General features: G+C 40.5%; 1 protein-coding gene across 1 annotated transcript; it reads right to left on the bottom strand.

The window, feature by feature from the left end:
- Positions 1–41439: 41439 nt before the first annotated feature.
- LOC145687434 (uncharacterized) lies at positions 41440–42951 on the bottom strand. The gene has a single exon (XM_081760885.1). It carries the CDS (start codon positions 42949–42951, stop codon positions 41440–41442), a length of 1512 nt encoding a protein of 503 aa, XP_081617011.1.
- Positions 42952–72089: the final 29138 nt, after the last annotated feature.

Raw genomic sequence — 72089 nt, 5'->3', positions numbered from 1 at the left:
ATGGACGGTACCTTCAAGCTCGGATTCAGTAGTAGGTGGTGCTAAAGGAGCAAGAGCGACATCTATATCAGACCGATATTGATCCCAGTTCGTTTTGTCGTACAGCTTGATAGTTCTTGAAACTGGTTCAGATTGTTGTCTTTTATGGTTAACAATCACTTTTATTGGAAGGTGGTCGCTGCCAATACAATCCAGAATTTGTATGATGCATTTATCGACAATTGAAACAGTACTAATAACATCAGGTGTCGTCTGACTGCTTGGTCGCGTATGTTTACGTAGTTGATAAACATGTCCATGCAAATTAAGTGATATATGATCGTGAAACTGTTCTTGACCTTGTGCAGAGCGACTATGAATATTGATGTCTGCTTATATTATGAGATGTTGAAATTGATTAAAATTGGTAACTGATAATGCAGTGTAATAGAGTGGTTTCTATGAGTGATTTTATTACGTATGCCGATTGCAGCGCCGCCTTGAGATCTTGCATTGTGATCTGGGTAATCACACCAAAGAAAGTTATACCGAGGAAAACGAATATATGTAGTTGGTTTGAGCGTGGTTTCATTCAGAAGAAAGATGTCTATATTCTCCTCAAGTAGTAATTGCTCAAGCAGTATGCGATGTGACGGTAGGGAGCGAATGTTCATGAAAAGAATTGCAAGAGCCATAATCACATAAAACATTATGAATTTAGACTGCGGTGTCTCTAGATACAATGTAGAAATGAACATAGGGCCTAGAATATGTAGCATACAGATTAACTTGAAAGATAGCTAAGGTTGCTGCGATAACGTGATCCAGAATAAGTTGGCGTTGGAAAGGAAATATATTTTGAAGGATAAGCGTAATGTAACGGAGAAAGTTCTCAACAATTAATGGAGTTGTAATAGATTGTGACACTGATACTTTTGAGTCTGTAGTCTGTAGTCCGTAGTGGGACAGTCATCTCAGGATGTTCTGGGTTTGCTGCTGGTTTAGATTTACATTTATAGCTATAGGTCGGATGAGTTTCACTGGTACAAGTAGAACAGTGCGGAGCCTTTCCCGTATTTGGACAATTTTTAGTTTCGTGAGTGCCAGTACAATACCCGCATTTCGCAACATTTGGACATTTTAAAGTTACATGTTGATTATAAACTTGGCACCGCTCACACCGAATTGGCAGAGGGTGATTGGTACGAGATGGTTCTACCGTGTGACGCTTTTTGTATATAAATGCGCCTTCTTGCAACAGAATATCAATGGCTGATTGAGAAGTGGTCAAAACTCGCACCATATATGTTGCGCCGTTATTATTTTTAATTCGGATACATTTTGAAACGTCAATTCCCTCAGCTTTTAATTCTTCAAGCATTTCCTCATCAGTTATTTCCGGTAAGACACCTCGAATAACTACTGACATCATAGGAGTTCTAGGAGGTGGAGGATTTTGTTTGACTCTATCCGGCAGTTCAGATAATTGAGCAGCTTTACAAAAAATTTCATAACTCGCTTTATTGCGAAGAGTTGTATCGAAATTTTCATCTTCAGACTTGATAATAACACCACCCCTGGTGAAAACAATCTGGTGAATACTGGCTCGTGGTAGGTATTTAATGATTTGGTTAAATATATGACGATTATTACTGTATTTAGGATCGAAATTGGTTAGAAGAAATGAGTAAAGTTTCGGTCGAGCAAGTGTGGCTGCATATGACTTTTGCATAGCAACAGTGGACGTAGTAGGATTGGATGCGGTAGTTTGCATCGGTTCTGGATCTTTTGGACGTTTGATAAAGGTAGGAGAACGAGAGCGGGATCTCTTCTCAACAGACTCTAAACTACCCTCTGACAGATGTCGGCTACGCCGATTACTTCAGGGATCTCGTTTGGCATCCGCCACTGGTTTAGGTGTAGGTCCTCGAACTAATCCCGGTAGCTTATGCATGGTGCGATAAAGAATATGCACCGCATAAGGTAGGGTTTATACGGGTAACGAGCAGCAAGTTCGGATGAGTGATACAATCCACGGAGAGCAACAAAAGAGTTGGTCAGGATATGAATACCAAAATGACCTTCAAAAATATAAATATAACCCTCCAGAAGATGAGAATCTTCTGTCAGACTCCTAAGTAGAGCATCTGTATTGACCTCCCAAGTACGTCTGCTATACTTGATCACTGCTTAGTACAGTAACTAACTACAAGAAGAGTTAGGTTCGAAGTATGATAGTGCACTTTTTTTGCTAGCCGACTACGACTAGCACCCGTCCAAAGAGTACCGTCCTTTATATCGGGAAGTGGGTTACAGGGAATAGCTAGGAGTGGATAACGATGGATGGGTTTCTAGAGTTTTATTCAACTTTATTAAACCTTATATTTTACATAGCAAATTATAACTTGGTAGCAGTTATTTATTCATTCATAATAGGAGTGGGGAAATAATTACATTGTGGAGGGTTGTGGACATTATGGTCATTAACCATAATCATTATTGCGGTGGGATGATAGGGGTGATGGTGAGGTGCACTAGACATCACAGCATCGGGTTGTGTAAGTAAAACATATGCAGGTTATCTTCTGATTCGGGGGCAGCTCCGAATCTGATGAAGACAGTTGAAAGCCCTGGTAGAACAGTAGGACTACTGTGCAAATGATGGAATGATGCATGGTGGGACTGTATCGGTGATGAAATCATTGACGAGAATGAGATCAGGGCTATCGGGGGGAGAGAGCAGCGGTAGAGTGTAAAAAGTAGTGAGAGGTGAGAGTGTCGGTGGGGGGGTTTGGGGTCTGATAAGAGCGCACTGATGCATTGTATCGAAAAACAGAGGGTGGTGAGGGTGATATCGTTGTGAGATGTAGCGAAGACGTAATGTTTCTAAGTGGTAAAGGATGTGCGGAAAAGGTGTTTGTAAAGATCTCTGGTGGGACTGGGAAGGCGAATGAAAAAGCAAGACGAAGAGCATGTCTTTCCAAGATTTGCAATCGAGCATAGAATGATGGTGCGGCCGATATCCAGACAACAAAGCCATATGTGAGGACGGGGCGTAAGAACATTTTATATGTAGTAAGACGTGTATGGGCAGTGAGTCCCTAGGTGGTACCGGTTAGGCGGCGCAGGAGGTTAATTCGATTATAGGCTTTCTCACAGATGGTCTTCAGATGAGGCGACCATTTGAGATGCCGGTCGAAGGTGATGCCAAGATAGGTAACTGTATTCTGTGGTTGCAAGGGAAGATGATCGACAGAAACGTGAAAATTAGCTGGATTGCGGAACACTTTAGTTCGTTTGCCAAGCGGGAGGAAAATTTTGGTTTGTGTTTTATCGGCATTGAGTTTGAGGCGCCAGTAGCTGCACCAAAAAAGAAAAGTATCGATAGCTGTTTGCAACGTACGGTTAATCTGATGAATGGTTGGGGCAACAGCAAGAAACGCCATATCGTCAGCATATTGATAGAGATTGATGTTGGGAGGAAGATTGGGGAAATCAGTCACATAGAGCAGATAGAGGAGGGGAGAGAGCGATGAACCTTGAGGAACTCCGGAGTGAAGAAAAATGGGATGCGATAAGTGGTTGTTGATGGAAACATAGCTGAGACGACAAATGAGAAAATTAAAAATAAAACGGATATAGCAGAGAAGAAGATCAAAGGAAAACAGTTTATAGAGAAGACCATGATGCCAAACTTTGTCAAAGGCTTTTTCTAAATCAAATAGAACTAAGCAGGACGGATGATTGGAGTTAAACTGATTTGTAATGTGAGTGGTTAGGCGAAGGAGTTGGTCATAAATAATGAATTGGGTCGGAGGCCTGCTTGGTGAAGTGGGATAAGATTACGTACGGAAAGATGGAGGTGAAGACGGGAGACGAGGATACGTTCAAGTAGTTTAATGAAAACGAGTGTAAGCTGTATTGGACGATAGGAAGAGACGGCATGAGGTGGTTTGTTAGGTTGCAAGAACATTAACGTGGTAGAAGTTTTCTAGTGGGTCGGTAGGAATCCAGTACGCAGTATAAACGTGTAGATGGTAGCCAGAAGGTAAAAGAGGACATAAGGTGCTTGTTTAATATGGCGGTAGGAGATGCGGTCGGAACCGGGTGCAGAGTTTTGTTTGCCAAGGAGACTATGGTGAATATCTTCAACGGTAATAGGTGATGTAAGGGCAGAATCTGGAGGGAGAGAGTGAGTGGAATGGGGTTGGAGTGCAGGAGAAGAAAGCTGTAACGTGTCTGTAGGGTGACGACGCAAGATAGGATCAGGAGGGAGAGGAGTAAAGATGTCTTGGAGGTAAGACGCAAAAGCGTTAGCTGTGCTATGAACATCTTGGAGTGGCTGATCGTGATCAAGAAGGGGATAGGAAGTACAAGAGCTTTTGCCTGTTACTCGGTGAAATCTCTTCCAGAATTTGGAAGGATGAGATGTGGTACTAAGTTGGTTGCAGGATTTAATCCACTGACGCCGTTTAAAGGCGACAAGGTAGTAATGCACTATCCGTTGATATTGGCGATGGAGGCGGAGTGCTTCGAGGTTACCAGTACGAGTGAAATCTCGAAAATGTTGGCGAGAGCGATGAATGAGATGGAGATACTGTGCGGGAAGAGGTGGACGAAAGGAATGAAGAGTGCTCTGAGGAATATACTGTGCAGAAGCAGTATGAATGGCGCCAATTATAGAATCAAGAGATTGATACATTTAGTCTTCTGTTGTAGGAGGGACGATACAATCTAACTGTGTTTGTAGAGAAGTGCGGTAGGCAGACCAGTTTGCTTTGTCAAAGCTAGGTACACTGGGTACTAATGGTGCTGGGGTAGGAGTGTGTTGCGTAGTAGGTCTCAGAGTGAGAAGAATAGGGACGTGGTCACTGCCTAGGGGATCTAACACTGTAAGAGTATGGCGGGTGAGTAGATTGGAGGACGTTATGACGATATCGGGTGTTGTGCCACTTTCAGGGCGTGTCGGTTGTGGTAGATCGTGAAACAAACCGGTAGTATGGGTAGTCAGGTAAGTTCGAAAATGTTCTCGTTGACGGGCAGTACGACTGTGAAAATTAATATCAGCTAAAATGACGTAAGTATGAAAATGATCAGAGATATATTAAACGAAAATATATGGTATGGGGTGACCAGGTCGAACATAAATTGTAGAGACGGTGATGTTAAGAGTGTTGAAATACAACGTAGTGATGAGATGTTCGGGAAGAGGAGCCAGATAAGTAGAATGCTGACGATATGGAATTGATGGTGAAAAGCCGATGGCAACACCTCCGCATGCTCGACGAGCGAGTGCCGTATTATCATGGCGAAGAAGAGTGTAACGTGAGATGTGCGGGTGTAAGCCAGGCGTAAGATGGGTTTCATTTAGCAAAAAACAATGAAAATTTTCCTCTATCAGAGGTTGTTGGAATAAGATTTTATGTTGCATGAGTGATCGAATATTGAGAAACAGGAAATGAAGTGCCATGACGAGGGGAGAGAAAAGGAAGACAGAGAAAGTTAGACTTCCGTCTGGAGTTTGTCCGAGTGAAAGTAAACTGTTTGTCCTGAATATGTGGCGTTGAAATTAATGTGCAGAATATCCTTAGCAGCCTGTTGAACTTGGTGCAAAATATGATGGCGGAGTGGAGGGATGCAAAATATGAAGTGGATGGATGTTCTGCAAAGTAACAGTGATAGAGGACAAGAACTGCGTAATAGTGATAGGCTGACCAGCGTCGGTAGGTGGTGGGAGAGTTTGAGTAGCGTGTGGTCTTAATGGAACAGTTAATTCAGGTTTGAACGGATCGGCAGTTGGTCTTGCCTTGCATTTATAACTGTAAGTAGGATGATCTGTCGCATTACAAGTAGATCAATGAGGAGGTCCTTGATGGTTAGTGCATTGACGGGTGTTATGAGGCCCTGAACAGAATCTGCATTTTAACTGATTTGGATAAGAACTAGTCGCATGCGCGTTGTAGGCTTGACATTTTTCTCAGCGCATGGGTAGCGGTGAAGGCGACTTAGGTGGTTCAACGCGGTGTTTCTTGCGGTAGATGAATGCTCCATTGGAAAGCAAGGAGTCAATGGTTTCTTTGGATTGGGTTAAGACCTGAACCATGTAGGTGTTTCCGGAAGCATTCTTAATGCGGGTGCATTTGAGGATGGAAAGGCCGTCAAGGCGAAGTTCTTCGGTGATTTCGTCATCTGAGTAAGACGGATCGACACCTCGTATTACGACAGAATGTGCAGGCTGTCGGCGTGGTGGAGGCGATTCTTTGCATAGACGAGGTGCCTGATTGATAATCTTTGCTTGTTTGCCGAAGGTTTCAAATGAATAGGTATTAAGGAGATGTTTGGCGAAATCTGAATCTGTTGTCTTGATTATGATGCCTTTCTGAGTGGTGATGAGTTGTGTGATTTTAGTGCGTGGTACATACTTGACGAGGCGAAGATACAGAATTTCCAGATCTTGATATTTGGGATCATAGTTAGTGAGAAGGGAAGAATGAATTTGAGGCTTCGTGGTGCGTTCCAGAGAGTTATCGTCCATATGAGAACCTGATGATGAGTGTGAAGATACACTGAGGGTATGACGACGTTTGGCCTTTGGTGCATGAGATAGATGATCATGTTGATCGAAGTGAATGGGTGGTCCAGTATCATCATCACCATCATAGGTATTCTGCCTTTATTGGCAGGTCACTTGCCGCAGCTGAGAAGCTTCCATGCTCCACGGTTCTCCGCTAACTTCTTCGTCTTCGCGTATGATCTTTCTGTTTTTATATCATCTATTAATTGTAGTCACTTTCGCCCCCTCCCTCTCTTTCCCGACAACATACCCTCTAGGACGTCCCTCATGATACAATCTCTTCTTAGGCAATGTCCCAACCAGTTTCTCTTCCTCTTCCTAATAATATCTAAAAATGTTCTTTTCTCACCCACCATTTCTAACACTCTCTCATTCGTTTTGCGCTCGAACCAACTAATTCTTTCCATTATTCTCCACACCCACATTTCGAAGGCTTCCAGTCGATTTTCATTGGAGCGTTTTGAGCGGTCCTTCCGCGTAGCTGACGAAGCAGCCTAAATGGAAGTGTCCGCAGGAATAGGTGGTAAGCCAGAAGAAGCTGAGGCCATGATGTTACAAACAGAGACAACACAAAGTGCTTACAAAAGGTAGGCGTGTAGGTAAAGACCACCCATTCGGATAGTGGCCAGGTGGAGAGAAGCCCCAGGGTAAAATCTACAGCAGCAGTTGCACTTCACGAGATTAGTCTTACAACTGTTGGCTGATATTTGCTTTGAGCAACTCTCAGGATCGGGGAAGGATAACAAAAAGCAGCCGTTTTGACGTTTGGTACGTCACAGCTGGTGAGGCCAATAACAATCGACCTGAAAATGGAAGTACACGTTTTTTTAATGCTAGCCCGCAGGCTAGCTACCCTGTAGAGGGCTACACCCCCTTTAAGGCAAGGGTTGCATAGGAATTATATGGATGTGGAATGGCAGGCGTTGGGCTATGAGACTTTCTTTATTTAACAATTACTACAGATGTCAGGTCATTATGGTCTTTGCGATCATAATCATCAGTCAGGCTAAGGGTACACAAGACATAGGAAAATACATACCCTAAATACATTATAGATTACAAAACAAGTTGATTAAAATTATTTTATTTGCAGAGATGATCATGAGGGATGGAATGAGTGCAGATTACGCCACAACCCGTAGGGAATGTTAGCAGAAAAATGCGGGTTATCTTCTGCCTAGGGGCGACGCTACGCCAATGAAGACGAGGTAAGCCCTGTTAGATACAGAGGGTAATGACTGTGCTTGATGCGAGGGAAAAATATGAGGAAGATGGACATGCAATCGATGATCCTGCAATAGTTCTAGGTCGGGATGGTTTTGCGGCAAGGTATAACAGTATAATGTAAACAGCAAATTTAGAGGGAGATGGTAATATCGAGGGCGAGCAGATGAATTGGCAAGGTAGTGCATAGTGGCGAGTAGAAGTGGTTACTGCTGCATATATCGGACAGTGGTGAACTTGAGGCGAAGAGATTCAAGGTGGTAAAGTAATGTAGGGAAAGTAATGAGTGAATATAAGTATCTAATCGGACTGGGAAGAGAAATGCGGTAGGCAATGCGGAAGGCATGACGTTCAAATGTTGCAAGTTTGTAGTAGTACGAGGTAGTAGCTGATAGCCAAGTGTTGAAACTGTATCTAAGTACAGGGAGGAGAAATGCTTTATATGTGTTGAGAACCATGGTTAAGGTGGGGCCCCAGGTAGTGCCAGTGAGACGTTTAAGGAGATTCAGACGATTATATACTTTGGTTTTCATGTAATTAAGATGAGGAAGCCAGGTGAGATGGTGGTTAAATCAATACCAAGGTAAGTAACAGTTTTTGATGGACCGATCGCTTTATCTTGAATTTTTAGAGAAAGAAGTGATGGATTTCTGTGGGTCTTGGAGCGTTTGCGTTGCGGCAGAAATACTATTGCCTGTGTTTTCGAAGCATTTATGGTGAGGGGCCATTTATGACACCAATGCGAAAAACGATTCATAGATTCTTGTAAGATGAGGTTGATATGGTTGATGGTGCGACCAAGGGCAAGGAAGGCTGTATCATCTGCATACTGGAAAGTATACACGTCGTCTGGAAGAGAAGGATAATCGGAAACAAACAGTAAATACAGCAAAGGGGACAGACCTGAGCCTTGTGGGACAGCAGAATTTAGGAAGATAGGATGTGATAGATGGCTGTTGATATTAACATATGTGTTACGGCATGCCAAGAGGTGAAAAATGAATCGGATGTAAGACATGGGTAATTTAAGCTTGATGAGTTTGAAAATAAGTGCAAGGTGCCAGACTTTATCGAATGCTTTTTCTAGGTCGAACAGAAGAAGGCAGGATGGACGAACGGAATTATAGTGATTTGTAATGAGAGTGGTTAGACGTTGAAGCTGATCGTTAATGGAATAAGACGGGCGGAATCCGGCTTGAAAAGAAGGAATGAGATGACGTGCGTGGAGGTATGGATGAAGTCTGTTGACAAGGATGCGCTCAAGAATTTTGCTGAAAGTGGATGTAAGTTGTATAGGTCGGTAGGAAGAGACTGCGCTAGGAGGTTTGTTTGGTTTCGGAAACATAAGGGTTTTGGACATCTTCTATTCAGCGGGGAAAAAGGCAGTTCTGAGAATAAAAGTGTAAATAGAGGCTAGTAGAAGAAATAGAGAAATAGGACTTTCTTTGATATGACGATATGTGATGGAATGGAAACCAGGAGAAGGGTTTCGTTTATGCTGCACGATTGTTGTGATGTCGGTAACAGTGATTGGAGCTGTGAGTTCATGGTGCGGCAAAATATGATTGAGATTTGGTTGAAGGATAGGATGTGCGGTGTTGACATGATCGACTGGATGAGCAAAAATGTGGTCATGACGGGATGGTGTGAAGATGTCTTGTAGACAGCAAAGGCGTTTGCTTTAGTTTGATCAGATGGTGCGTGACTGTTGTCAATGATGAGAGGGTATGGGGTTTTGTTGTACGTGCTACAGAGTGCGTTGAGATATTTCCAATAACGGAAAGGGTGTGCATTGTCATTAAGGTTATTACATGCTTGGATCCATTGACGGCGTTTGTATGCTTGAATGTAGTTTTTGACTGAACATTGCAGTTGATGGTGAAGTTGAAGAGCTTCGAGGGTTTTGTGTTCTTATGTATTCTCGATAAGCTTGCCGGGAACGTTTGATGTGAGTGAGGTAATGCGGAGATAATTTAGGCTGATAAGGGGTGGAGCTGGTGGCGGGAATAAACAGTATACACGAATGCAGGGTGATTTCTGAAGTGATCGTTTCAATATGTGTGCAAAGCTCATCTGATGAAGTGGGAGGGTGCAAATGAGCTACGGCAGTGGTAAGATAGTTGTGGTAATGATCCCAATCAGCTTTGTCGAAACGTGGAGTTCGAATTGGCGGAGGTGCATCGTGAGGTCGAGCATTACCCCTATGATATGAGAGCTTAATCGGAGCATGATCACTACCGAGTAGGTCCAGAACTGTAAGGGTGATCTTAGCAGCAAGTGTATTTGAAGTGATAGCAATGTCAGGTGTGGTATTTGATACAGGTCTACTGGATTCAGAGGAATGTGTAGAATGCCAGTGGTGTGAGTGGTTATATGATCTGAGAATTGTATGCGTTCAACAGGAGTGCGACTATTATAGTTGATGTCAGCGAGGATGATATAATGTTTATTGGTGTGAGACATGTGACTAAAAAATGCAAGTGGAATAGGATGACCTGGGCGAACGTAAATAGTAGCGAAGGTGATCATGATAGACTTGAAATATAAGGTAGTGATTATATGCTTTGGAGGTGAGGAATGGAACAAATGTGAATGGAACAGTAGTGAGCAATGAATCTATGGTATTTTGTGAGGCAGTGAGTACACGTACCATATATGTGGGACCAGCACTGTTACGTATACGCATGACTTTATGGATAGTGTGACCTGCGAGTTGGAGTTCTTCTTGTATCTCATTGTCAGAATAGGGTGTCCTCATTGTCAGAAAGGCATGTCTTTCAAAAATGGCTAGTTTTTCATAATACGAGGATGAAGCGGAAATCAAGGCCGGAAAACCATATCTAAGAACTGGCCTGAGGAAGATTTTGTATGTCTTTAATACAACGTTGGCTTTAAGACCCCAGGTAGTACCGGTTAAGCGTTTGAGCAAGTTCAACTGTTGTAGGCTTTAGTTTTGACACTTTGAAAGTGTGGTTTCCAGGTGAGATGTTGATCGAAGATAATGCCTAAGTATGTGACAGTGCGTGTTGGAGTGATGGGTGTATCATGAACAGTGAGCGATAGGAGGGATGGAGTACGATGAACTTTGGTACGTTTCCGAGGTGGAACAAAAGCAATTGCTTGAGTTTTAGAGGCATTTATTTCCAGTTTCCATGTAGAACACCAGTGGGTGAAACTATTTATAGCTGCTTGTAATGAAGTGTTTATGGCTTGGATGGTTTTGTCTAGAGCAAGGAAAGCAGTGTCATCAGCATACTGGAAGAGGTGAACGTTGGGAGGCAGGTGCGGAAGATCTGCAACAAACAGGATGTATAAGAGAGGTGAAAGAGCAGAACCTTGAGGTACCCCACACATTAGAAAAATAGGATGTGAAAGCTGCTCATTAATGGCAAGGTATGAAATGCGACTTGCGAGGAAGTGATAAATAATGCGAACATAGGTTATCGGAAACTTAAATTTGATGAGCTTGTATATGAGTGCTAGATGCCAAACCTTGTCAAATGCTTTTTCAAGATCAAAGAGGAGAAGAGCGGAAGGTTGAATGGAGTTGTAATGATTGGCGATGAGAGTTGTGAGGCGGAGTAATTGATCGTTGATAGAAAATGATGGTCGAGAACCGGCTTGGTGTGTTGGGAGTAGTTGGCGGTCGAGTAAATAAGGATGGAGGCGTTTCACAAGTATTCGTTCGAATATTTTGCTGAATGTAGACGTTAACAGTATGGGGCGATAGGACGAGACATTCGATGGAGGCTTATTAGGTTTGGGGAACATGAGTGTTTTAGACACTTTCCAGTCGGTAGGAAAGTATCCCGTTCGGAGGATAAACTTATAAATAAAGGCTAAAAGTGTAAGTAGTGCTTTAGGACTTTCGTTAATGTGTCTGTAAGTCATAGAATCGAAGCCAGGGGCAGTGTTTCTTTTTCCCTGGATGACAGATGAGATTTCGGAAACTGTGATAGGACTAGTGAGAAAATGGTCGGGAAGGACATGGGTGGTGTTCGGTTTTAAAGATCTAGAGTTCAGATTCACTTGATCGGCTGGATGAGGTATGCCTGTGTTGTCCGACTCGCATGGGGTGAATATTCCCTGCAGATAGTCAGCAAAGGCGTTTGCTTTATCTGTGTCTGAACGAAGTGGGACATCATGTAGTAGGAGAGGGTATGGAGTCCTGGTGTGTTTACCACAGGGTGCATTGAAGCGCTTCCAGTATAGGGTAGGACGAGCTGTGTCGGAAAGATGATTGCAGGTTTTCACCCACTGGCGTTATTTATAAGCCGAAATGTAGTTTTGAACTGTTCTTTGGAGTTGACGATGAAGGCGGAGTGCTTCAGGATTCCGGGTGCGCAGGAATTCCCGATATGACTGGCGTGAGCGACGGACAAGAGCTAGATATTGTGGTGGGAGTTTCGGGCGGTACAAGATGGATTCAGACTGTGGAATATATAGAGAAGAAGCCTGTTGAATTGTAGTGGTGATAGTATCGACCTGGTGCGTTAGTTCGTCTTGTGTAGTTGGGATACGTAATCTGCCAGTGCGTTGGATATATAGGCGCGATAAGATGGCCAATCAGCTTTATCATAACGTGGTGATAGGCGTGGTGAAAGTAATGATGCATGAGAAGTATGACCGAAGTGGTAAATGAGCTTGATAGGCGCATTGTCGCTCCCCATTAAGTCAAGAACAGTTACTGTACAACGGCTGATGATAGTATAGGAAACCAATTCTATATCGGGTGAAGTATTACTGATGGGACGAGTTGGGGACGGTAGTTCAAGCAGAGTACCGCTGATATGGACCGTAATGAAGTCCGTAAAGTCATCTCGCCCTGCTTGAGAACGACTATGAAGGTTCATGTCGGCGAGTATAATGAAGTGTTTATATGATTGAGAGATGTGTGAAAAAAGTCGTGAGGAATGGGAAGGCCGGGGCGGATGTAGATTGTTGCGAGGGTAAGAGCGATATTTTTGAAATATAAGGTAGTGATGACGTGTTCTGGGATAGGTAATAGAGGACACTGGTGTGAGCGAAATGGAATTGAATGACGAAAACCTATCGCAGCACCTCCATTGGCTCTGAGTGCCGGGATGCTACAATCATAACGTAATAAGGTGTATCGAGGGATAGTGCAGGAATTAGTGGGCTTGAGCAAGGTTTCGTTTAACAGAAATGCTGTAACACTTTCTTCCAGCAAGAGAGTCTCAAATACTGTTTTGTTTTTAAGAAGAGAACGAATATTGAGAAATAAGAAAATGATATCCACAGTTGATAGAAATTTTACTGCTGTTTGAAGTCTGGTGGTGTGGAAGTGGACATAGTTGTTGGAGTATGTAGCGTATAATGACACATGAAAAGTAGATTTGGCGGAAACAATGATATGATGAAGAACATGTTGACGTTTGAAAGGATGTATATTTTGCAATGTCAGAGCTATGAATTCAAGTCGTTTGTTAACGGTGGCAAGATCGTCAACGGTGCGATTGGTAGAAGCTGTCTGTTCTGCAGCCCGTAAAGGTACAACAAGCTCTGGATGAGATTCTTGAGTCTTAGGTTTGTTTTTACATTTATAACTATATGCGGGGTGCTGATCATTGCATGTGGGGCATTTCGGAATTTGTGTCATGTTTGGGCAGATGCGAGTTTGATGGAGCCCAGAACAGTAACCGCAGACAGTAGAGTTTGTACACTGAGAAGTGTGATGAGAATTGTATATCTGGCATTTCTCACACCTGAGAGGTAATGGTGGAGAAGAACGCGAAGGTTCGACGCCATGTTTTCGTTTATTGATAAGTGCCCCTGCCGTGAGGAGGTTATCGATGGTGTCTTGAGGTGAGGACACGTACCATGTAAGTAGGACCAGCATTGTTTCGAATACGTATGACTTTGCTGATGGTGTGTCCTTCATATTGAAGTTCCTCATGAATCTCCTCATCACTGTAAGTCGGGTCGACTCCTCGAATCACTACTGAAAGTAGTGGAGGTCGTTTTGGTGGGAGTGCTTGTTTGCGTCGAGTAGAGCTGAGTGATGTCATGGTAACCTGTTTGCCGAAGATTTCGAATGAAGCTTTGTTCCGGACTGTAATGGCGAATTGTGGGTCTGGCGATTGAAAATGTATCCGTTTCTGGTTTTAACGACTTCTGTTACAGGTATGCTAGGTAAGTATTTCCGAAGTTGAATAGTTATGAACTTTTCGTTGCTGAACTTGGTATCGTATTGTTGAAGGAGAAATGAGTGAAGAGAGGGTTTATCCGCAATATGATTGTCCATGAGAGATGATTGATTATGATTGGCGGCGTTATCAGCGTGGCCATCGGCTGCATTCATATCCGAAGAGTCTGACGGTCTATCTCGATGCTGCTTTTTCGCCTGATGGCGAGGCTGCGTTACAGTATCAGAATATAACTGTTTGCTTCGTGGTGATCTGGACCGAGTGGAAACGTTTGATGCAGTAGAAGCAGTTGAACTGCCTGACTGGGTCCGTTGTCTATTACCCGTATTCTTCCGCTTGACCACCTTCGTGGCCGAAGCGGAGGGAGGAAGGAAAACAGGTGGTAAATTACCATGTCGGCCATCCACTATGGGTCCACCAGAAGCATTGGGGTCCGCCATCTTGCAGACCGGGAGAATAATAAGCCGTCACTCTGGTTTATGAGATTCTGATCAAAGATGGATGAGATGATGAAGGTAGGACAACCCGTTTGGATAGATGTCCAGGTGGAGCAACCCCCCTGACTCGATCCGTAGATCCGACCATTCTTGACTAGATAAGTCTGACGAGAGGATTTCAAGAAAGAGACAGACAAGAAGCCCAGCATGTGGAACAGGAAGGATATATCAAAACTCGTTATCATGCACTCGATAACGCTTCAGAGCAATCTCTGGAAAGTATGGTAGTACGCGTTTTTTTCCTGCTAGCCAGAAGGCCAGCCACCTTTAAGACGGTTATGCTCTCTGTTAGGAATGAGGTGCAGTGAAGTGATAGGTTACTGTTGTTGGGCTAAGTGTTTCATTAAATATTTATTAACTTCAAATTGTCAAAATGATTGTAACATGGTGAAATAAGGAACTTTGATCCTTAACATTTGGTGAGGTGAAAAAAATAAACACAGAGTTAATACAAAAAAAAAGAAAACAATGATTAGAAATACGTGGAAACGTGCATTGAAAAATGTGCGTGAAATATAAGAATAGAAATAATAATACAAAACATTTCAAAATATGTCTTTAAGCATGAAAGATGAGGCGAAGTGCAATACACAATACAACACTTTAGGTGATGTTATGGGGCGTTTACACTTGGTCGATTTAGTCGCACGACTAAATCGACTCGTTGCATTTGCGACTAAATCGAAGCAACTAGACCGAATCAGATCGATGGCTGTGTTCAATTGTTTCAACCGAAATTGAATGCTGCTTATCGACTCGCTCTCTTCTGGACGATTCGAAATCGACTGGCAATTTTAAAGATGTCCAAGCAAGCAGTAATTGGTACAATTTGCGGTGTTATAGCAGAAGAAAATAGAACGTCTTTCAATTCAGTTGCCAGTCGATTAGTCGCCTTCGATCAACAAGCGATTAAATTGAAGTCCCGTTTACACGGTCGATTAAGTTGAAAGTGACGTCAGTTCAACTGAATCGAACGCAAATCGACTAACTGTAAACGCCCCATTAGTGAGACAGATGAGCTTATTCTTCAGCCTAGGGGCTGCTCTAGGCACTGATGAGAACATGGGGAGCGCAAGTTAATAAACAAAGGTAATTACTGTGCGGGAAATGATAGATGGATGACAGGAAGATGATCGTGAACTACATATTCTGATATGAATCGCAAAGTCGGGTCTGGTGGTTGAAGCGTATAGTGATATAATGTAAACAGTAGAGAGAGTGATGGATAATAGTAGGTGTAAGGTGTGGGATGAACTGCTAGATAACGCATTGTATCTTGAAGTAATGGGTGGCGAGTTTGAAAGCGTTTAGAGATGTATGTTAGCCGCAGTTTTTCGAGGTGAAATTTCAAAATTGGAAAAGTAATATGGCGGTAAATTTCCTGCGTAGGGCTAGGGAGCTTAATGCGATAAGCTGTACGGAAAGCGTGGCGTTCTAAGATGAAAAGTTTATGATAATATTGAGGTCGGGCGGCTATCCAGGCAGTGAAACCATATGTCGGAGGAAAACTTTGTAGGTGTTGAGGATTGTGTGTGGTTTCAGACCCCAGGTAGTACCAGTAAGACGTTTTAAAAGATTGATGCGATTATAGTCTTTAGTAGTGACGATCATGTAAGGTGGCGATCAAAGGTAATTCTCAGATATGTTACTGTATTTTTGACCTGAAGAGGCACTTGATCAACATGGAGAGATAAGCGACGTGGGTTTCTGCGAACTCTGGAAGAGCGTCGTGGAGGTAAGAAGACCATGGCCCGTGTTTTTGTTGCGTTAATAGTAAGTCTCCAGTGATTACACCAGTTACTGAAACGATCGATAGCAAGCTGGAGAACGGTATTAATCTGTTGGATAGAGTTTCCGAGTCCAAGGAAAGCCGTGTCATCGGCATATTGAAAAAGATGAACGTTGTCAGGCAGTCTGGGCATGTTAGCGACGTACAAGAGGTAAAGGAGATAATGCAGACCCTTGTGGCACTCCAGTAAGTAGAAAGATCGGATGCGATAAACAGTCATGAATGGATATGTAGGCGAGACGGTTGGTAATGAAATTGTATATTAGGCGGATGTAGCGCATTGGAAGTCGAAACTGAAGAAGTTTGTATATGAGCCCGTGGTGCCAGACTTTATCAAACGCCTTCTCTAAGTCAAATAGGACTAGACAGGATGGTTTTGCAGAATTGTAATGTTGAGTAATAAGTGATGTGAGTCTTAACGAGATGATCTACCTCTTCTCGGCACAAAAATTTTTATATTGGACCTTATGCGGAGAACATGGCTACCGAATTTCCTCAGTTTCTAAGGAACTAGGTATCTCTAATGGGAAAGAAAAATTTTGCAGCATTCTACAGAAGTTTATTAACGGGTTGAAATACTTAAATTGTATATTTGTCTGCTAGTTTAGCAGAAATAAATTATTAAAAAATAAATAAATTAGTTTCTTTTTATACAAATTATAATATGTCTAACTTTGGAACCAATTATGGTAGAAAGACCAACTTTTTTTTGTTTTATTCCTTGAGAAGAAACGACTCTAATAGTTTTAATCACAACCATATCTGATACGCCAATTAAAAAATAGTATTTTAATATAAGTATTAAAGTCCACCTGTCAAGAAGTTTGACGAGGGTAAGGCATCCGCGCCTACCCTTTTCTTTTGTTTTCGTCCCGAGAGATATGAAGGGACCGTTTCACAGCAGGTGTCAATGCGAATGTAAACATCCTGTCCTCACGTTCAATAGCCCAAGTTCGGCCACTTTCTCTCTCTTTTTTTTCTCTCTCTCTCTCTTTCGAGGAGGTGTTTCTACCCTGTAAGAAAATTATAGATATGTAGAGAAAATGGCGATCAATTATTTCTGATAGCCAGATGATAGACAAGCATTCTAAAATGCCTTCGAATTCCAAAAATGTATCAACCATAACTTTACCATCTGTTTATTTTCAGGAGGCAAAAGTTATATTATTATTATTATTATTATTATTATTATTATTATTATTATTATTATTATTATTATTATTATTATTATTATCTCAAGAACAGCAACAGGATAATATTCCAAAAAGATGTCTCAAAAGTATCAAAGTTCTGAACAATTTTTACAGCTGTAGTGGAGGAATCAAGTTATTTAGGACATTTATTATTTTGTTTATTTCTAACGACAACTAAAAAGTTTATGTACATTGTGCAAAATTATTTTAACTTGCAAAAGAATCTTTTGTAATGAAATTTAACGGGTTAGTTCTTGTGTGATCTGATGAGACTTCAATTGAGACTCCCCCCACCTCGCTCCCCTATATCACTTCGTTTGACATTTCAAAGAAAATATTTTTCATTACTGTTTGTTTTTGTCATCTGAGGAAATATTTCTAGCTCTGCCTCAGAAAATATGTTGTATGTAAAGAAAGGATGAATATTTTCGAGAGTACATTAGTAAATCAAAGAGTTAAAAAAAAAAACTTTTGGCACAGGGCAACAAGAGACAGCTTTTCTTGAAAAATTGAAACGGCTGTCGTTTGTACTTTTTTCTGGATCATGCTGGCGTTCACATTGAAGTAAGGCAATTTTGAACCAAATTTGGTTTCATTTCTGACTTTCGTGTGTGTGTGTGTGTGTGTATGTGTCATACGTACATATTGGGACAGTTTTGAATGAAGAGTGCGGGACACATTTTAAGCAAGGTTTAAATTGGTTAAATCGGTGTCTATAAGATGAACTGAATCAAAATTAGCGAACGGAATGCTATTTGGTCTATTTATTGAGATTTGAGGGTCCTTCAGACCGAGTCCAGAACATTAACTTCAGGCAGTTTCCGGGCAAACCAAACTAAAAATCGAATTCTAATAATTCAGACGTGATAGCATATTGTTTTCAACCACATTGAGTGATATATATTAGCAATTAGTTCTCTACCGTAAAAAGTAGCCCTCTGAAGCGGGCCACCATAATTATCCTTTGGCTCATATTATTGTTTGTTCAAACCTTCCCTACCCTTGTTTAAATCTACCTCCCAAGGGAGTATATTTGAACGATATCCCTTACGGGCTTACGTCTCATCGAAAATTTGAAAAAGTTCTCCATTCTCTGGTCACATTGGTATATCATATTCAGCACATTGATGCACTTGTATAAGAAAATTTACTGAGTGTGAAGGAGAAAATAAGAATTTCGGGAAATTTATTGTTCAAATGCCCTCCGCCCTCTACTCTAAATGTATTACTTATGGTATGTGGCCATAGGGTAGCTAGAAGTTATGTCATTCAACTTACATAAGGACCACTATAGTTGCATGCCTCCCAGGCTTGATAAACTAAAATAAACATTGATTATGGACTAACACTCTTTTAGCATGAAACGATTCAGTTGTAGAAATTAAGAATTTTTGAGAGGTTCAAACGGCGTCTTTTCAAATTTTCAATTTGGTCATTCAGGTTAACGAACTCATCCAAGATCATTGTACAAATCAGTTTGTGTACCAAGTTGTTTTTTTTTTCCATTGGAATCAAGGCTGTTAGCTCGTTCACAAGAAAAAATCACATTTGATATATGGGGGCGTGAGTGCACAAGGAATTCAAATCCCACATTTTTATTTTTTTGATACAAGTGTCATGAAAAAGCATTGAAATATGTCCCTTTTTAATACGAAGATGCCAAACTCTCTGCCGGTGGTTAACCCAGCCGGTGATATAGGGGAAAAGCGGCCGCCTGCTACGCCGCACTGAGTAGGTTGAGTGTGGGTTCAAATCCCGCTTATGCCGATCATCCTGGCTGAGGTTTTCCTCAATTTCACCAGGCGAATGCCGGGGTCATACCTTCTCTAAAACGGTCAGGACCACGACCACTTTCTTTTCAAATCTAGCTTTCCCTAAAGGGCCGATGTGACCTCGACATTGGAGGCCCGACCCCTTCCTAGTGTCCTTCTCGTTCACAAATAAATAAGAAGTAAATAAATTGAATCCCTTGTACACTGAATACCCCATGTTAACATTTATCAAACATCTGATTTTCAACTCTTTAGGATAAATCGAGACTAACTGACAGTGCGTAGTCTTAGCGGGGTAAGCGCGGAAAACGAAAAAGTCAAAGAAAACAGGGCTTTGCTCCCTTGTCCCCATACAACAATGCACAGTATGGACACCGTTCCAAATGGGTCTTACAGGAGTTATCATGGCAACATTTTTGTATAAGACAATTGGTGTGTGTCGTCTGCATGGTTGTCTGGGGACAAAAAAGGGCAAACACGTTTTTCAATAAATAAATAAATAAATAAATAAATAAATAAATAAATAAAAGAAAACGTGCATTTTTTTCAATTCCCATATCCTCGTCCTAAGAAGGCGCGTAGCGTAACGAGCCTAAACTTTAAATGCTTTGAAAGTTTGTTCTTTTTTGCGTATCCTGCTTCTTGTTTCAACTCCTTACGACAGTGATGATTTCAGGGGTGATTCTGGGGGGGGGAATTCTCCCAAGAGCTACGAAATTCATCCTCGGGTGCTTTAGATCTTCGCAGAAATTTCTGTGGAGCACGCAATTTTTAGTCGCTTTTTCCCTGTGCGTGGTGCCTCCGGAGGAAATGATCTGAAATTAACACTGCTATAGGATAATTGGAGATTGGCTTACAGTGCCTAGTCTTAGCGAAGTAAGCACGAGAAACCAGAAATATCACAAAAAACAGGGCTTTTGCTCCGCTGTTCCCCCGTGAAAATGCACGGTTTACACACAATACAGGTTGGATCTAACAGGGCTATTTAGAGAACGTCTTATAGAGCATTTGGTGTGCAGTGTTGTCTGCGGACAAGGAGGCAAAACCGTGTTTTTCATTAAAAAATGGAGTATTTTAAATTTCCCTCGCCCCCTCAGGAGACGCTTCTTCAATGAGACCTCCTGCCTCTTTCTCCCATTCTCTAGGCTCTAGGCCAATTAGGACTGACAGGCATTTGATTAAGTCCATTACTTGGTTGCCTAGTAATTAGCCATCATATTGGATTTAGACAATGTTCTCTCATGTTACCATGTAAAATATGTCTTGTCGTGATGAAAGCTACCAGAAAAAGTAGGTTTCGTTTAGTCCTAAGGAAGTACGCTACATCCTAGAGTAATGCGTGCATATACGCATTTGTAAGTTTGTACAGTTAATCGTTAGACAACAGTGTTGCCAGGTTGTAAGGTTTCTAAGTGGCTATAAACAATGCCATATTTAAATTCATCAGCCTCAGAAACCTATAGTTTGACACCTAAATTATCTTTCTAAGTGCCTTGGTTCACGATCTCTCTCTTTATATATATATATATATATATATATATATATATATATATATATATATATATATATATATATATATATATATAGAGAGAGAGAGAGAGAGAGAGAGAGAGAGAGAGAGAGATAGAGAGATTTACGTAGGGCGGCGGCCATATTGGAAAATGACGGCTACCAGGAAAACACCTCAAATTTGAAATATATTCCCAATACATTATTTTTAAAAGAACTTAGGGGACATTTTTTTACGGACACCTATATATGGGGGCAAGGACTTTACATTGTCGGAATCTTGTGGGGGCACCCCTCTGCCCCCCTTCCCTTCGCCACTACTGTATGCTATAATATTTGTCCGGAAGGGAAAAAAATTACCAAAATAACAGCGTTTTCTGATATATACTGTTCTTCCCGCACACTCTAGAATGCATCTTGATGAACTTCCAGAGGTAACGGAAAAAAAAGGATACTTCACACCACATCGTCCAGTCTCTTAGTATGGAACCATTGAGGGAGACAAACTATATAAAGCTAACAGTATTTGGCAGCTGACAGGTAATCTCAGAAACTGGTCGAGAAACTGTTTCATTCAGACATCCATCCCTTCCCCCTCCATTTCACAAACCCCCGTCCTTTCTGCGGCCAAGCTTAGAGTGGGGCGTGACTTACCCTCGTCAAACTTTGACAGGTGGAATTTAATACTTATATTAAAATACTATTTTTTAATTGGCGTATCAGATATGGTTGTGATTAAAACTATTAGAGTCGTTTCTTCTCAAGGAATAAAACAAAAAAAAAAAGTTGATCTTTCTACCATAATTGGTTCCAAAGTTAGACATATTATAATGTGTGTAAAAAGAAACTAATTTATTTATTTTTTAATAATTTATTTCTGCTAAACTAGCAGACAAATATACAATTTAAGTATTTCAACCCGTTAATAAACTTCTGTAGAATGCTGCAAAATTTTTCTTTCCCATTAGAGATACCTAGTTCCTTAGAAACTGAGGAAATTCGGTAGCCATGTTCTCCCCATAAGGTCCAATATAAAAATTTTTGTGCCGAGAAAAGGTAGATCATCCCGTTAAAAGCTGATCGTTAATTGAAAAAGAGGGTCTGAAGCCGACTTGTGTGATAGGAATTAAGCTGCGATCGTTTAGGTAGATATGTAGGCGCTTGACCAGGATGCGTTCCAGGATCTTACTGAAAGTCGAAGTTAGCTGAATAGGACGATATGTTGAAACGTTCTGAGGTGGTTTATTTGGTTTTAGAAACATGAGTGTCTTAGAGATTGTCCATGTTAAGGGAAAGAAGCCTGTGCGCAAGATAAAGGTATAAATATTAACGAGGAACAGTAATAACAAAGCGGGACACTTTTTATATGGCGGTATGTTATATTATCGAGACCAGGTGCAGTACCTCGTTTATTGTGGAGAACCTGAGAGATCTCGTGAACGCTAATAGGATTAGAAATGGCTGTGTCTGGCGGTAAGAGATGGGCGGCGTTTGGTTGAAGATGCGGTGTGGACGTGTTAAGCCTATCTGCAGCGACTGGAGTATTGCCCGATGATGGCGTGAAAATCTCTTGCAAGTGATCTGCGAAAGCGTTTGCCTTATCACTATTGGTGGAAACAGGTGTGTCGCCTCGGAGAATCGGATAGGGCGTGCTAGTAAAATTGCCACATAATGCATTGAAACGGTTCCAAAATTTGGTGGGATGAGAAGTCTCGGATAGATTATTGCATGTTCGTTGAGTAAGAACACTGTGACATGTTCCTCAAGAAGGAGCTGTTCAAATAAGAGTTTATTTTTGGGTAAAGATCGGATATTTAGAAACAGAAAAGTGACAGCCATTTTATAAAGTAAACTAGTTGAGAGTAGTTTTTTGTGATTTATGAAAATGAACAGTGTTTCCTGAGTAAGTGGCTGTGAAATTTACATGGAAAGTGGTTTTTGCCGCAAGAATGATTTGCTGGAGTACGTGAGGTCTGATGAAAGGATGAATATTCTGTAGAGCTAAAGTCAGGAAGGTCAGGAGTTGATCTAACGAAACAGGTGCGTCAATCGGATGTGGAGTGGCATGGGCTTGTGCTGGTGGTCGTAGTGGAACTACGAGCTCTGTGTGATCTTGTATAGGTTCCGGTTTTGCTTTACACTTGTAGCTATATGCCGGATGCTGATCGTTACAACTAGCACATTTAGGTGGTAACTGTAGGTTGCTGCAAGTTCGGGTGGTATGCGGGCCTGCACAATATCCGCATTTACTTGAGCTTTTGCAATCAGATGTAAGATGAGCATTATATACTTGACAACGTTCACACCTAACTGACATAAGAAAAGGTGTCCTCGATGGTTCAACACGGTGTCTATGATTGTAAATGTAAGCACCTGCTGCTAATAACTCATCTATAGTGTCTTAATGCGTGGTTAGGACACGAACCATGTATGTAGGTCCTTGGTCATTTCGAATTCGCAAGTCTTTAGTGATGGTATGACCCTCCAGCTTGAGCTCGTCTTGTATTTCCTCATCTGTATAAGATGGGTCAACCCCACGAATGACTACAGATAATAATGGTGAGCGTTTCGGAGGTGGAGGCTGCTTGATAGTAGATGATGACAGTGCTTGAATCTTTGTGTCCCGACCAAAGGTATCAATAGGCACCTTGTTTTTAATGTTAGTAAGGCGAGCTGGGTCGGATGTTTTTAGAATGATGCCATTTCTAGTATGTAGGATTTGTGTAATCGCAGCTCTAGGAAGATGTTTACGTAATTGAATTGCGACGAACTTCGCGTTTTTGAACTTTGTATCGAAATTGGTGAGTAGCATGGAATAATTAGAAGATAAAGAAGGTGCGTTGTTATCGCTTGTAGATGCAGCTGTGTCCATTGGAATCTGATCTAGATCAGATGTAGATGCAACGTGTTGTTTCTTTGATGGTGGAGATTGCTGAAGGCATTCCGAATAGCTATTGTTCAGAGCTGGGGGTGATCTGCTACGGACGGAATCAGACGATACAATGGAAGAAGCAGAGGCAATAGAAGCTTGGGAACCTCGGCGTTGCTGTCATTTACTGGATGAAAGGCATTGCCTGGGATCCTTCCGAAGCTGAGTCTTCCTAGGACTCTCGGATGGTCCAACAAGAACTTGAGGTAATCCCTGATTTTTGCCTTTTGTCGATTTTCCTTTGCCTACTCGTGAGTCCGCCATAGAAATATCCGTCCTTGGGCTACTGCCCGAATGAAAAGATGTGTTGCGCCTACAGGTGAGTAATGATGATGACGATAAGGAAAGGTTTCACCCACCAGCACTGAAAAGCGCTGTCAATCCCAGTGAGAGCGTATGCGTGCTGGTTTCGATTGTGCGTATGCAACACAACGTCCTCGAAGGCACGTTAACACTTCCCAGCCAGGCTAGGTTCAAAAGACAGCTTGTGACGTATGGTACGTCAAGCTGATGATCCTGGTACACGTTTTTTTTGTCGTCTACCCGGTTAAAGGGTTGCGCCCTTTCTTCGGGGAAGTGTTGTATTAGGAATGTTGAGGCTACATAAATTGTGGTTGGTCTAAGGGGTTTTCCTTTATTCACTCATTATTTTAAGTAATTAACATATATACAATAGAGATAAGTTGAAACAGGTAACACAAAATCCTAATAATAATAACAACATAAAGATAATATGTGCATGGAGGCTATTAGAAATATGCAACAAGAAAATAACAAACTGTCAGTGCATGAAGGCTAAGTGCGTGAATATAATAACAAATAAGAAAAACAGTAACAGAAATTACAATTCAAAGAAATAATATTTAGAAATGATGATGAAAATGAGGATGAATAGTACTGGACGCCACAACACTAGGTTCTGTTAGTGAACGGAGACTGTTATCATCTGTTCCTGGGGCTATTAAGGAACTGATGTAGACAGAGGAGGCCCATGTTAGTTGGTTATTACTGTGCATATGATGGATAGATGGAAGATGACAGATGGCGTGGATGATATATATAGCAAATCCTTCTGGGTCTCGCTTGGCAGGATACATTTGCAAGTGATAAAGTGTAAGATAGTGTTGGAGGGGAGTGTCGACATATCGTGGTGGTGCATCATTGTCTCGGTCATACCATAGTATATCCTGAAGCATCGGGTATCGTAAAACGAACCGTTTCGTGATGTAACGAATGCGAAGCTGTTCTAGATGGGTGAGCAGTGGTGGAAAGTCTATGAGATCGTAGAAAAGTCTGGTTGGGCTTGGTAAGTGAATTCGATAGGCCAATCTAAAAGCATGCCGCTCCATTATAGACAATTGTTTATAAAATTTGTCGGGAGCTGTATGGCAATAGGTTAAAGTAGTCCTCATAAAAGCTTTTGTAACTGTGGAGGAGAGTAGGTGGTCGTAAACCCTAGCTGGTGCCAACTAAACGTTTAAGTAGATTTAATCTGTTCTTAGCTTGAGTAACAATTTTCTTAAGATGCGGAGTCCATGTAAACTTTGAGTCAAATATCACCCCAAGGTAAGTAAGAGATGATGTGAAAGGAACTGGCGTGTTGTTCACGTAAATATTTAATAAATTCGGATTGCGAAACACTCTGGATCGTCTACGTGGTAGTATAAAGACTACAGATTGTGTTTTCGCTGAGTTAATACTGAGTCTCCAGACCTGACACCAACGGACAAATGTGTCGATAGCTGGCTGCATGAGTCTATTAATTCGCTGGATAGTGCGAGCTGTTGTGAGAAATGCTGTGTCATCGGCGAATTGGTAGACTTGGACGTGAGGAGTCAGACTGAGATCAGCAACGTACAGTAGATATAACAAAGGAGACAGAAAAGAACCTTGAGGTACGGCAGAAAGTAAGAATATGGGATGTGATAAAGCGTTGTTAATTGAAATATAAGCTAGACGTCCTGTTAAGAAAGTATTGATTAGTCGTATGTAAGATATGGGCAGCATATAGTTGTGTAATTTGTATATCAAGCCAGGATCCCAGACCTTATCAAATGCCTTTTCCAAATCAAACGTAACTAAACAAGAAGGAAATCCCTTTTTGTATTGGTTATAAATAGCAGTAGCGAGTCTTAAGAGCTGATCGAGTGCACTGAAGCGAGGTCGGAACCCAGCTTGATGGATCGGCAGAAGATTGTGCATGAGGAGGTGGTCGTGGAGCCGACGAACGAGTATACGTTCTGATAATTTGCAGAGAAAACTTGTTAAATGGATCGGGTGATACGACTGTACTTCGGATGGTGGTTTCTTAGGCTTAGGAAATAAAAGAACTTTAGAATACTTCCAATCGAACGGAAAGAAGCCAGTGCGCAGGATAAAAGTATAAATATGGCTTTGAATCAGAATGAAAGAAGGAGGTGCTTGTTTGATGAGAGCATATGTGATGGAGTCGAATCCAGGTGCCGTACTGCATTTGGTTGCCAAAAAAGCCCTGATGTCATCTGGGTCTATAGCCTGAGTAAGTGGATTATTAGGTTCCAGAGTATGGTGTCACAAGGCTGTAGATGAGGAGCGGTCAGTTCGGCGTGACGGTTGATCGAAGTTTGATGGCGGTACGGTATGTGCCCTCCAGGAAGAGGAGTGAAGACTTCTTGGAAACAACGTAGCAAAAATATTAGCCTTGTCGATGTCATTATTAAGAGCTTGATGGTTGTGAATAAGAGGATAGGGTGTACGAGACGTTTTGCCAGTAAGTTGGTTGAATTTACGCCAATATTTGCTGGGATGACTTTCTGCAGTAAGAGTGTTACACGTTAAAATCCACTGTCTTTTCTTGTATGCTACAATGTGGTTGTGTGTTATTCGGAGATTTTGGCGGTGTAAGCGCAGTGCCTCCGAGTTGCCGCTGGTTCTCTATTCACAATAAGCTCGACGTGAAGCAGAAATTAGTGCAAGATATCTTGGTGGTAAAATAGGTTTATGCGGTTGTACATGAGTAGACAGAATGGAATGTTCCGCTGCTCCTTGAATTGGTCAGTGATGACGTGATCAAGACTATGCTGCGAGGTAGGTATAGTGAGTGTGCTAATGGCGTCGTCTATTGTGGATCGGGATTGATTCCAATTAGCCTTACGATATAGATATTTTTTTTTCTAGCTGGTAAGTGATTTGACGACTTCACTGTACATTGCAGTTCTAGTTTAACATGAACATGATCGCTGCCGATGGAATCTAGTAAAGTAATGTTAATAAGAGGAGAAAGAGAAGACGAGGTTATTACTACGTCAGGCGTTGTGTTGCTAGCCGGCCTCGTAGGTTGTGGCAAGATGTGAAATTCTCATGTAGTGAAAGTTTGTATAAAATCAAGAAATTGCTGTTTGCCGCGCTGTGTTCTACTATGGAAATTTAAGTCTGCCATGAATAATGCCGGGATTGTGTATCAAATGAAACGAAAGAAGTCATAGTTGAGAATCTTTCCTGGCCGAACATTGATTGTGGCAAATGTGACTGTGCGACCCCGAAGGTAGAGAGTAGTTACATTGTATTCAGGCAGATTGAAAGTTTGAGGCATGGTAACAGTGCGGTATGGTAGACGAGTGCTAATGCCGATAGCTGTACCGCCGTATAGACGTGGTCCGGATGGAGCATCATGACGTAGTAAGTTATATTGTGGTATGTAACACTGCAGATAAGGAGCCAGATAAATTTCGTTGAGTGCAAAGGCTGAGATGTGTTATTCCTGCAATAACTGCGTGAATAGTACTTGATGTGTCAATAGTGAGCGTATGTTCATAAATAAGAAGCTATAAGCCATTACGAAAATACAAAAAATATTGCAAATGGAAGCTGCCATATTAAACGTAAACTTCGACAGCTTGGATTTGAAAATGAACTGTTGGTCCAGAATAGGTTGCATGGAGCTGAAGATTAAACAGAATTTTATCTGCATGGATGATTTGGTTGAGAATGTGAGTGCGAAGAAATGGATGAATGTTCTGTAGACTAATCGTGAGGAATCGGAGCAGATCTTCAACAGTAACAGGGTGAAGTAAAGAGTTTGCAGGTGGAGTGGGACGGTCAGCAGACCTTATGGGTGCAACAAGTTCTGGTTTTGAAGGTTCCGGTTGTGGCTTAGCTTTACATCTGTAACTATATGTTGGATGCATTTCAGGACACGCACTACACTGTGGTGGCGCCTTTTGATTGAGGCAATCCTTCGTAGCATGTTGTAATGAGCAATAGCCACACTTAATATCATTAGTACACTCGGATGTGGGATGTGCATTATACAGATGACATCGCTCGCATCTTAACGGAAGAGGAGGAGGTGTGCGAGAAGGTTCTACTTTGTAACGTCATCGATAAATGTAAGCTTCAGTGGACTAAAGCTGGTCTATCAACTGTGGCTGATCGGTGAGAACCCGTACAAGATATGTTACACCATTAGCGTACTTAATCCGGATACATCGCTTTACAGGAAATCCTTCCTGATGTAATTCCTCATAGATTTCCTCATCGGTGAGATCTGGTTCAACTCCTCGTATAACAACGGATAGCATTGGCAATCGCCTAGGAGGAGAAAGAATTTTACGTGCACTTGGAGTTAGTGCGGAGAGTTTAGCCTTTTGTCCAAAGATCTCGAAAGTGGCCTTGTTTCGCACACGCAATACAAAATTTGAGTTGGTAAACTTTAGCATAATGCCTCTGCGAGTTTTGACGATTTCGCGTATCTCAGGACGAGGCACATATTTAATCAACTGCTGAAAAACTTCTCTAACGGTGTTATACTTTTGATCATAATCTGTCAGCAGGAAGTTATATATAGGTTCTGGTTGGTGATGTGAGTTTGAGTTATCGACGGAATTAGATGATGCCCAATCCATGGTATTGCTCATACTTGGATCAATAATAGATGTAACTCGCTGTTTCTTCGGATCTATGGATTGCCCACCATCCGAGAGAGACCGAGAGCGAATGCGCTGTCCTTTAGTAATGCAGTCAGCGTAAGTAGCAGAAACAGTGGTGGTAAGTCCTGACCTTACCGTTCCGGTAACAATCTGGGGTTGAGTCTTCTGCCGACCGTTTAGCCCTATATTAGCTGGAGTTTGTTGACCGAGATGAGATGAGCCGGAAGCATTGCTAAGATCCGTCAGGATAGATAGTGAGCTTGGGGCCGAAGCCCAAATCAAGACGAAAACGAAAAGAAGGATGATAAATGAGATTCAAAAAGCAAGCGCCCTCCGAAAGTGAAAACTTTCGTCAATCCTCTAAGTGTCCTAATTGTGTTGTGCTCGCGAGTACGTGTTGCAATACTTGGTCCTCGCTGACACCGTACGAAACATAAGAGAGGCTAGGCTGCTTGGGTAAGTGTGTGTCCTGGTACACGTTTTTTTTTAATGCTAGCACGAGGCTAGCTACCTCTGAGGTCTACACCCACTTTCAGGAGAAGATTTGATGGAAAAGTAGGATTTGGATAAGGATGGCTGGTCTAAGTGAAGGTAATTTATTTATTTATTTGCTTTATTAACTTTATTATATCATTGTGTAAGCCATTATGATGTTTGCGATCATAATCATTAGGATGTGAGGAGGAAAACTACACATATATATATATAACGTAACAAACACATAGAAATTACATAGTACAAAATGACAAAACAAAAAATGAAGGATAGGAACAAATGTACATATAGATAATAATAGAAAATGGAAAATATTAAAATATCTCTATGGAGATGCAGGCATAGATCATGGGTGACAAGTGGATATGATGGCAGAGAAAGGACGTACGTAAGCTTCCATGATATTCTGTTTAATCGTGATAAAAGGATGAGCGTGAAAGATGAGATGAGGTGCAAGCACAGGACTACACAAGAGATATGTTAGGAAGACGAATGCAGTTATCTTCTGCCTAGGGGCGACGCTAGGCTAATGAAGACAGGAGAAGCCCTGTTAGTTACAAGAGGATTTACTGAGCACTATATGAAGGGAAAACATGAGGTAGATGAGCATGCAGACGATAATCTTCCAGAAGTGTGAGGTCCAGGTGATCAGGGGGAAGCGAGTAGCAATAAAGGGTATAAAGTAAGTGTAACGGCGTGTAATAATATCGGGGTCGGGAGGGATGGAGTGCAAGATAGTGCATAGTGGCAAAAAGAAGAGGATGTTGTTGGGTGTAACGTGTGGTGATAAATCTTTGACGCAGTGTCTCCAGGTGAAATTTGAGAATAGGAAATGTGATGAGTGAATACAGGTCACGAGTAGGACTAGGTAGAAATATGCGAAAGGCAAGACGGAAGGCATGCCGTTCGAAAATATCAAGTTGCTTATAATAGGATAATTGAGCGGAGATCCAATCTGGTAAACCATATGTGATGACTAGTCGGAGAAAAAACTTTGTAAGTATTAACGACTATACTTGGAGGTAGGCCCCAGGTAGTGCCGGTGAGACGTTTCAATAAATTAAGTCTGTTTCGTACTTTGGTTGTCACTGATTTGAGATGTGGGGTCCAAGTCAGATGGTGGTCAAAAACTATCCCAAGATAGGTTACTGTTTTTGAAGGTCGTAGGGGAACCTGGTTAACTAAGAGAAAGTAAAGAAGGATTTCGATGAACTTTGGTGCGTTTGCGTGGCGGAATAAAAACTATAGTTTGGGTTTTGGCAGCATTTATTGTCAAATTCCATTTGCGACACCAGGCTATGAAGCGATTAATAGCTTCCTGAAGACAGATATTGATTTGTTGGACAGTTCGACAGAGTGCTAGAAAAGCTGTGTCGTCAGCATATTTTAACAGGTGAACATTGGGGGTAATTCGGGAAAGTCTGCGACAAAGAGAACATACAATCAATTTGATAAGGCAGATTCTTGTGGCACACCACACAGTAGAAAAATATGATGAGGGAGTGCATCATTGATAGCAACATAAGACAAACGGCAGACGAGAAAATGTTAGATGAGGCGGATGATTGTGGTGGGAAGTTTGAGTTTAAGTAGTTTATAGAATAGTGCCAAATGCCAAACTTTATCAAAGGCTTTTTCAAGATCAAAGAGAACCAGACATGACGGTTGAACGGAGTTATAATGATTGGTAATAAGTGTAGAAAGGCGGAGTAATTGGTCATTTATTGAATAGGAAGGTCTAAAACCAGCCTGATGAGAGGGAATAATGTTGCGATCTGCTAAGTATGGATGTAAGCGTTTGACGAGAATGCGTTCGAAAATCTTGTTGAAAGTGGAGGTTAACTTAATCGGTCTGTACGATGAAGTTTTGGATGGGGGTTTATTCCGTTTTGGAAACATAAGGGGTTTTGATACCTTCCAATCTATCGGAAATAAACCAGTGCGAAGTATGAAGGTGTATATCAGTGATAGAAGCATGAGTAGTGTGATGGGGCTCTCTTTAATATGGCGATAGGTGATACGATCGAATCCTGGAGCTGTGTTGCGCTTTCGCCGGACAACAGAAAAAAATTCTTCGACTGTAATCGGAGCAGTGAGAACATGTTCAGGAAGTCTATGAGTCACAGCAGGTTGAAGAGATTTAGATTGAGTATTTACTGCCTCAGCAGGATGAGGGTGGAACATATGATAAGGTGGAGATGGTGTAAAGATTGCTTGAAGATGACTGGCGAAAGCGTTGGTTTTATCCTTGTCGGAATGAATGGCTGTATTATCTAGTAGAAGGGGGTAAGGAGTCTTAGTGTGTTTCCCACAGAGTGCATTAAAGCGTTTCCAGTATAGCTGGGATGCGATGTTTCAGCAAGATGATTATATGTTTTGATCCATTGGCGTTGCTTATAAGCGGTAATATAGTTGTGAACAGTTCTCTGGAGTTGATGGTGAAGACGTAAGTTATCAGGGTTTCGAGTGTGCAGGTATTCACGATAACACTGACGAGAACGACGGATCATTGCGAGGTAGTGAGGTGGTAGTTTAGGTCGATAAGGTACTGATTCAGTTTGTGTTATGTATAGAGCCGAAGCTTGCTGAATAGCATTAGTTATAGTGGCGACTTGCGTCGAAAGCTCGTCAGGAGTGGTAGGTGAACGATAATGGTCGATGGTAGAAGAGATGTAAGTGCGATAATTGACCCAATCTGCTTTATCATAGCGTGGTGTGAGATGAGGCGATGATGCTGCTTGTGAAGAGACGAGACCAGTATGATACGTGATTTTAATGGGAGCGTGATCATTACCTAGTAAGTCTAAGACTGCCACAGTACAACGTGTAACTATTGAATTGGAGGTAATTGCAATATCGGGTGTGGTATTTTAAACTGGACCTGTGGGCGAAAGAAGGTTGAGAAGAATTCCTGAAGTGTGAGATGCTATATGATTTTGAAATTGGGTACGTTCATGAGCAGAGCGACTATCAAAATTTACGTCTCCGAGGATGAGAAAATGTTTGAAGTTATTAGAGATGTAAGAGAAAAAATCTAATGGAATTGGAGTGCCGGGTCTGACGTAGATGGTAGCGAAAGTAACAGCGATGGATTTAAAATACAAAGTGGTTACGATGTGTTCCGGTAAGGCTAGTGCAGGGCAGCTATGTTGTCTGAATGGTAGATTATGGCGAAAGCCCATCGCAACTCCACCGTTCGCTCTTAACGCTGGTGTCATGATATCATGGCGAAGCAACGTGTAGTTGGGAAATCTGCACTTCATGGACGGAGTCAAAAAAGTTTCATTCAGAAGAAAAGCAGTGATGTGTTCTTCTTGTAGGAGTTCTTGGAAAAGAGTTTTATTCTTGGTGATTGAACGAATATTTAGAAACTGAAAGCTAATATCCATGACGACCAAGGTATAAACCGATATTTCGAGTGGTATAGTATGGAAATGAACGTAATTGTTTGAGTAAGTTGCATACAGGGCTACACGAAAAGTGGCTTTAGCGGCAAGAGTGAGTTGCTAAAGGTTGTGTGGACGATGGAAAGGATGAATATTCTGCAGTGTTAATGTGAGAAATTCTAAGAGTTTACCAACGGTGACTGGATCATTTACTGAAGTTTCTGTGTTGGTGGAGGTAGACTGAGTACGTAATGGAACTACTGATTCGGGGTGTGTTTGGTCTGGGGATGGTTTGCGTTTACATTTATAACTATAGGTAGGGTGGCGCTCCGCGCACGCAGAACATTGAGGTGGAAGGTTCATATTACGGCAAACACGAGTTAAATGGGGGCCAGAGCAATACCCCAACGCGATGTTTACGATCGAGAGGGTTCAAGGCGATGTTTGCGCTTGTAAATGAAGGCACCATGGGTAAGCAGATGGTCGATCGTCTCTTGAGATATGGTTAGAACTCGCACCATGTAAGTAGGCCCAGTGTTATTACGAATGCGAATAATTTTATTAATGGTATGCCCATCGTTGCGCAATTCCTCGTGTATTTTATCATCAGAATATGATGGATCGACTCCCCTGATGACTACAGATAACATCGGGGAACGTTTTGGAGGAGGTGGTACCTTACGAAGAGCAGCGTTCAAGAAGACAAGTGTAGCATTTTTTCCGAAAATCTCGAACGAGGTTTTATTACGGACTGTAGATAGGAAGTTAGCATCAGATGATTTGAAGATAAATCCATTGCGGGTTTTTACAACTTCAGTGAGTGGAATGTCTTGTAGGTATTTTCGAAGTTGAAGGATGATGAATTTTTCATTGGTGAATTTAGCGTCAAAGTTTTGAAGCAAAAAGCAGTGAGGTGAAGAAGAAACAGGATGAACAGATGTTGATGATCGGCGAGCTGTCGGTGAAACGTCGGCTTCCATGTCAGATGATTCTGAAACATCGATATGGTGTTTCTTAGCAGGAGGCTAATTTTTGACTCTATCAGAGTAACTGGGTTGGCTCCGTGGAGATCGAGATCGAGATCAAGAACCAGCTGATGTAGTGGAGGCGGTCGAGCGTTCAGAAGCTCGTCTTTGCCTCTCAGCATAGTCCTTCCGCTTCTCCACCTTCGTGGAGATAGCAGGGGGGCTAACGAAGACGGGTGGTAAGCCTCCATGTCGACTTTCAAAAGATGCTCCACTGCCTGAGCCTGGGTCTGCCATCGTAAATAACGAACTATTGTCACGAGACCTGAACTATACTCGAGAGGATGGATGATGATATGTGTTGATGAGTAGGTGGGACAACCCGTTCGGATAGTTGTCCAGGGGGAGCAGGTCCCCTGCCTCGATCTGCAGAACCGGCTGCCCTTGGCTTGATAAGCCTGACAGACAGTTCGCGCAAAAGAGACAGGGAAAAAGCTCAGGATCAGGAAAAGGAAGGATATTTACAAAACTCGTCACTGTTCTCTCAGTGGCACTTCAGAGCAAGCTCTGGGAAAGTATCGCCGTTACACGTTTTTTTAGGCTAGCCATGGGCTAGCAACCTCTAAGAGGGCTACACCCTCTTTTAGAGAAGGGAGTTGATAGGATGACGATGGTAGTGAAGGATTGGTTGTTGGGCTATGGGCTGTGTTATTTATTTATTAAACTTTATTATTATCTTCATCATTCTGGTGGAAAGGTCTTTATGGTCTTTACGATCATAAACATATTTGCGGTTTTCCTGGAACATAAACAAGGTATAGACATGAGCGTAAATACAACAGGGTTTATCATACAGAAATATGTGTAGAAACACATTCATATATAATCACAATCACATACACATTGACAGAATAGAAAACATAGTCATATTCAGTTAGCGTAGAAAACATAATATAACGAGTGTGAGAAATTTAATACAATAGACAAAAAGCAAAGAAAGAGAAATATAAGGCATGATGAAAATGAGTGATGAGGTGAAGTGCAGTTGACGCCACAACACAACATAATTTTGTTAGAAAGACGAATGAGGTTATCTTCTGCCTAGGGGTAGCTCTAGGCTAATGAAGAGGTGGTGAACCATGTTAGTGAGATGGAATCACAGTGCATAGGATGGGAAAAGATGGGGAAGATGGACATGCAAACGTTAGTTTTCGAGGATCTGTAGATCGAGATGGTCTGGAAGGACTGTGTAACAATAAAGTGTAAAGAGAAGATGAAGTGGAGTATTATGGTAGCGTGCAGGTGATGAGTGAAATGCAAGATGATGCATAGTTGCAAACAGAAGAGGATGGTGATGAGTGTAGCGTTGAGTGATGAATTTTAAGCGGAGACTTTCAAGATGGTAGCGGAGTGTAGGAAATGATATTAATTAATATAAATCACGGGTTGGGCTGGGGAGAAAATGCGGAATGCATGACTTTCTAAAATGGATAGTTTCTGGTAGTATGAGGAAGGAGCGAAGATCCATGCCGGAAAACCATATGTGAGAATGGGTCGAAGGAAAGCTTTGTATGTGTTGAGTCCCCAGATGGTGCCGGTGAGGCATTTAAGGAAATTTAGGCGGTTATAGGCTTTAGTTTTAACATGCGTAAGATGAGGCTTCCAAGTTAAATGATGGTCGAAAATGATACCTAAGTATGTAACGGTTCGTGTGGGAATGATGGGCGTATTATGAACCTGAAGCGACAGAAGAGATGGAATCCGGTGGACTTTAGTGCGTTTACGGGGTGGTATGAATATAATTGCTTGAGTTTTTGTGGCGTTAATCTTGAGTCTCCATTTAGAACACCAGTGCGTGAAACGATCGATGGCTATTTGGAGTGAGAGTTTGATATCTTGAATAGTTTTGCCAAGAGCAAGAAAGGCTGTATCATCTGCATATTAAAACAGGTGTGTAATATGCCATTACAGTCTAATGAGATTATGTTTTTAATAGGAGGGTGCCCGAAATTTTTTGCACCGACTGTACCTGACGTTTAACAAAAAATTTCTGGCTGTTCATATAATTCGTAATATTGTTCGTTATTCTATTTCAAATTAACATGGAAAACTGTAAAAAAAATTATTGGGAATTATAGTTTTGGGAATCAATATCTTTATTTATATTTTAAATTAGTTATAAGTTTTGTATATGGATGTGTAAATGGATTATTACAATTCTTACGGTGTCAGTGCTATCTGAAAACATAGGTCCACTATTGGACGGAACTCTTCAGATTAAATAACCAATCTAAAATTCGACAGAATTTTCAGGACCACCCTTCACCTCTCTTTAGATACCTAGGTCCCTCTAAAAAACTAGTTTAATCCAGATTTTACCAAATTTTATTTGTTTCAAAGCCCCACCGCCAAAAATGCTTTGTTTTGATTGGATGATAAACCCACGCTATGATATTAGGGCGCAATTATTTCCATTCCATGCCGGGAAGTGTTACTGAAGACACTAGATTATGATCGTCTAGCTTAAAAAGTCGAAAAGGAGCTAGAAAAGCTGCAAACAAGGTAATATTTGGGATTTTATTAACATGTACAATCACTGGAAGTCTTGAGGAGCCATGAACTATTAAATTTCATAGTAAAACTGGACTAAAAAAGCTGAAATAGTTAGTGCAATATAGTGACGCCATGATTGCATCCACGCTATGGACGCCATGGACGCTATGGACGCCATGATCGCTATGGACAGGATTCCGAAGTAGTGTGATTTCCGTTTTCCTTTTCCTAAAACCGGTTCTGAAGATCAGTGTTTTCCCCTGATATTTTTCACCTTCCAATTTTCCTGCTAATTGAGGGTTACAAGACCTGTCCATTATCGATTTGTTTATGTAGGTAGCGAGTGATTTCTTTTTTTTTTAACATACATGGCGGCATTTAATTTTGTTGTAGTTAGTATAGTAATCATAATGCACGTGTAAATTTACAGTAAGGGCTCCTATCTGACTCCCAAATTGGGAGTACGGCTTCCAGCGGGATGAGTTGAACATGTAGTTTGCTCCGGGTTCCTGCCTCTTCAGGGCAGGGGTCCTATTGTTAGCTAATACTTCGATACGTCCCCTCGGGGCATTGATTAAACTCTTAAGAATGTGATTCAGTGAATACAAGGGCCAGTTGGCCTTGTTTCTTTCTTCCCCTTTCCTTTCGAGCCGATTTAAAATGGTAAAATATGAATGTTTTCTGTGTATATTTATTAGTATAACATGTATTAATGATAGTGATGATTGGTGTGTATTGGCATGATGTGTCTTTTAGTTTGAGTAGTATGTGTATATTTGTAATGTAGTATCAGTGGTAGTGGTAGTTAAGCGATGAAAGAGTGTGTGAGATAATTAAATATGGACAGTGTAGTATTTACTATGCGATAAATTGTTTATTATTCCGTCATTAAGTGAACTCATACACAATATTTAAAAGTGAACGTAATATAGTACAATAATTCCGTGTACAAGGTCACATTCAGTTGTTCAAGGGCTGATTATATCGTCGCTAGCCCCTAGTGTCAAAAGTCAGTACTAACCGCCATTCGCATGTCGATATTCTTAGTGATTTAGTTTCCGTGAAATTGACCTTTCTTTTCGAAATAAAATCTAGAAGGTATAATTCACAGCCTATATGGATGTACAGTTAGGTCAAGTGACCCAAAATTAATATATCCTGAAAATTTCAACATTCTGCTTAGTCTAGAAATCGAAATATTTAAGTAAATAAACAATACGTATTTTTTTAACAGAAGTCTGGCGATATGATGCTAGTTCTTCGCTTTGAAATTATATTAAATGTTCATTTCTTTCTTTGTGGCTGCAGAATAATTTCATTGTTGCTGCAGAATTTCATAAACAATTAATATTATCGCAGATAATTCTATTTTCAGTGAACATACGTAGGATTTTTTTTTCGATCTTAATAAAGCTACCAGGTATTACATGGTATTGTGTGTGTGGTGAAAGAGTCTTGAGTTCGAGTGAGGTTGTCGTGCGGTGATCGGAATGGGAAATGTTTGTAGTGATTATAGATTTTAAAGTGTTATGATGAAATGTGTATATGAGCTGGGCGTAGATAGAGGAGACAGGGTGTTTGTAAAATATAGCGTCGTAGTGAATGAAAAAAATGATGATATGAATATAATATGAATATTAATACGAATATGAATATGAAAGTATATGAATATTGTAGTAAATGAATATAGAAGATAGGACACCCATATAGTTAAATATATAGTAGCCCAGTGAGTACTTCGCCGCGTGTTGATATATAGATATTGAATAGATACGTGTAGCTACAAACATCTCAGGTTCTGACCCCTGCACCATAATATCACGCGGACCGGAGGGCGATATATAGTCGGACTATGGTAATACTTTGTAGTTTAATGTGTTATAGTAATAATCAACCATTGTAATACCATCTGATAGAATGGGTAGCATCATATAATCGCTGACTAGACATATTGAATAATAAATTATGAAAAGACAGTAGTAGTTATAAAACAGGGCTGTAGTGAATTATATTTTCTGGTCGGTTTTATATAAAAAATAGAATATCCTGCTCTGTGAGATTTTTTTTTCTTCACGTCACCTACTCGGGCTAGCTTACAATGTTCATGGAGGCGACAGCTCTGACAGGGTTACAGAATTAAAACAATTAGTTATTGAAATTTATTTACCGTACCCGGGCATCGTCCCCTCCCCCCTTGAATATTCTCGTTTTCTTTTCTTAGTTTCCAAACTAGATAGTGATGGAAATTAATCGATGCCTCAGAATTTAGCGCATTCTGCGAAGGGGAGCTATCGGTGAAGTTTGGTAATAGAAATCACCGATCCGAAATTCAGTTTATTTAATTTTTTTTATTTTGGCAAATCACTAGTTAGGGATATCTTAGCTAATATTTTTACTCTAGTTTCATTACTGTCCTAGAACCTTCTTAGTTCTTCTAAGGGGTCGAATATTTTTTTCTTACTTAGAGATTTCAAAATTGGTCACGCAGTTACCTGGTCCCTTCCCCCTCTCCTTTTATCCTGCTGGTCTGGGCCGGATACGGGGCTCGGATTTCAATCTTACAAACACACTCCTGTGGGATTGGGATCTGATGGACACAGAACTTGCATGCTTGGCAGCAGGGCCTCCCTCCTAGTTTACGTATTTAAGTAAACTACCCTCTTTCGGCATATGTGAATATTTTTGGCTATGAGTTGTTATATATTTAAATTCGATCACTCTTCTGTGTAGTGAGTAGTACTTTAATCTTTCTCCTTTCGTTGGCGCCGCTTTCTCTCTTTTGTCTCTTTCTTCCTTCTTACTTCGAGATTTTTTTTTAATTTCAACCTTCCCCCCCCCCCCCGATTTTGAACTTGTTGCTTACGATTTATTTAACGTAAAACTCTGATCTGAAATTAGCAGCTGAGACGTTGCAAGACACGATTCATGGATAAAGTAGATAGTGATTTTGTCCTCCATCACATTTTGAACTATCGCCGAAATGAATAAAGACTCCATATTTGACGACACTTCAATTACGTTCTTTCACCGTCGTCCCTTTAAGTTTTTTTTAATCCGTTGGTCACTTTCCTTTCTGTTTTGGTTTTCGATTACCTTGTAGTTGATCTAGGCCCAGAAATTGTATTTTGATTTATCTATTTATATCTTTAGGAATGTTCTGTGTTACGTGCCTGCCTCACAAAGTTTTTTTTCATTATTTAAGCACGAATTGATTATATAAAAGTTAAAATTTATAGACGCGCGGTATCAGGTGAAAAAATCAATTTTCTTTTTCATATGTAATGTCGGAAGTCATTTCTTTTCTTGTACTTCCAACCCTTTCAAAAATTATTGTTGGGGTGATTAATTTAAATGTGTGCGCATTTATAATATATATATATAGAGAGAGAAATGAATACGTCGAAATGTATATGTACTTAGTATGTGAATATGATTTTAAAGTAAAAGTATGATATTAAATGTATTATATGAATATATGTAAGAGCGCTCGTGTCTGTCCCCCCAAACGTGTATTGGTTGCTATAGTTTACCAGTAAGTTTTCCGACAAATATAAGAATGTAGATTTTGTCAAGAATACCGCCGTGCACTCAAGTAATTTTCCTTTTCTTCTGAATCGATGTAAATGATAAACTCTGTAATTATGTAATGGCATGTATTGAAAAGTAACGGCAGGTCTAAAAGATCAATATGACTCATTATAGAGACTCATATAAGTTCTAATACATCTAAAAGTTTTTTTTTTCTTTTTTCTTTCCTCTTTGTCCAATTTTTTTTAAAGTGAAATAAGTGTCTTCTTTGCGTATGTCGCAAATCATAATTTTGCTTTAGCATGCCTAAGATATGATACATGTAATTATTTTTTCTTTTTCTTTCCATATGTCAATATGATTGAATATATAAAAATTTACTAAAATATAACACTATGTACTCTATTAATATATAACCAAGAACTTGTGCTTTTAATATTTTCTTCATAATTATTTGTTTTCTCTTTTCTTTTCATTATGAATGTAATAAACTATTTGTACCCTTGTAGCTAGTTGATTTTCCTTTAAACATATATACACTGTCCTGAGTGAGTGAGCGTGTGAATGCATGATAGATTTAATTTAAGTAATTTTAGTGATATCATTTGTCATATTAACATCTGTAATATATGTGTCATGTTTTAATAGATGTGTTAAGGTAAATAACCTAGGTCATGAAGGACCGCTACTAATGGTTTAAATCGGCTCTAGGAGTGAAACAAAAATAGCAGGATGAATCTAAATACGACATCTTTCTTCCAGGAAGTTGAAATTCTTATTGATACGATACATAAATTTATATTGAGTTTATAAGTCTGATTTTTTTTCCTCTTGGCTAATTCATATGTGTGGTCGATCCTAAAGAACAGAGTTCGGATGCTGGATGGTTATCAATTACCGGTTGGAATAACAGTACAAAGAATGATTTCACCTTTCTCGTTTCCAGGTCTAGGTCTGGGCAATCCCACGGTCGTGGTGCCTGGAGCTAGGTCTGGGTGGAATGAGGGAACATGTGTCTATTCCGAAGCATTCCAAAATTGATTAGTCGTTAATAACATTTAGAATGATTCATCTTTCAACGACTTTCCCGACCTTTTACTATATTTCCGGAATTATCCAGTAATCTGTTTCTTATTAAAATACCCTATTTCTTTTCTTTATTCTTTTCCTACCTCCTTCTTTTACCCTTCTACCTTCTTCTCTTTCTTTTCTATTTCTAAATGAAAGAAAACGGAGTCATGATTGAGAGTAGTCGCTCTTGGCACGGTCAATAAGTTGTTTAGATGAGTTTTTTTCGGGAGTCCGATATGGAATAATTAACAATAACAAAAAGTTTATTGGAATTTACTTTACTGAAAATAATCAAGATTTCAATTAGTAGGTGATGTTTCGTAATCGCCCTCGTTAAAGAGAATTAATTTTAGCGACTCTCTCCTCTACATTGCTCTTTTCTTCGTTTTGTGTTTTTTTTTTTCGTTTTCTTTCACTCCACACGTGGCGATTAGATATGGAAGGTCGGCAACAAACAGGATGTACAATAATGGGGAAAGAGCAGAACCTTGAGGAACACCGCACATGAGGAAAATTGGATGTGATAGCTGTTCGTTAATGGCAATGTAAGAGTTGCGACAGACGAGAAAATGATAAATGACGCGCATATATGACATCGGAATTTGAAATTTAATGAGTTTATAAATTAACGCTATATGCCAAACCTTGTCGAAAGCTTTTTCAAGATCGGAAAGTACAAGACAAGATGGTTGAATAGAGTTGTAATGATTGTTATGAGGTTGTGAGACGAAGTAACTGATCGTTAATAGTGAAGGAGGGACGGAAACCAGCTTGATGAGTCGGTAGGAGTTGACGGTCTAGGAAATAGGGATGTAGGCGTTTCACAAGAATGCGCTCGAATATTTTGCTGAAAATAGATATTAACTGAATAGGTCGGTAAGAAGAAATATCAGACGGTTGTTTAGCTGGTTTGGGAAACATGAGGGTCGTTGATACTTTCCAGTCTGTAGGAAAAAAAAACTGTGCGTAATATGAACGTATAAATAAGTGCCAGAAGAGTGAGTAGTATAGCGGGGCTTTCTTTAATATGCTGATAAGTGATGGAGTCGAAGCCTGGTGAGGTATTGCGTCTGTGCTGGATGACAGATGTGATTTCTGATACTGTGATGGGATTGGTAAGAGCATGATTGGGAAGTGTATGAGAGGAATGAGGTTGAAGTGAAGGACAGTTAAGATCAACTTGATCTACTGGATGATTGTTGCGTCTGGTATCTGATTCTGAGGGTGTGAAAATAGTTTGGAGATAGTCCGCAAATTCATTGGCTTTTTCGGTGTTGGAATGCAATGGTGTATTGTTCAAAAGAATCGGATATGGAGTCTTTGAGTGTTTGCCACAGAGGGCATTGAACTGTTTCCAGTAGTGTGTAGGATGAGCTGTATCGGATAGGTGATTAAAAGTTTTAACCCAGTGGCGCATTTTGTAAGCAGAAACATAGTTATGGACCGTGCGTTGAAGTTGGTGATGAAGTCTTAGAGCTTCTGGATTTCTGGTGCGAAGAAATTCGCGATAAGACTGACGTGATCGACGGACTAAGGCTAGATATTGTGTTTTTAGTTTTGGGCAATATGGGATTGATTCAGATTGAGGGATATAAAGTGCAGATGCCTGTTGAATGGAAGTGGTTATGAGAGCAACCTGTTGTGTAAGTTCTTCTGGTGAGGTAGGAGGTTCGGAATCGACCAAGGCATTTTCAAGATAGGAACGATATTGAGGACAGTCGGCTTTGTCGTAACGGAATGATAGGAGTGATGAAAGTAAGGATTGTGCAGCAGCAAGACCAGAATGATATATGAACTTGATTGGTGCATGGTCACTGCCGATTAAGGCCAGCACATCTATAGTGCAACGATTAATGATGGTATTTGAAACAATTGCTGTATCGGGAGAGGTATTGCTGATAGGTCGAGTACAGCGAGGAATATTGAGAATAGTGCCTGCAGTATGGACTGTGATAAAGTCAGTAAAGGAAGTTTGGTCGGCGTGTGAACGACTATCAAAATTGACATCGGCCAGAATAATGAAGTGGTTATAAGTATTTGAAATGTGTGAGAAGAAGTCATGAGGTATAGGGAGGCCGGGGCGCACATAGATGGTAGCAAGAGTGAGAGCGATATTACGAAAATATAATGTGGTGATGGCATATTCTGGAAGATGCAAGATAGGACATTTGTGTGATCGAAACGGGAGGGTGTGTTGAAAACCTATGGCAGCTCCACTATTGGCTCTGAGGGCTGGTATATGACTGTCGTGGCGAAGTAAAGTGTACCGAGAAATAGGACAAGATGAAGAGGGTTTAAGAAAAGTTTCGTTAAGGAGGAAAGCTGTGACGTTTTCTTCTAGCAAGAGTGTTTCGAAGACCACTTTGTGCTTAAGAAGAGAGCGAATGTTGAGAAACAGAATAATGATATCCATGATGATTACGTTTATACAGATGTTTCAAGTCGAGTTGTGTGGAAGTGGACCTAGTTATTTGAATAAGTGGCGTATAATGAGACATGAAACGTAGATTTCGCAGCAGCTATGATTTGTTGAAGGGCGTGCTGACGTTGAAAAGGATGAATATTTTGTAGAGTTAGAGCTAAAAATTCAAGAAGTTTGCTAACCGGGACGGGATCGTTAACTGAGTTGTCAGTGGAAGTAGATGACTCGACAGTTTTCAGAGGAACAACAAGTTCAGGGCGGGACTCCTGAGCGGGAGGTTTGCCTTTGCACTTATAGCTATAAGCTGGGTGTTGATCAGTGCAAGTTGGACATTTTGGAGGCTGTGCCATATTAGGACAAACTCGAGTCTGATGAGGTCCGGAGCAAAAGCCGCAAACGGTCGGATTTGGACAGGGTGATGTGTGATGTGAATTATATTGCTGACATTTTTCACATCGTAGCGGCAAAGGTGTAGAAGACCTGGAGGGCTCAACACGATGTTTCCGTTTATAAATATCTGCTCCATGGGTGAGCAAATTGTCAATAGTGTCCTGGGAGGATGTAAGAATACGCACCATATAGGTGGCACCAGCATTGCTTCTGATTCGAATAGCTTTCTGGATAGTATGCCCTTCATACTTAAGTTCCTCTTGAACCTCCTCATCGGTGTAAGAGGGGTCGACTCCACGAATAACAACCGAAAGAAGTGGAAATCGCTTTGGTGGAGGCGCTTGTTTACGTTTGGTGGAGCTGAGGAATGTAATCGTAGCCTGCTTGCCAAAGATCTCAAATGAGGCTTTATTTCGAATGAGGATGGCAAAATTAGGATCTGATGATTTTAATATAATGCCATTACGTGATTTGACTACTTGGGACAAAGGAGCACTCGGTAAGTACTTGTGAAGTTGAATAGTCACGGATTTCTCGTTGGAGTAATTAGTATCAAAGTTTTGCAGTAGAAATGAGTAAAGTATCAGATGAGTTGGTGAGGAATATGGAAGATGAGATGAATGATTGATGTCTGTCGGCTGGGCTTCCATGTCAGAAGTATTCGGAGGATTATCTCGATGTTGTTTCTTTGCCGGATGGCGAGTCTGTTTAACAGAATCCGCATATAGGTTTTGGCTATGTGGTAATCTGGATCTCGTGGATACATTTGAAGCTGTAGAGGCAGTAGAACTGCCTGACTCCGTACGCTGTATGTTGCTCAAGTCCTTCCGCTTGGTCACTTTCACAGCCGAAGCAGATGGAACGGCAAACACAGGAGAAAGGCCATGATGGCGTCCATCCACCGAGGATCCAGTGGCACCAGGAGAATCAGAAATAATGGAAAGCCGTATGCCGAAACAATGAAACAATGATGCGTGATGTAAGTGAGATGAGCAATGGTGGGACAACCCGTTTGGATAGTTGTCCAGGTGGGGCAACTCCCCTGGCTCGATCTGTGGATCCGGCTGCCCTTGGCTAGATAAGTCTGACAGACGGTTCGTAAGAAAGAGGCAGAAGGTGAGGCCCAGGATAAGGAAAAGGAAGGTATTTCCAAAAATCGTCACCATACAATTAGCAACGCTTCAGAGCACAGCTCTGGGAAAGTATGCCAATACACTATTATTATTTTTTTACCAGCTAGCCTCCGCTAGCTACTACCCGAAGAGGCTTACGCCCTCTGTAGGGGAAGAGATGTTTAGTATAGTGTGCTGTTCAGGAAGCAATGGTTGGGCTATGGGTAGGTACAGAAAACTTTATTATTCAAACTTTATCAGTCATTATAGCCTTCAGCCATAATCATGAGGAAAGGTAAATACATAAACTGCAGAAAACCATAACTGTAAGTGATATGATGTGGAATGATGAAATGAAGTTCGAAACTCACTACAACACATAGGTTCTGTTAGTTGAACAAATGCTGGTTATTTCTCGCATAGGGGCGGCGCTAGGCATCAATGAGGACAGAGGAGCCCTGTTAGTACAGAAGGTGTCACTGTGCATATGGCCATATGTGAGGTAGATGAGCGGCTGTAGTCTATGGCCCGTAGTAGACTGCGTCAGGGTGCTCTGCAGGTAGAGTGTAATGGTATCTTCGTCACCATAAGTGCCTTTACATCGCAGTGACGGGTATGTGACCGCGCAGTACACCAAGGAAGAGATGGTTGTATAAGAATTTGTGATTAATTTTGAAGAGTTTTTATTTTGACTAGGGAATTAACATAGGTGAAGGGAGTAAAGACACAGATTTGAAGCATCAGTTCACTGTTATTGAAGCATCAGTGCACGAAAAGATTCGTATTCTCAGTTTTTCTATTTACTGTTTTATATGTTAAGTTAAACACCACAATATGTATCACTGATATCGCAGATCGTATTATTTTTTTAAAATCGTGTTTGTAACCTATTGTCAAAACATTCATCTCCAGACATGATGTAGAGAGAAGAGAAAGAGATACGACATCTGTAATATATGTACATGTGATTCACTAAGTAACTGTAAAAATTAAGTAAAGGACACATAAGAGAGCGAAAAGGAGCTCTAGAAGTCTGAACTTTTTAGAAACGTCCTAGATAGGTGAAAATATAGTTAAAAATTGCAAAAGGTATCATGTAAATTACCTCTCTTTTCTTATATTCTAGTATACTTATTCTTTCACATCCGAACATCTCTATTCAGAATTACGAGATAAAGGCGAAGAGAGAAACATTTCCATTTCAAGAATTATATCAGGAAAAAAATCTTTTGACTTAGACTAGATTCGAACTCGCAACCCTTGAATCCATGGCTCAGCGCTCTACCGATGGAGCTGACAACTACTGTGAAAAAAGCCAGATTTCTACAACTACCGGTTGCTAAATGGTGTGTATTAACCAAGTTTGCCGAGATAAGTGCTTCATATAGCTATAATAATAATAATAATAATAATAATAATAATAATAATAATAATAATAATAATAATAATAATAATAGTAATAATAATAATAGTAATAAAGTAGAAGAAGAACAGAATCTAAAAAGTCACATATGTTAAAAATTTGACGTGCAGAGTAAGTCCTAATATGAGATTTTATTAATTATATATAATAAATGTAAGCGTGGTTTATTCGTGTGTGCTACTCAAACTGCGCAACTCACTACCTAGTCCCATAAGGGTTCTACGCGTATGGTACAGTAGCCTTGCGTCCTCCAACTGTGAAGAATGTTTCTGCTTGAACCTATGCGTGTCCTAAGAGGAAGGAGGATATTGAAAGAAAGAAAAGTGGTTTAGAAATTATGCAAACGTAGAATATGTCACGAGGTGAGGTGATATAGAGTTCAGCGTGTCTTTCAGCTACTACTCTATACAAGACGTACATCTACGACTTAACGTGGAACCCGAACCACACGACTCCTGACGGGAATCGAAACCCGTATCACCTCTAGTTCTATCATGGGAGACACAGGAACATGTAAAAATAATCGAAAATTTCTTCTATCTTTCTGATAAAGGAAACAAAGTTGATACCAGATATAAATAACGAAAAAAAACATATGAATTTAAATGTAAAATTTGAGTTCAAAATAGCCACTTATAAACAACTGCTGAATTTTAGAAAATAAAGACTTGTAAATGAAGTTATGTGATTAACTTGGAGCTTCAAAAACCAACACCCAGAAACCGCCGTGTAAAGTCTAACTGATGCAAATTTTTTTTTATTGCATAACTTGTTTTCGGCTAGGCGGGGAGTCCGGCCCCAGACGCTTGCAATTGCACTTTCTCCGACCTCTCACTTCTCATATCCCTAAGACCTCTGATCTTAAGTGGTTTCGAGATATGGCTATCTTATTGTAACAATTTCAACTCCCAACTTTGTCTTCCTGCTGTTTTTCTTCTAACCATAATATATATATATATATATAAAACGCTGAATTACATCTTTAATCAAGATGTTTCTATTCTTAAGGGATTTTGGAATAATGCCATTCTATTTTACCAATTACAATATAAACCTTTTTTTCTAAGGAAAATGAAAAAAACGCAGAAACAAGTCTTTAATTGTTTTACTTGCAAAACCTAAACACCGATTTTCATTCCCGGCGGGAGCTCATGTATTTCGAATTCCACGTTAATCGGTAGGTTAACGTTTCATATAGCTTCGCTACTGAATGGGACGTTAAACTCAAAATCAACTCAACCAATTTTCATGTCAATAACCTTAACGATTTTCGAGTTGTGACCATCCAATTATAACAATTGTAACTTTACCCTATTTTCTTCCTTTCTAGGGCAAATATCATAAAAACGCTTACATACATATCTAATTATTTTAAATGAAAAGTCCATATACCAAATTTCATGTCGTTAACACTCAAAGATTCCAAGGTATGGGCATTTTAAGATAATTGCCACTCCTCTTTCTCCCTTTTCCCTTCAAATTTCCAAATATTCTTCTTTTAGTGGGACCTTACATTACAAATCATATGCCCTTTCTAAACTTCAAGTTTCTAGCTTAAGCGGTTTGGCCTAGCGTTGATCAATCAGCCAGCCAGAACTTGTTATTTTATATAGAAAGATACATAATAAGCAAATTAATGGCAAAATATTACTACAAAAGCAATTTAGCAAAGAACTCATATACTGTGTTAAAATATGTAGATATTCATTCATTTGGTAAAACTTATAAAACTAAGGGCACAAGCTTAGCGTACGCGCGTTTGGCGTGGGAGACCCAGGTTCAATTCCCGGTGGGAGCTCATGTGATTCGGATTCCACGTTAACCAGTAGGTCTACATATCATATAGCCTCGCTGCTGAACGGGATGTTAAACTAAAAATCAGCTCAGCTCTGCTAAGGGCATAAGCAGCGTGGACCTACGGCTTTTTGGGTCCAACCACAGATGACAAAATTACACCCCTATTGCTTTACAATTCCTGTAAATCTTCCTGCTTTGGAAATGAACGGAACTTGACATTCGCTTCACCAACTTTTCTATTTCATGTGTTCATTTTAAAGCCGTACACAGCGCATGAGGGCATTGCTAAAGTTTCCAAAGTCAATGTAAGAAATACAGATGAGTTCTATTTACACAATGTGTACTGTAGAAAATATTCAATAATATTCCACATAGAAAATATCATACACAACAGTGTGTAAGAAATTCATCAAATGTTTAAAAATCAAAGAAAACGTACTTCAACACAAATGCAATTAAAACCTGACTCTGAGAGCGCAATAATGTTATCTTGTTCGAAGGGTCAGTGATTTTGTGTCGAACAGGCTGAGCGTGGGCTTTCCCTGTCTTATGTTTGGTAACATTGCCCTTGGTCAAGTGGTTTATTGCTTGTGCCTTTTGGTATTTGTCCTAAAGCTATACAGCGAGTTGTGTGCGTTCTTCCTTCCCTGCCCCTGGCTGGCGAAAATATCATTTGCTTTTCATGCATTGGGATAAGGGGCCAGACACCTTGCGACCTTGGAAGGGAGTAACATATAAAATGATCGAAAACGACAACCGATGTTCATGTAGAGTTCATAGTTTCGAGGTCGCTGAGATGGTTAGGCGTAAAGCAATCAGCTATTTTCTTTTAGTGATTTCTTCATATACGTCTACGAAGTTAACGAATCAGTGATAGAACGTTCACCTCTGGTGCTTGAGGTCACGGGTTCGATCCCAGTCCCCGCCAAGTGAACTTTGTGGTGGATAAACACCGTGTGCATGGGTTTTCTCGGAGTTCTCCAGTTTCCTCCCACTTTCTTCATTCCACCATTTCATTCATTATTCATCATCAACGTCTCCTTTAGCCTAACCGGCATAACCGCTGGACGTAAAACTCAAAGATTTCATTTCATTTCATTTTCAAGCTAACGAACCTTGACTTACCTGCGTACAGTGGTTGGTTAGTGCGTCCTCGATGGCTATTTTTACTTTTTCCATGATTATCCCATACCACACAGTATTTTTTTATGTTTTGTAAAAGCTTGATTCTATCAATTCGTTAAACAACCCCAGACAGCATGTCTGCTTGCCGCAAGCTTGCCTATCGCTTTTATTTGATTTTATTTCGCTTTGGCTTATACACAAAAGCTTATTTCTGCTTAGCGCAAGCCGTAGTGCGGGCAACCCACGCTTCGCTTGCGAGACGCTTTTCTTTAGATTGAAGTAAAAAGCCAGCGCGCTTTCGATTTTCAGTTGTTCTCAAAATCCACGTGACGCTGACCTCCTTACTTTCGGCGATAAGGTAGTGTTCGCGTTGTTAGTGTCTTGTTAGCATTCAGCTTGAATAAAGGACAAATTTAATTATTTTCTTAATTGTTCCGCCTAGTACTCTAGTACTCTAGTCCCACGTACCTATAATATCGCTCTTTATTTCCTCATATCTCGGTAACTATGAGGCATAACGAATTGTAGTATTTACGTATAAAGCATAAATGTGAACATAGATGGCAGCAGATTTGAGCCTACTTATTTCGCGAAAGAATACAGAACTGTTGCAGATATTTTAATATAAACTTCAAGTTTAACTTACAGTTTACTATAAACTTTATCTGAACGCTGTGTTTAAAGTATAAACATTTTTCTGCATTTTTATATAAAAAGGTAGAAATTTCAAGTACTCGCCGCTAATATAGCAACATGTTAGATATTTGTAAGAAGCGACGGCGCGTTGCGTGTCACAACTAAACCGTAACAATTATGCTTATTTTGATGTTTTGCAGAAGTGGATGGGAGACTTGGGTGTTTTCATGGTTGTACATATGCTTCAATAATTGGTGAGGTGAGGGGACAATATGTTGTAGCATAGATTTAGTCAGACGGTTAAATTATACTGATCTCATACTGTTTTATCTAAATTCGCTTAGTGCAAGATTCCATATAACTTCTTTGGCGTGTGTTTCGCTTGCAATAAGCTTAATAAAGCTTGCCATTGATGAGAATACGCTTATACTCTGCTTGCGTTTGAGATAATTTGACTTGTGTTTAACTTGTGAAGACAAGCTTGCCCCAAGCCTTGCCCAGATGTAACTAACTAGCTTGCCACAAGCTTAAAGCAAGCTAATTGGCTTGCATAGTATAGCTTGCGGCAAGCTAATTTACCTTGCAACAGCAAGTTTGTGGCAACTTGCAGCAAGTTTAAGTTGCTGTCTGGGACAATGTTTCTTTTTTTCTAATCATGTTTCTTAGTATTATCCTCTTCATTCTAACTAATTTAAATATTTTCAATAATTCAGAATTTAGACTAAAAAAATTTTACAATGATCAAGAATTGTATAAGAAGAGGACTCCTCATTTCTAATCATTGTCATAACCGGAAGTAAAAACTTAAAAAAATTCAAATAACTTAGCAGACGTAGAAAATCGACGGATATAATAAACATCAACTATTAGTTAACTCTTAGAAGTATAGTATATAGTTCTCAACCCAAGTAGAAGATGCACTCTTTGCTTTATGAAAATAATAAACATTTTCCAAAAATAATTACAGAAAAGTAATTTCATGACATTTACTGAGCGAACGTAGGTTACTGGTTAGCGTTGACCTTTGTAATTGGGAGTCTCCAGGTTCAAATTTCGATACGAGGCATCCTGACTAGTGATTTTGCAGTACCACTGGGCGAATACCGGGATACTTTTAATACATAAGCTTTGGCAAATTTTCTTGAAAACTTTGTTCTTATGTTGTTAATGTTTCAGTGTGAAATGGCATTTTTCTGCATGGAAAATATTTTTAGTAAACAAAATATAGTACATGAATGGTTAGTATAAGGGACTCCTACTTGTTTTCTTTAGGTTCAAATCCCGACTGTTCTTAATGATTTTTTCTTTTAGTTACGCTCATATGTTGCGTTCCACAAGTTCAATTTTGAATAAAATGTAGTCGCAGCTAGTTTAAACTGTAATTATTTTCAAAACTTTTTGCTATATTATTTTTTTGTTTTACTTGCGATGTTTCAACTTTGATATTAGATCTTAGACCTTAATGTAACTCATTTTCCTACGTCATATTATGATGAATGTTTTCACAACAACGATAGTCGGGCGGTAATACAGAATTCCATTGGTACTGCAGGGCCGGATCTTGAACCCTGCGAACTACGCGTTCGCAGGAGGCGCCAGGTGAACAGGGCGCCAAATTAGAAAAATGAATTTTGTTTTAAATGTAAATATTCATTTTTAAAATGTTATGATGAAAAATTTTCCTAATATAGCTTCGAATAAATATTGTACAGACTGAGATACAGATAAAATACATCAAAAGGACAATAAAGTCGAATCTTCGCTTGGTTGGCTGTAAAACACCCCTTTACAAATGAAATGGACTCGCACATCAATTTCTTGCTGTACTGTACTGTGGAGTTACAACCACAGTTATTTGCTCAATTATCAGTTCTTTACTGAAAGAATGTGGGGATAGCACTTCGCATGGCAAGAGAGAAAGTATGTGGGGATCTGAGCAGTACAGCGCTGAAGTAATTAATTGGGGATGAATGAAATGAATGCATGTTTTCTAATAGAAGAAATCACAGAGACACAAAGGTTAGGAAAGGAAAGGGTTTTACTGTACCTCAGCCATTTCGATATGATGAGCCTCTTCAAATATCGGGTGAGGCCTTATCCTCCAATTCGTTGAGTGTTTCCGTCTGGTATCGATCCCGGACCTCACGTTCGAGAGTGAAGAACCTGTCGACCTCAGGGCAACAGCTCCCAGATGTCCTGCCCTCTTCAGAATGACACCTCTGTCATACAATGGTTGGTGAGGGCCCAGGCGTGCCGACCGACTTTCAATTGCTGCTAAGACGACTCTTCTGAAAGGGGTCCAAAGTGTGTTTCTGGCGGCTTCTGTCACACTTCTCACCTCGAGGGTCCCGTGTCCCCTGGTTTTCTTCTACCTCTTTGTTTTCGCTTCTTCTTGGTGCTCCGCACGTGGATGACTAGCTCATCACAATTATCTTGGTCAATAGGGAAGTTTGTTAATTGCTGAAACGGCGTGGCTGAGCTTGTTTTGATGAAGTTACGGAAACTAGAAAGAGAATGGTAAGCATGAATTTGTATTGGGATGAGGTGACAACATACGGAAGTCTCTTCTTTATTATTTAATAATTACAATTTCTTGTTTGAAGAACAATAACAACATACAGGGAGAATTCAAAATAGGCGCTAAGCCTGATATCCTCTAGAAATTGATGCCAATGCCACACTCACAAGAGATGCTAGTTTGAGGAAAATTTCCATGGCACAGGATAGATCTTTTAAAGAGGGAAAAGGGATATTTTACGAATATGAGATAAAATCAATGTAAATTGAGCTTTCCAATAGATGTTGTATTAAGCACTATGACCGTAGAGCTAAAGACTGGTATTCTCTCCACAATCCCACCATATGCACAAAATACAAATATAACAGACTCTTTATTCCTTTCTCAACTGTTAAGGGTTGAGAAAGATCACCGTAAATGAAATGCACATTATCAGAGTTGAAGCAAGCATGGGCGCCCAAAAGGGGACGAAAGGGCCATGCCCCACCTGGCTTACGACAAGTATAATGTATATGTATAATTTCTTAAGATTTTCTTAATACAAATAAAAATACCGAACGTAATATAGTAACGAGGGAGATGACTACCCTAAAAACATTCTTCAGGCCCCCATGCAAGCAAGTAGGCTTTCTTGTCCATTCGTCCAGGGAGTGGAGCGAATACTAAGAAAAACGGGCGGTACAAATGGGTTCTTTAAAAATCATTTCTGAGGGAAATTTTAACTGAAGTTCCTAATGACTCATAATCGCTGTCCAGTGCTTAATGCTCACTCTGTTAATATCTATTAGTCATTTGTCATTCGTCAACATTTTCATTTCTATCTTAAGTCATTTCGTTTTTGTTTATATTTTTAATTTATAATGATGTGTGCTTTCACTTTTTAATAGTACTTTGTTTTTCATGTAATAATAATGACCAACGATATAAAACCAAGTAAGCATTTTATCGGAAAAGAAAGCTACAAAACGTGAAAGAAGATAAGAGGCAACCGAAGGCTCTAAAAAAGTTTCTTTGGAGTGCTTGACAAAATTAGACAAATATTGAGGTGGGGAGTTGTCAATATCAGTCACTGTTAACGAAACATTTGCAGGTCGACATTCGTTTGAAGCTGACAAATTTATTTTAACCTGATTGCAGTAATTTAATTGTTGAATTAAAATGGAACGATACGGTCATTTCGGTTACGGGTCTGAATTAAATTTCATGTATTTCAAAATGTGTTTGAATACAATTAGTTTTCACGTGGCATATAAGCATAGAACTTGAAAGGATATAATCGAAAGCGACGAAAGGTCATTTGGATGACAAGTATTTTTTTGAGTACTCTCACTTTCAATCACAGCAGCGTATACAGATGCTCGTTTTATTATGACAGATAACAATAATTATTAATCCATTCTCTGCTAATAAATTTAGATGGAGCAATATTTTAAATTAGTAATAATTCTAATGCAAAGTAGAGTTTTGATTATTAGTTACTTGTGTTCAGGGATGTACCGACATAGGTGCTACGGATGCGCAAGGGGCCAGGTCGAGACAGAATTTTCCAGACAAAATTCGAGTCGAGACACGGCTCTTCCAATATAGAAATATACATTTTTCGAGTCGAGCCATCACTTTTACAGCACATTTTCGAGACGAGACAGCCACAAATCTTGTATCGTGCGCATCCCTAATAGGTGCAGTTTTCTATTCAGAAAACATCTTCCGGGGGCACACTTAGTAGGGCCACTGCTGGTACTCTTTTATTTATTATTATATTATAGACGTATTATTTTGATCTCCTCCCGGGGGGAGTGGCCCCCTAAAATATGTGTGACGAAACACTGAACAGGCAGTCTGAGAGTCTGGATCCCCCAATTAGAATAATTTCAGGGGGCAAATACACAAAATTATTTGCATTTTGTAGGCTATTCCGAAAACATCTTCGGTCCTCAATGGGTGCATCATTACTTGTGTTTACATTGTGTTACTGCCTGATTTCGAACGTCTATGTTGGAAAGAAACATGAAAGAATTGAATTGTTCTATAGGCATAAGGGGCCCTGAAAAGAATTTTTGCGGAGAAACCTGATTTTAAAGTTCGGCCACTGATCGGGGACAAATTACATATAAATTAAGACACACTTTTGTCATTTATTGTGTATTGAACTAGTTTAACTAAAATTAATAAAGAATTATTTGAAATCAAGTATATCTCAAGAACGATTAAATGGACTAGCTTTGATGGCCATTGAAGATGACATTCTGAATGAAATTGATATGGATGCAATAATAAGAGATTTTGCCAAATTGAAAGCCAGAAAAGTGTATTTATAGCATGCACTTTACAGTAACAAAGAAAACGAGAAATCAAGCTAATTACCATATTTGTATCACTAGAAAACACTATTTAAATATGCTTTTAATGAAATGTAAGAGCATATCTCTTTGTCAAAATCAAACCTGTGATAATGTTAGACTTGAAGCTCATTAGTTTTATTCTATTTCGACTTTTATGTTTCAACTGTATTTGTCAAAATATATCTTAGGTATACATTTTAGTTGTTTCCTGTGCTTATTTAATAATAATAATAATAATAATAAAAATATATACATTATTAAAACTGGAACTTTGGTCATGATTCATCCACAGTTAATTAGGTTTAATTTTGCCATTTTCCTTTAATACTCACTGGAAAACTGAATTATTATATATTGAAGAAATTTGTAATTGTAACAATTATCTGAAGAATGTTTGTCCATTACAGCATTCAGTTCTTTTATTATCATATAGGCTAATATTATTTGCTTACAGTTACGAAATGTCTACAACCGACCCTGTTACTGTTATATATATATATATATATATATATATATATATATATATATATATATATATATACAGAGAGAGAGAGAGAGAGAGAGAGAGAGAGACAAAGTTTTGACTCAGAAAAAGTACTGTTGAACGTACGATGCTACATGGGCTCCTGGAGGGTGCACAATTTACCCCTAAAAATGCTTACGACCACTGAAATAAATTCCTGCCTACGCCTCTGTAAAGCAGTAAGAATGTTAGGGACTGATCAGGGGGTAATGCCTCCCTGGAGCAACGACAGTTCCCCAGAAATCATACCTCTGATAGGTCCGGATGTGACACCAGTATTTGTGTGTTACCACTCTTCCCTCTCAGTGTACTGAAACTTAAGTCAAAGGAACTGTTCTGAAATCTTCACCGATTCTCTCCTCTGAAACCGCATGCGAATGGGGCCGACTTTGGTCATATACCACATCTGGAATATTACTATTTATGTCAGAGATACCGAAAAATATATATATTCGACACAAATATAGGATGTTTCGATTTTATTTTATTTATTGTTTGCTTTTCACCCTCCCACTCTGACTTCCATGCCAACCAAGGCTTAACTTCAACCTGAGCAACATCGACAGCGTCACTATTCATCTGCGACCACGAAAATTATGATTTCGATACTAATATTGTTCATATTTGACTACTTTTACATGTCCCTTCCCCCTTATTACGAAGGACTTCAGTGTCTCGCCTCACTGGAGCAATTTCAACAAACTTAAGTATAGCTATAAACCACCACCTGTAAAATAAATGTGCGGGTGATCTTTTAGGAGAGGAATTCATTAGCTGCTTTTCCAATGTGGTGGCTTTATTCGCTTCCCATGCTAAAGATTGCCAAAGAGCTCAACTTTATTTGCACCACTGTGCTATGAATATAGATTTTAATGGCATTTACTTTACTGAATGCTCGCTTAGGTGTTGCTCCCGTCACAGGAAAAGTGAGATACTGTTATAAATGAGTAGGGATATAAACAAATACGGAAAACTATTAGCAATGACACCACTCGAAATGAGTTTTTGCAATATAATGGGACAGTATTTTATTCGAATGTGAAGGAAATCATTGCGTAAATTGTCCCTTCCCCTCCTTAGAAGTCTAAGCTACAATACGTATCTAATAATTTTGAATTAGAAATATATGCATCGAGTTTCATATCCTTAACTTTAAGGTGTCCTGAGTTAAGTAAATGAATAAACTTCCTGCTAACGAAAGAGTAAAGCTTTGGGCTTTAATAGTATCGGGAGTGTAATTATGCATTTCAGCGACCCCGAAAGCAATTGAATAGACACTCATATATTTCAATTAGGAATTTTTAATTTTCACCCCTCCCATTAAACCTCCATGCAGATAATGCTAAAATTTGATGTGAACGATATAGCTATGGATTTAGGCACTCAAAAGCTATGGATTTAACATTAATATCGTTCATTTTCGATTATTTTTATATGTTCCTGTGTCTCCCATGATAGAACTAGAGGTGATACGGGTTTCGATTCCCGTCAGGAGCCACACCGTGTCCGTGGGTTTTCTCGGGGTTCTCCCGTTTCCTCTCACTTTCTTCATTCCACCATTTCATTCATTACTCATCATCACCTTCTCCTTTTGCCTAACCGGCATAACCGTGGGACGTCAAACTCAAAGATTTCATTTCATTTTTTCCCGTCAGGACTCGTGTGGTTCGGGTTCCACGTTAAGTCGTAGATGTACGTCTTGTATAGAGTAGTAGCTGAAAGACACGCTGAACTCTATATCACCTCACCTCGTGACATATTCTACGTTTGCATAATTTCTAAACCACTTTTCTTTCTTTCAATCTCCTCCTTCCTCTTAGGACACGCATAGGTTCAAACAGAAACATTCTTCACGGTTGGAGGACGCAAGACTACTGTAAGATACGCGTACAACCCTTATGGGACTAGGTAGTGAGTTGCGCAGTTTGAGTAGCACGCACGAATAAACCACGCTTACATTTATTATATATAATTAATAAAACCTCATATTAGGACTTACTCTGCACGTCAAACTTTTAACATATGTGACTTTTTAGATTCTGTTCTTCTTCTGCTTTGAAATGAAATGAAATTTTGAGTTTTACGTCCCACGGTTATGCCGGTTAGGCTAAAGGAGACGGTGATAATGAACAATGAATGAAATGGTGGAATGAAGAAAGTGGGAGGAAACGGGAGAACCCCGAGAAAACCCACGCACACGGTGTTTGTCCACTACAAAGTTCACTTGGCAGGAGCAGGGTTTGAACCCGAGACCCCTAGCACCAGAAGTGAACGCTCTACCACTGAGCCACCGCGGCCCCCATTCTTCTGCTTTATTATTATTATTTTTATTATTATTATTATTATTATTATTATTATTATTATTATTATTATTATTATTATTATTATTATTATTATTATTATTATTATTATAGCTATATGAAGCAATTATCTCGGCAAACTTGGTTAATACACACCATTCAGTAAAGGGTAGTTGTAGAAATCTGGCTTTTCCAACAGTAGTAGTTAGCTCAATCGGTAGCCGGTGGGTGTAGCCGAGCGGTCTGAGGCGTTAGGCTGATGATCGCGAGGTGAAGCCCATTGGGGGCTCGAGACCCTCTGTAGTAGCAAGGGTGTAATTTTAACTGTCCTCGATGTTTCTGTGTTCGTGTCCCTGTCGTGTCTAGTAGTCCTGAAAAGTGGTTGTAGTAGAAAATAAGTCAGGAAGTTTAAAAAAAAAATCGGTAGAGCGCTTAGCCATGGATTCAAGGGTTGCGAGTTCGAATCTAGTCTAAGTTAAAAGATTCTTTTCCTGATATAATTCTTGAAATGGGAATGTTTCTCTCTTCACCTTTATCTTGTAGTTCTGAATAGAGATGTTTGGATGTGAAAGAATAAGTATACTAGAATATAAGAAAAGAGAGGTAATTTACATGATACCCTTTGCAATTTTTTAACTATATTTTCACCTATCTAGGACGTTTCTAAAAAGTTCAGACTTCTAGAGCACCTTTTCGCTCTCTTATGTGTCCTTAAACTAATTTCTACAGTTACTTAGTGAATCACATATACATATATTACAGATGTCGTATCTCTTTCTCTTCTCTCTACATCATGTCTGGAGATGAATGTTTTGAAAATAGGTTACAAACACGATTTTAAAAAAATAATACGATCTGCGATATCAGTGATACATATTGTGGTGTTTAACTTAACATATAAAACAATAAATAGAAAAACTGAGAATACGAATCTTTTCGTGCACTGATGCTTCAATAACAGTGAACTGATGCTTCAAATCTGTGTCTTTACTCCTTCACCTTTGTTAATTCCCTAGTCAAAATAAAAATTCTTCAAAATTAATCACAAATTCTTATACAACCATCCCTTCCTTGGAGTACTGCGCGGTCACATACCCGTCACTGCGATGTAAAGGCACATATGGCGACGATGATACAAAGTAAATAGTAATGAGAGCGGAAGGAACAGAGCGGCAATGTGGGAGGTACTTCGGGCTTGATCGTCAAAAGTTTGCTGAAGAAGTGGATGATTGTTGTGCAGGCGCTGGGTGATACATTTAGTGCGTAATGTTTCTAAATGAGATAAGATATGCGGAAATGTAAGTCTATGATAGAGATCTTGAGTGGGACTTGGTAATTTGATACGATAAGCAATTCGCAAGGCATGACGTTCCAAGATGCATAAATTCTCATAGTATGAGGTCGGAGCAGATATCCAAGCTGTAAATCCGTACGTCAGAATCGGGCGGAGGAAAACTTTGTACGTGTTAAGAAGTGTATGAATATGGAGTCCCCAGGTAGTTCCAGCAAGACCTTTCAGAAGATTGAGGCGAGAGTACGCCTTCTTGGAGATATCTTTCAGATGTGCTGTCCAGGTTAGTTGATGATCGAAGGTTATTTCTAGATATTTGACACTGCGAGTAGGTTTTAAAGGTACATCTTGTACAGAGAGGTTTAAGAGTGTTGGGTTGCGGTGTACACGCGAACGATGCTTCGGGTCAAGAAATACCATACATTGAGTTTTTGCGGGGTTATTATCAGTCTCCAGTGGGAGCACCAATCAACGAAGGCATTGATAGCATCCTGGAGAGCCAGATGAAGCTGATGAATATTTTTGCCCGTCGCAAAAAGTGCAGTGTCATCGGCATACTGAAAGAGCATAACAGTATCTGGGATTGCTGGGAAGTCGGACACGAATAGAATATATAGTAAGGGCGACAGAGCCGATCCTTGGGGAACTCCAGAATTAAGAAAAATACGAAATGAAAAACTAGTGTTGATACAGACATAAGCCAATCGGCAGCTAAGAAAATTAAAGATGAATCTAAGGTAAGCAATAGGCAGGCGGAGCTGTTTGAGTGTATAGATGAGAGCGGGATGCTAGACCTTGTCGAAAGCCTTTCGAGATCAAACAGGACCAAGCAGGACGGGTTGCCTGTGTTAAAGTGAGTATAGATAGAATTTGAGAGGCGGAGCAATTGGTCATTAATGCTGAAAGAAGGTCTGAAACCAGCTTGCTCGAGTGGAATGACGTCGTGATGTGCCAGGTATGAATGAAGACGTTTGGCAAGGATGCCTTTCAGTATTTTACTGAAGGTTAGTTGAATAGGACGGTATGAGCTAACAGAAGAAACAGGTTTATGTGGTTTGAGAAACATAAGAGTTTTCGAAGTTTACCAGTCAGCAGGTACAAAGCCAGTGCGAACAATAAAGGTAAAGATGTAAAGATATAATACTACGTACGGACTTTCTTTAATGTGTCTATATGTAATAGAATCCATGCCAGGGGCTGTATTATGTCTGTAAGCTACAACTGAATTGATGTCAGATATAGAGATCGCTGTAGTAAGAGGATTGTTGTCAGGCAAAGGGTGATTAACATTAGGCTGTAGAGGAGGAGGAACCAGATTGAGATTGTCGACTGGATGAGAACGATGTGGAATTTCAGGTGCGAGAGGCGTAAAGATGTCCTGGAGATATCGTGCAAATGCATTGGCTTTATCTGTATCAGTGTGCAGCGGAGTATTGTTGTCGATAAGAGGATATGTTGTACGAATATTTTGACCTGTAAGCAGTCAGAATCTTTTAAAATACTGAGTGGGATGTGAAAGTAAGCAGAGATTGTTGCAAGCTTTGACCCAGCATCATAATTTGTAAGCCTTAAGGTAGTTGTGCACCGTTCGTTGCAACTGCCTGTAATGATGAAGAGAGTCAAGGTTGTCAGTGGCAGCAAAATCTCTATAAAACTGTCGGGGCCGTTTGATCAGTGGCATGTAGTGAGGAGGTGAAGAGGGTCGAAAAGTCGAAACTGTTGACTTAGGGATATATTTGTCTGTGGCGTTATTGATAGCATTAACTAGAGAATCCAAAGTTTCAGAAAGTTCTGATTCTGTAGCTGGTGGATGTAAATGATGAAAATGATCCTGAAGATACGATCTGTAAGCTGTCCAATTTGCTTTATCGTAACGATAGACAGTACGGGGAGAAGAAGACTGAGTAGCGGTAGTTACACGAGACTGAATGTCTAGTTTGATTGGAGCATGATCGCTACTAATGAGATCAAGAACGTTAACACTTCTACGATGTGATATGTTGTTCGAAACAATAACTATATCTGGAGTAGTCTGACTCGCGGGACGAGTCGGTTTTGGAAGTGGCAGAGTCACTCCAGTATTATGACTGATGATGTAGTTGAGGAAACGGTCCCGTTGCGTTTGTGTCCGGCTATGTAAATTCACATCTGCCATAATTATGTAGGTGCGGAAGGTATTGGAGATATACTAAAAGAAGCTGAACGGAATATCATGCCCAGGACGGATGTATATAGTTGCTACAGTCACATACAATTCATGATAATATAATGATATGATAAGGTATTTAGGAAGATTAGGCAGAGTTTGAGAGTGACTACGAAATGGGGTAGAAGGTGAAAACCCAATCGCTACTCCCCCGTTGGCTCGCCTAGCAGGAAAAGTGCTATCTTGGCGTAACAGTTGGAAGCGAGGTATGCGGCATGACAATCTGGGTGTGAGATGTGTCTCATTAAGGATAAAGGCATGGATTTTTTCTTCGAGTAAAAGTGCTTCGAAGAGCGGCTTATGGTGTGGTAAAGAACGGATGTTTAAGAACAAAAAGGAGAGCGCCATAATGCAGAGAATGGTGAGAGGATAGCTGTTAAACCTCCGTTTCGAGTACATTTGAGTGATAATAGACGACATTGCCGGAATATGTTGGTTAGATATTGGCGTGGAATATTGCTTTAACCGCGATTTGAATTAGTTGGGCGATGTGATCTCGAAGGAATGGATGGATATTTTGTAGCGAGAAGGTAAGAAATGTGAGAAGCTGATGGACAGTTACAGGTTGCTGTAAAACTGGATTGGCGGGTGGTTGGATTTGGTCCGTTATGCGTAATGGTGCCACAGTCTCTGGCTTTGTTGGTTCAGAGCTGGTTTGGATGGGCATTTATAACTGCATGTTGGGTGAGAATGATCTTGACATGTGGAGCAGGTTGGAGGTGATTGTAAATTTGTACAGCTTCTTGTAGGGTGAGGGCTTGAACAATAACCACATTTGAACGGATTTTTACATTGGGAAGTAGAGTGCTGACCATAGACCTGACACCGTTCACAGCGAATGGGTAAAGGAGCGGAGGTGCGTGAGGGTCAACACGAATGCGTTGTTTATAGATATAGGCGCCACGGGTGAGTAACTCATCGATAGTCTGTTGAGAGTTTGTGAGAACCCGCACCATGTCAACCCTTGATCGTTTTTGATTCGGATACATTTTATGATATTGTGCCCTTCCAGTTTAAGTTCTTCAAAGACCTCCTCGTCACTATAGCTCGGATCCACCCCGCGTATAACAACAGACAATGTTGGTGATTTCCTCGGTTGTGGTGGCTGTTTCGAGCGTTGGTCGCTTAGCTTTGTCATGGTGTATTTGGAGCCAAAAATCTCAAAGCTGCGCTTGTTCCATGTTGTACGGAGGAACTCCGGGTCAAGCGTCTTAATAATCATGCCATTCCTAGTCTTGACTATTTGAGTGAAGTTTGCCCGAGGCATGTATTTTGTGATCTGTACTAAAAGTAGCTTTGGATTTGAAAATTTTGGATCGAAGTTCTGAAGCAAGAAAGAATGGATGGTTGGTCGACTAGGAGGAGGCAGGTTTGGAAACTGGCGGTCATCCTGAATGTCAATGATCATGGATGCCTCAGAGCTGGCATCGCTTAGCTTATGCTGACGTTTAGCGGGTGGTAGTTTTGTGGATTCAACAGGAGAACGTTGACGAGCTGACGAGATCTGACTGTTAGAAATCCTTTCCAGAGAATGGCACCGTCGTATAATCGGTTTCCCGGAGGAGCAAGAAGGTGCTGGTGCAATAGCCGGTAAGCCAGAATGCTGCCCGATGACAGGTTGGGACGCCATAAGTTCCGTTCAAGGTGGTGATGCAATATATTGAGATGAAAAGATGAAAATGAATGGATGAATGATGAAGCTAAGCTTCCAAAAATGTGTACACTAATGTGTACGGTAACGCAGTCTCCACTCGAGTGAAACCCTTAATCTCTCCCATTCTCTCGCCCGTTGCTGAGACTTGCCGTACTTGCGTCCACAAATACGTAATAATCACAGCCTGGACTTGACACTGAAAACCCATGCCTCCAATGGGAAAGCTGGAAACCAGTGAAGTATGACCGCTTTAGCTGTTGGGCTATTGTCGTCAGACAAAGAAGATTTTATTAACTTTATTGTATCGGAACTTCATTATCATTAGAAGACATTATGGCCTTTAACCATAATCATCAAGTCTGGAAAAGGGAAATGTACACTGGCGAACAATTCAACATGAGAGTGGAGAGAGCAGAGTATCGGTGAAAATGAAAATGAAACTTTGAGGTGCACTTGACATCACAACACAATACAGAGAAGAGGGTTAGAGAGACGAATGAGTGTTATCTTCTGTCCAGGGGCTGCTCTGGACGCAGTGGAGACGAGGGGACCCCTGTTATTGCGGGGAGGTCACTGTGCAACATGAGATGGAGTGATGAAGGGTGGGGGGATTGCAATGAGGAAGTCTTCAAGAAGTTGAAGGTCGAGACTATTTGGTGGGAGAACGTAGTAGTACAGAGTAAAAAGCAGAGAGAGTGGAGAATGCCGGAGAATTGTTGAAGGTTTGCGGAGAGTGGCTTCCTGGTGCATAGCATCAAATAGCAATGGATGGTGAGTCTGGAATCGCTTTGTAACGTACCGAAGTCGGAGGTCTTCTAGGTGATAGAGAATATGTGGAAAAGCTGTTCTGTCATATAAGTCTCGGGTAGGGCTGGGTAATTTAATTCGGAAGGCAAGGAGTAGGGCGTGGCGCTCTAGAATTTGGTGTTGGCGGTAGTATGCCTCGGGTGCGGAAAGCCAGGCTGTAAAGCCATAAGTCAAAACAAGGCGTAAAAATGCCTTGTAGGTGTTAAGTAGTATGTTAGGTTTCAGTCCCCAGGTAGTCCCAGTTAGGCGTCGAAGTAAGTTCTGTCGGTTGGTTACTTTTAGAGCAAGACTTTTCAGATGAGCAGACCACTTCAGATGTGAATCGAAGATGATGCCTAGGTACGTAACTGTAGGACTAGCAGCGAGTGGTGTACCTGCAATCTCAATACTGAGTTTGGATGGATTGCGATGGACCCGACTACGTTTGCCTGGTGGAAGAAAAACAATGGCTTGAGTTTTATTTGCATTAAGCTTGAGTCGCGACGTATCACAACACTGAAGAAAAGCATCAATGGCAGTTTGAAGAATGTGGTTGATTTGTTGAATGGTATTTGCCTTTGCCAGAAAAGCCGTATCATCCGCATATTGAAAAAGACTGACATTTGGATGGAGAGTAGGGAAGTCAGCTACATAGAGTAAGTAAAGAAGTGAGGACAGAGCAGAGCCTTGAGGAACAACAGAATGGATAAATACAGGGTGAGAGAAAACAGTATTAATGGAAAAGTAGGTCAGGCGACTGGAAAGAAAATGGTAAATGAAGCGAATATAACACATTGGCAGTCGAAAAGAAAATAGTTTATATAGAAGACCAAGATGCCATACTTTATCGAAAGCCTTTTCTAAATCGAAAAGGACCAGACAGGAAAGCTTAGATTGATTAAACTGGGCAGTGATGTACGTGGTCAGGCGGAGTAGTTGATCATTAATACTGTAATTTGGACGGAATCCGGCCTGATGAAAGGGAATTAGGTTGTGATCAGCGAGATGTGTGTGTAGGCGAGAGACAAGGATCCGTTCGAGTATCTTACTGAAAACAAGGGTGAGTTGAATTGGGCAATAGGAAGACACAGATGAAGCTGGTTTGTTCGGTTTCAAAAACATTAAAGTTTTAGATGATTTCTAGTCGTTAGGGATGAAACCAGTACGGAGGATGAACGTGAAGAAGAGAAACAGAAGATATTGGAGAATGTATGTCCCTTTTTGATATGGCGATACGTAATAGAATCTAGCCCTGGAGCGGTGGTGCGTCTACGAGCGACGGTGGTACTAATTTCGGTGACGGTAACAGGAGCTGTCAATGGTGAATTGTCGGGTAGAAGATGATCAACATGAGGTGAGTGATGGTGAGTTGAGATTGAGCCGGTCAGTAGAATGAGTGCGAGCTGAGAGGGCAGGTCCAAGAAGAGTGGAAACACCTTGAAGTTGGTCAGCGAAGGCATTGGCTTTGTCCACGTCAGAGTGTAATGGCGTATCATTGAGAATGGATGGATATGAAGGGCGGGAGGTGTTACCAGTGAGCTGATGAAAGCGTTTCCAGTACTTAGTTGGATGTGCTGTATCAGAGAGGGTATTACATGTTTTTATCTAGCTTCTGGTCTTGTATGCCACGAGATAAATATACACTGCCCGTTGGCATTGACGATGTTGACGAAGCGATTCCAGATTGCCCGTGCGAGTGAAATCTCGATAAATTTGGCGGGAACGACGTATTAAAGGTAAATATTGTGGCGGTAGTTTTGGTCTATAAGAATCAATTGTAGTCTAAGGGATATACTGCAAGGATGCCTGATGAATACTATCAGTGATCTCATCAATAGTGTCATATAGTTCAGACTCTGAAGTTCGAGCGGATAAAGGTGTTAAACTGTTGGAAAGGTATTCCCTATAGTTAGGCCAACGGGCACGGTCGAAACGAGCCACTGTGAGGGGAGTTGGAGGCGGAGCGGGTTCAGGTATGCCTGGATTTTGAAGAGTAGCTTTAATTGGGATATTATCGCTCCCAAGCGGATAAAGCACACAAAGAGTGATCCTGGAGAGAATATTGGGTGATGTTATGACTATATCGGGAGTTGTATTCGAAGCCGGTCGAGTTGGTTTAGGAATGGGATGAATAAATCCCGTCGTTTGGGTCTGAATATAATTGCAAAAGGTGCGTTTTTGATTATCTGAGCAGCTATGGTAATTAATGTCGGCCATGATAATGTAGGTCCGAAAATTGTCAGAAATATATTGAAAGAAACTTAGAGGAATAGGATGGTTTGGTCGTATATAGATGATAGCAACAGTGAAGTAGCATTGTTTGAAATATAAAGTAGCGATAAGATGTTCAAGGAGTGATGTATCGCCAGTAGCGTGTACTCTATGTGAAATAGAGTGCGGAAAACCAATAGCTACGCCACCGTTAGCACTGCGGGTGGGAAAGGTACTATCGTGTCGAAGAATGTGATAGGGTGAGGTTTTGCATAAGATTTTAGGAGTAACAAATGTTTCGTTGAGAAGAAAACAACGTGTTCCTCCAAAAGTAGCTGTTCAAACAAAGGCTTGTTTTTTTGTAGAGATCGAATATTTAGAAAGAGAAATTGTACTGCCATAATGAAAAATAACGAAAATAGATGGGGAGAGAGGTTAGACTGCAGATTCATGGACTGTAGAATGAAAATGAGCGTAGTTGATGGTGTAAGTGTCGGTGAAGTTGACATGCAGGATAGTTTTAGCAGCGAGTTGTACTTGTTGGAGGATATGATGACGTAGAAATGGATGGATGTTCTGCAAGGTAACAGTGAGAAATGACAAAAATTTGTCGATGGTGATCGGTTGTTGTGCAGAACTAGGAGGCGTAGTAGTAGAATCGGTGTTATGAATGCGGATAGGTACAGTGAGCTCTGGTTTTAGCATCTCTGCAGCGGGTTTGGCCTTACATTTATAGCTGTACGTAGGATGTTGATCTGGGCAGGTCGAGTATTGCGGTGGATTAGTGAGATTGGGGCAAGACTTCGTGGAATGTGGACCTGCACAGTACCCGCATTTCAAAGGGTTGCACCAAAAACAAAAGGTGCAAATGTAGTTAATGAAATGGATGAAAGGAAGTCCTCTGGACGTCACATCACTGTGTTATGTTAGTTCAGACGAATGGAGTTATATTCTGTTCCTGGGGCGATTCAGGAAATGATGAGGACGGAGGAGGCCCTTGTTAATAGGTACTTACTGTGCGAATGATGGATACATATGAGATGAAAATTCATGCGGGCGATACACTGCAAAGATTTCGGGGTCCAGCACATCGTTATCTAATTGTAAATGATATAGTGTCATGAAGTGCTGAAGGAGAGGGTCAACGTAATGAGGCGGTGCATCATTATCACGGTCGTAGCGGATAATTTCAAGCAGCAGGGGATGGTGCTGAGCAATTCGTTTGCAGGTATAACGTATACGAAGTTTTTCAAGATGATTTAGTATTGGTGGGAAGTCGATCATCTCATAAAGTAATCTCGTTGGATGCGGTAGACTTATACGATATGCTAGGCGTAGAGCATGGCGCTCGAGGATAGCAATGTTTTGGTAGAATTTTAACGGTGCAGATATCCAAGCTGTATGTCCGTATGTTAACGTACTCCGCATGAATGTTTTATATGTTTTGATTACCGTACGTGCTCGTAGTCCCCAAGTTGTGCCAACTAGCCGTTTCAAAAGATTAAGTCGGTTTTGTGCTTGGCCTATGAGTTTGGTAAGATGTGGAGTCGAGGTAAGATTAGTATCAAAAATGACACCGAGATACGTAATAGTAGTTGACACGGAAACCGGCGTAAGATCAACATGAAGGCGAAGTAGATTCGGATTTCGATGGACTCGAGAGCGCCGTCTACGTGGCAAGAAATCTATGGCTTGTGTTTTGGAAGAGTTAATGTTCAACCTCCATATATGACACCAACGCACGAATGCATGAATAGCTTCTTGCATTGTTTTATTAAGAGATCGTACTGTGCGGGCAGTTGTGAAAAATGCAGTGTCGTCCGCAAACTGGAATATTGTGGTGGTATTAGGAACGACTAGATCGGCGACGTACAATAAGTATAATAAAGGCGACAGAGATGAGCCTTGGGGTACTCCAGAGTGTAAGAAGATGGGATGAGATAGCGTTCCATTGATCGAGATATAAGCTAGTCGCCCTATTAAGAAGGAGTTTATGAATCGGAGGTACGAGGGTGGTAGAAGGTAATTACGAAGTTTCTATAGTAAACCAGGGTGCCAAACCTTGTCAAAAGCTTTTTCTAGATCAAACGTTACAAGGCAAGAAGGAAAGCCTGTATTAAACTGATTATAAATGGCTGTTGTGAGACGGGATAATTGATCTAGAGTGCTAAAATGTGGTCTAAATCCAGCTTGGTGAATTGGAAGAAGGTTACGTGAGTTGAGATGGTCGTGCATGCGGCGTACAAGGATTCGTTCCAAGATTTTGCAGAAACAACTTGTGAGGTGAATAGGACGGTACGATGTGACGTCTGATGGAGATTTCTTTGGTTTAGGGAAAAGAAGAATTTTGGAGTATTTCCAGTCGAGCGGAAAAAATCCAGTTCGTAGAAAAAAGTTATAGATGCTGCTGAGAAAAAGGAGAAAGGAATGAGACGCCTGTCTGACGAGAACATATGTAACAGCGTCAAAGCCTGGTGCTGTATTCCGTTTGCCTATAAGTGCATTACTGATAGTTTCAGGGTGAACTGCCATTGTTAGAGGATTATTTGGTTCTAAAGTATGATCAGCACATGGTCTAAAGGAAGTAGAAGCTGCATCGGTATGTCGGTTGATAGCCGATTGCAAACGGTCTGGTGTGTACCAACCGGGTAGTGGGGTAAAGATGCCTTGAAAATAAGAAGCAAATATATTGGCCTTGTCCGTATCCGTAAGGACTACTTGATGGTTATGAACGATTGAGTATGGCGTACGAGAATCTCTACCAGTTAGTTGATTAAATTTGCGCCAATATTTGGTAGGATGTGCTTCATTAGCAAGTGTTTTGCAAGTTTCGATCCAGTGACGTTTCTTAAACGCAACGATATAGTTATGAGTTATCCTTAAGTATTGGCGATGCAGACGAAGCGCTTCAAGGTTGCCCGTAGTTAGATATTCACGGAAAGCTCTCCGTGAGGCTGTAATAAATGGTAAGTATTGCGGAGGTAGCTTAGGTTTATGTAACTGAACTTTAATTGTTGGAATTGAACGTTGTGCTGCGTCCTGAAGGGCTGTAGTTAGATCAGTTATTGTCCTATCGAGTTCGTATTGTGTGCTAGGCATAGTGAATGAAGTTACTGCAGCATCTAAGTCGGAACGATATTGCTCCCAATTTGCCCTTTGGTAGCAGTAGACCTTCTGAGGAGAGGGTTTAGGCTGAGTGCTAGGAGAACAGTGAAGTTAGACTTTGATGGGAACATGGTCGCTACCTATGGAGTCTAGCACAGATATATGGATGGACTGAGAGAGAGAAGATGAGGTTATGACTACATCAGGAGTAGTACTACTGATAGGACGTGTAGGTTTCGGTACATTATGGAATTCAGCTCGTGTTTCATTCCGAACAAAATCTAAAAGGTTGTCCTTGTCTCGTTGTGAGAGACTATGAAAATTTAGATCGGCCATGATAATATAATGCCGGAAATTGGAATCAATGTGGTGGAAGAAATCATAATTAATAGCTCGTCCTGGATGATAGTAAATGGTGACAAGGGTAACTGTGCGGCCTCGAAAATAGACCGTCGTGATGTTGTGTTCGGGAAGGTGAAATGCAGGTGGAACCGTAACTGCACGATAAGGAAGATTTTGCCGGATACCAATAGCTGTGCCTCCGTAGAGACGTGGGCCTGTTGGAGCGTCGTGACGTAGTAGATGATACTTTGCTATATAACACGTTAAGTATGGTGCAAGATAAGTTTCATTTAGTGCAAATGCGGCAATTTGTTCTTCCTGAAGTAGCTGGGTGAAGAGTACTTGATGTGTCAACAGAGATCGTAAGTTAAGAAAAAGTAAGTTGTAACTCATAATGATAAAAAATATAAGCGAATAGGTTGAATTATCCATATTAAACATAAACCTCAAGTGGTTGGATTTGAAAATGCACTGTTGGTCCCGAATAAGTTGCATGTAGTTGTAAATTAAACACGAGTTTGGCTGCCTGCATTATTTGAGTTAGAATATGGTTGCTATGAAATGGATGAATGTTCTGTAATGAAATAGTGAGAAAACGGAGAAGATCTTCTACAGTGACTGGATGACGTAATGAATTTGCTGGTGGAGTTGGTGCATCGACCGAACGTATAGAAACAACAATTTCATGCTTAGCTGGATCAGGTTGCGGCTTGGCTTTAGATTTATAGCTGTATGTTGGGTGACGCTCAGAACAGCGATCACAACGTGGTGGTTCTTGAAGGTTTGGGCAGTTTTTAGTAGGATGCTCGCGGGAACAATAACCACATTTGATATTGTTTTTGCATTCTAATGTTGGGTGTGAATTATACTGTTGACACTTCTCGCATCGTCAGGCAGAGGTGCTGGCGTGCGAGATGGCTCGACCTTATATCGGCGTCGATATATATAGGCGCCCTTAGAGAGAAGTTGACCAATCAACTGTTGTTGATCAGTTAGCACTCGTACGAGATAGGTTGGCCCCTGGTTGTTCTTAATCCTAATGCAACGTTTGATAGGTAGCCCTTCCTGATGAAGTTCAGCAAGAATTTTGTCATCAGTAAGATCGGGTTCTACACCACGAATTACTACAGACAGCATAGGAGGTCGCCGTGGTGGAGGAGGAGTTTTGCGAGAACTCGGTTGCAAAGTAGAAATCTTTGCTTTCATCCAAAAAATTTCATACGTTGCATTGTTACGAACATGCGTGGCGAAATTCGGATTACTGGATTTCAAAATGATGCCACGGCGTGTTTTAACAATTTCACGAATCTAAGAACGAGGGGAAATACTTGGTTAATTGCTGGAAAACAGCACGAACAGTGTCATACTTCGGATCGGAGTCTGTTAGTAAGAAGTTGTATACTGGTTCTGATTGATGTGGTTGCTGTTGATTATCGGCTGAAGTGGATGTCCAATCCATAGTATGGGTAGCAGTTGGAAGTGTAGTCTGGCTAACGTTGGGAGTAATTCGTTGCTTCTTGGGATCGAGGGTTTGTTCGCCATCAGAGAGAGATCGAGAACGTATTCAATATCCTTTAGTTATGCAGTCAGCGTAGGTAGATGGAGAAATTGTGTTACGGTCTGAACGAGGTGTTCCCGAAAGTGACGAAGATGATACAGATGAAATAAATGAAACGATAACAAAAAAAGAAAAATAAATTATAGTAGTTAGGTGTAGGCAATGGGCATGTATCGGGTTTATATGAAATGAAGTGCAGTAGACGAGACAAAACTTAGAAGCTGTTAAAGTAACAAATGAGGGTTATCTTCTGTCTCGGGGCAACTCGAGACCAATGAGTGGCAAGTGGAAGCCCTGGTTAGTAAAAATGATATCACAAGTGCAAAGATGGATAAACGTAGTGAGAATAATGATGTGGATGATATATGTCATATTGTAGTTTGTGAGGATCATTGGCAGGGAGAGTCTGAGAGTACAAGGTCAGAAGATGTTGAAGGGGGGTATATATATATATATATATATATATATATATATATATATATATATATTTTGGAGGAACGTCATGAGCCATGTCAAGATGGACAGTATCAAAAAATACAGGATTATCGGAGCTCATGCGCTTGGTGATGTAGTTAGTGCGTAGAGACTCTTTATGGTGTAGAATAGGAGGAAAGGTGATATGGTGGTAGAGTGGAGCCGTAGGGAAAGGCAGGCGAATACGAAATGCAAGGCGGATAGTGTGCCTCTCGATAATCTGTAGGCGTTCATAGAAGGAGGCTGGTGCTGATATCCACGCAGTGTGTCCATGAGTTAGAATAGGGCGTAAGAATACTTTGTATGTGGTAAGAATGGTATGAGAGTGCAATCCCCAAGATGTGCCAACTAATTTTCGAATAAGGGTGAGCCTGTGTGTACTTTGTAATTGAAGTTTCCGCTCTTGTGGCTTCCATTGAAGTTTGCGGTCATAGATTACTCCTAGGTAAGTAACCTGCTTCGAGGAAGGTATGGTAGTATCATCAATGGTAAGGTCGAGACGATTTGGGTTTCGTCTAATACGCGAGCGTCTTTGTGGAGACTGAAAGACTATTACTTGCGTTTTGTCAGAATTGACAGTCAGTTTCCAATGAGTGCACCAGTCAAGAAATGTATTTATAGCAGGCTGTAAAGTTCGATTGATATGCTATACAGTAGTGCCCAAGCATAGAAACGCCGTGTCATCAGCAAAATGAAAAACTTTTACATTTGGTGGCAAAGGAGGCATATCTGCTTTGTACAGAAGGAATAACAGAGGTGATAGAACGGAGCCCTGAGTTACACCAGAGTGTAGAAAGATTGGATATGATAGAGCGCTATTGATAGTAATGTAGGCAAGCCTAGAGGTAAGAAATGAGAGGATGAGCCGTATGTAGCACATTGAAAGGCAAGTCCCATATGCCATACCTTATCGAAGGCTTTTTCTAAGTCAAAAAGTAAGAGACATGAGGGCCGAGATGAATTGTAATGATTGCTAATAGTAGTGGTAACCCGAAGAAGTTGATCTGAGAGGCTGATGGCAGGTCTGAAGCCGGCTTGGTGAACTGGCAATAGGCTATAGGTAGTGAGATGGGTATGAAGGCGGTTAACAAGAATTTTTTCGAAGATCTTACTAAAGCACCAAGTAAGTTGAATAGGACGATAGGCCGGGAGAGCCTGAAGGGGTTTATTGGGCTTAGAAAATAAGAGTATTTTAGAGACCTTCCATTGAGGAGGGTAAAAGCCGGTACGAAGAATGAAATTATAAACGGAAGCAAGTAGAGTATTGAAGGAAGGAGGTGTAGCTTTGATGAGGCGATATGTGACTTTGTCGAAACCAGGTCCAGTATTTCGTTTA

Source organism: Thermobia domestica, chromosome 6 (genome assembly GCF_964235325.1).
Source record: "Thermobia domestica chromosome 6, izTheDome1.hap1.1, whole genome shotgun sequence".
Taxonomy (NCBI): domain Eukaryota; kingdom Metazoa; phylum Arthropoda; class Insecta; order Zygentoma; family Lepismatidae; genus Thermobia; species Thermobia domestica.
This window is presented reverse-complemented; position numbering and strand designations above follow the sequence as displayed.

Bases quoted from the DNA above. Each gene is read 5' to 3' on its own strand.
- LOC145687434 (XM_081760885.1), bottom strand. From the start codon at position 42,951: ATGGATATCATTATTCTGTTTCTCAACATTCGCTCTCTTCTTAAGCAC.